The sequence below is a fragment of the Colias philodice genome, chromosome 17, assembly GCF_061535455.1.
Source record: "Colias philodice isolate Cphi_HAF_F1 chromosome 17, ilColPhil1 Martin Lab GWU primary, whole genome shotgun sequence".
NCBI classification, from domain to species: Eukaryota; Metazoa; Arthropoda; class Insecta; order Lepidoptera; family Pieridae; genus Colias; species Colias philodice.
In genome coordinates this window covers 11,045,412-11,106,359 of record NC_143102.1, presented here as the reverse complement: position 1 = coordinate 11,106,359, position 60,948 = coordinate 11,045,412, and the positions used below count along the sequence as shown (strand labels likewise).

At 36.1% G+C, this 60,948-nt stretch overlaps 2 protein-coding genes and 1 long non-coding RNA gene across 5 annotated transcripts; all 3 read left to right on the top strand.

Moving 5' to 3' along the window:
- The first annotated feature begins 9,203 nt into the window (after nucleotides 1-9,203).
- Nucleotides 9,204-10,672, top strand: LOC149481357 (uncharacterized). Its single transcript, XR_016316901.1, has 3 exons — nucleotides 9,204-9,269; nucleotides 9,657-9,746; nucleotides 9,844-10,672. It is a non-coding gene; the product is annotated as an uncharacterized LOC149481357 (long non-coding RNA).
- A 39-nt stretch (nucleotides 10,673-10,711) lies between these two features.
- On the top strand, nucleotides 10,712-14,629 carry LOC149481356 (uncharacterized). The gene is made up of 2 exons (XM_089705644.1): nucleotides 10,712-10,942; nucleotides 12,830-14,629. The coding sequence occupies exons 1-2, from the start codon at nucleotides 10,807-10,809 to the stop codon at nucleotides 13,513-13,515; spliced, it is 822 nt and encodes a 273-aa protein (XP_089561770.1). The 5' UTR covers nucleotides 10,712-10,806; the 3' UTR covers nucleotides 13,516-14,629.
- A 10,412-nt stretch (nucleotides 14,630-25,041) lies between these two features.
- LOC149481355 (uncharacterized) lies at nucleotides 25,042-31,680 on the top strand. 3 transcript variants are annotated; one of them, XM_089705605.1, is made up of 4 exons: nucleotides 25,042-25,338; nucleotides 28,376-28,535; nucleotides 29,704-30,249; nucleotides 30,636-31,680. In XM_089705605.1, exons 1-4 carry the CDS (start codon nucleotides 25,107-25,109, stop codon nucleotides 31,078-31,080), a joined length of 1,383 nt encoding a protein of 460 aa, XP_089561731.1. In that variant the 5' UTR covers nucleotides 25,042-25,106; the 3' UTR covers nucleotides 31,081-31,680. The 3 variants fall into 3 exon arrangements, with proteins under 3 accessions (XP_089561731.1, XP_089561733.1, XP_089561732.1); XM_089705607.1 differs by lacking the exon at nucleotides 29,704-30,249; XM_089705606.1 differs by lacking the exons at nucleotides 25,042-25,338; nucleotides 28,376-28,535 and adding an exon at nucleotides 28,833-28,989.
- The last annotated feature ends 29,268 nt before the right edge of the window (nucleotides 31,681-60,948 follow it).

Genomic DNA, 60,948 nt, shown 5'->3' with positions numbered 1-60,948 from the left:
ATGTTCATGTTCAATCTGCAAGCCAATACAAAAACAATTTTTCGATTGGTTATTGACAAGCTTTTCTCAGAAAATGGATTGATAAGGAAAGTCAAAACTGTACATCGAATATTTTTTTAAAAGATCAGGTCTTGGGGCGTGCCGCGTGATCTACAATAGGTTTTTAGAATTTTTGTCTGTTTGTCTGTATGTATATCCGGGCTAATCTCCAAAAGTACTATAAGTATGGATTTACTTCAAATTTGTTACTGCAGAGATAGCTTGAGAGTTGAGACCTGAGGGAAGGATATAGGATAGGTTTTATCACGGAAATCCCACGGGAACGAAACGCTAGTAAAGTATAAAAATAAAGCATCGGCACAGATTACTAAATATGTAGTTGTTAAGTTTGGTCATTGGTAAGTTTTTCAGGATTTTTCCAGTAGTCGTAGATAGCTAATTTAATGATTTTGTGAAGTCTATAAATATAAATAAAATGACTACTATTGTTATAATATTTGACTGCATTTTTATGACTGATATAATATATTGCTGTAAGTATCTAAACTGCATATAAATATAGTACCTAATGGCATTAGTATTCCGTAGGTACTATATTTTTTATAAAGTATTAATTCATCTTATACAAAATGTTGTTTTGAATGACTCTCCTACGGCTACATGGCTACATGTCTATTGTCTTGTAGCATGATAATTAGGTTCCTACATTGCACTCTTTTTGGATTATTTTTGCTTTTAAAATCTCCGAAGTAGTAATTATACAAATGCGCTCACAAGTAACGAGCACGGAAATAAAAGACTTAATAGCAAAGTAGGTACCCTAAAAGCTGTGTGAAAGTTGCACCCTTTAGCAACGTGCACCTCTCGTGTCAAGGGCGCTGAGTGCACGGGAGCGAGGTGGCGAGGCGGTTAGCAAAACCAGCCACCCTCTGCCCCGCCGCCCGCGCCCCTCACCCGCGCGCCGCCCGAAAGGGATGCAGCCCGAACAAAGGAATATTGTTGCCCCGCGTTAGCGCTCAGTGTTTTAATAGCAAGGGCTGTGCATCTGCTATACATTGCGAGATGCATAGGTGCGGCTCGGGCACAGCTCGGGGCGGGCGGCCGCGCGGCGCGGGGAAGGGGGGCAGCGCCATCGATCCGAAACAGCTGTGCGCCGAAACCGATTGTTGCATTTGCAAAAGCCGGTAGCTGATCTCAAGAAACACGCCAATATTGATCACGTTAAGCATTCCCGAAACGAATTCGCTCTATAATTAGAATATATTTTTAGTTTTGTGTCAGTTTTAGTTGGTAAATGCAGAGTTTGATATAAGAGACAAAGAAGGGGCGTGTCGTTGCCACGTGATGATAGACAGAGATAGGATGCGCGGCGGAGGGCCGCGTGAATGGTTCCGTCGCAGCGGTGTCAGGCGTCAGCTGATTGTGACTGTTGCTAGGTGGAACCGGGGGGGCGGGGGGTGAGGGGGCGCCATTATAAACTCGGCTGGAAGTTTCGAGGCTTATGAATATGTATGAAGGTATAATTTTTGACGCCGCCCGGGGACACGAGTGCTCCGTAGAGCCGGCTTATGCACGAAATGCATTTTCCATTTATGAGACCATCCAAAATTGATAATCCGAATAATATCTACCTTCAATTGAAAGCTCGTGGAATTTGTTTCGTTTATTTGATGAATATTATTGAAAACAGTATTGAAAACTGAAATTTTATTAAACATGATACGCAATATGCCTTTTCGATTTTCTTTAATTAAGAAGACTAATAACCACTTCTCAGCCTAGTTAAAATGAGATCAACCCTCCAATAAGCCCTCATATCAAATATTATCCAAAGAAATGTGGCTAAAATTTGATTTAATTTGAACACTTAAATTGGCTCAGAAATCATCTGGGTAGGCGTGTCTCGAGAGACGGCCATGAGATCTTCGAAAGCGGTTTGTTCCTCTGGGATACACTTCAGTAACAAGAAATTTCAAATTACCTTTGTAGACATACAAATAAAATCAAGCTTACCAGATAGTCGTAACAATATGTCGGGTATTAGTAGTGTGCTGTGTGACAAGTTTATTAAAATGGCTGCGTAGGTTTATACATCGCCTACATCCTTTTGTAATTAATCACTGTGCGATTAAATAATATAATAACTTAGTATTCAAATTCGAACTACAATTGATTGTTTCGTGTAACTAATTAGTTTGATGTTGAACGACGGGGATTTAAATGAAACAAGATCTGTTTCTGATAGGGACAGTAGAGTCGACATCGAGTGCTCGGCAGGGGGCGGCCAGGCGCTCCAAGCGAACTGTTTGTTATGGTACCTCTACCTGGAGGATACTTGTGTTTAGAACACAGATAGATTTAGATTTTCACTATCCATGTACAAACAGTAGGAGCAAGCTCTGCTGAAATAATCATATTTAGAATTTCTATATCCACTCTACTGACGTAAAGTTTTGGATTGCCATAAAAATCTATAGTTATATATATATAAAAGAAAGTGGTGTTAGTTACTCCCACAGATAACTCAAGAACGACTGAACCGATTTAGCTGAAAATTGGCAGGGAGGTAGTGTAGAGCCAGGAGGACATAGGATACTAAATATGTACCACGGGCGAAGCCGGGGCGGACCGCGGACCACTAGTGAATAATAAATTGCAATGTTCATTATACAAAGTAGATGCCTTATATCAAGTGATCTAAGCAAAATATCGATAGCACACGTCACACTATAGGTAAATTTGGAAAATCCAAAAGTGCACGCCTCATAATTTTTTTTTAATAAATATTAATTAATTATTATTTTTGTTTATTTAATAACAATTAACCCACATCGAATCAGACCCTGAAAAATGAAAGGGTTCTATTCCTGAGCATACTCAAGCGTAAGAGAAAAAAAAAGACTCGATTAGTAAAGTATTTCGGTCGCTATCGTGTTAACAAGAAAAAGGATCCGCACATACAGACACACGGACGTCCAAGACAGAACTTTTTTAAACTGTTTTTTAACTAGTTTAAATAACAAAAATGACATCAAAAATATCATGAACGTTAAGAATAGTGTTTTTTCTTAATATGTGTGTGTATGTATTATCTTACAAGTGCAATGTATGATACATAAAGACATTTTAAGTTTGAAAAATCAGATGTTTTGCGCGAAGTGACAGTAGTACCCACCTCAACGCTTCGCTTATGAGGCGTGCAATAAATTGTAAACACTTCTATGTAATTTGTAAATGAGACCCCATAATCCATATAATTATGTACATTTCCAATAGTGTAAAATTGCATCGGGGACATGATTAATGAGCCGGTAACAGAGATGTGGTCCTCCCGTGATGGATGAGCCGCTGACCAAACAGACACGCGATACTGTTGACCGTCTGCCGGCTGTACCTCCCGAGTCCCGACACAGACTTGAATCTTGATGTTCCAAATTCCAATTGACCGTGACTCATAGATCACCCCCATCAGATCAGTCGTCATGACTCATGAGAACAACGAATGAGGAATCAATGTTTATGGTACAAAAGGAACTGTCGCAATTAGATATGATGTAAATTATTATTGGTAAGTATGTACTACTATTCTTAACTGGCTTCTCTTTTTTTATTTTAGAAATAAGAGAAATTTGAAAAACATATTTTATTTGATGTAACATACACAAAGTATTATATTCTATAATTTTAGTAGGTAAGAATTCTTTATCTAACAATTAAATGCAAATGACAAATCCATATAAATTTCTAGCGATATGACATGATACCTAGATTTAATAGCATAGAATTTAGCAGTCTCCCAAATAATAGTTCACGTCGTTCCGCAAATAGCTCATGTTATCGAACGCATAACATACCTACCTATAATAATGTATGAAATAAAATAGTTTTGCATACAAAGTAACCAGACACATCGGATGTTGCGGTATGCTGGTGAAGGGCCTGTTCCCAGGGTGTGGTGAGTGAGAGCTGCAGGCGGATGTGGACACGACACCGTTTGCGATTTGGGCATGTATTATTTTTCTGGATGACCGTAACTTGATATTACGATCATTGGAGCTTATCTTGCTGCAAATACTTATTCGATTGATCAGATTTTAGATGTACAAATAAAATGTATGCTGATAACTTTTTTACAATGAACGCTTACCTTAACCGTTTATTTGATGAAGAGACGAGTGCTAGTAGAATTTACATATTTTTTTAAAGCAAAATAATAATAGATCTTTATGAGTTCGGTCTATTTTCATCATTTGTGTCAATAAATATCTGTAGTCTCTATAAATAAATTAATATATACCTATATGTAAAGCAAAATAACAAAAACAAACACAATTTCGGGAACTTTATCTGAAGTTTAATTAATTCGGTGATAAATACCGGAGCAAATAGTGCGACCAGTAATTATTGAAGGGGTGCGAGTGGTGACGTCACAGCCTCAGTGTTTGCTCACTTTCACCCTCCGCCGAGATTGATCACCCGCGGTGGCTCACTGAGGACATTGTTAAACATTTATTATTATGTAAAAGTACTGATAATTACACTTTTTCTGGTAATTAATGTTCTCGTAAACCATTGGTTCAGTTACTAACATACTAGGTTGAAAAATAAGAAAGTTGTCTTGTTACTGTCTATTCTCAACAACAACATTCTTTATTGTATAAAACATGTAACATGGGAATAAATTAAAAAACATGAGTATTCTCTGATTAATCTCAGTTGAACAAACCGCCCGCCGCGACCGCAGCCACGGATTAGCATTTAGCAGCCTACAAAAACAAACGAATTATTTATATTTCACAATTAATGTATATATTTGCTTTTCCTACTAACGCATATATTTGTGGTAACGAGTAACGACTCGCCCAACGTGAAAGGCTTCAGCCCTTTAAATCCACTTGAGTGAAATCGCGATTGGAAAATATCTCAAGTTTGCGAATTGCGATTACCCCAGTGCACTATATCATCTAGTTTAGTGCTTTGGCCCCTTGCTACGGGTGATGTTTGTCGTGTCTGTGTGTTTGTACTGGCGGATAATTGCGAGGGATCCGTCGAGCCCTCAAACGATCCTTGAGCAAATATAATATTCAGTCATCACTTCGCTGCGCAAACACGCGGATATGCTCAACTGTGTACGATCGAATCATTATCCCACATCGTTATTTTAAGAGGCGTTATAATACTCGTGATCGTGCGCTATGCTTAGTCTAAGATTTGATGATATAATTCTTAATAATATCAACTTTTCGAGTAGATGTAAGAGTCACAAAAATATGAATAAGTAGTACATAGTACATAATATTTTATCACAATGTTCGGTAAACGTCAATGGCTGCACGCTGCACGAAACTGGCTCCATAAAAGATATTCTCATATTTCGTACACAAGTCCTGCGTCGGAAATGAAACTTCCCGAGTGGAGAGCGGATCTATATTTGCTATATTTTTGCCCGCGGCCTCACTTTGAGCTGCAACGCTTAAATTATATTTTCAGTGCCGCTCTCGCATTTTGGAAGCCATTTTTATTTTCATTGCGACGCTTTTGCCTAGTAAATAAATAAACGTGCATTACTTTTTGTGAACCAGAAATTCTGTTGCTGTTTAAACGATATAAAATGGACTTGACTGTAGTTTAATTATATTTGTTGAGTTTATTTCATGTATGAGTTGTTATTGCACGCCTCATAAGCGAAGCGTTGAGGTGGGTACTACTGTCACTTCGCGCAAAACATCTGATTTTTCAAACTTAAAATGTCTTTATGTATCATACATTGCACTTGTAAGATAATACATACACACACATATTAAGAAAAAACACTATTTTTAACGTTCATGATATTTTTGATGTCATTTTTAGGGTTCCGTAGCCAAAATGGCAAAAACGGAACCCTTATAGTTTCGTCATGTCCGTCTGTCCGTCTGTCCGTCTGTCCGTCTGTCACAGCCGATTTACTCGGAAACTATAAGTACTACAGTGATGAAATTTGATGGGAATATGTGTTGTATGAACCGCTACAAAAATATGACACTAAATAGTAAAAAAAAGAATTGGGGGTGGGGCCCCCCATACATGTAACTGAGGGATGAAATTTTTTTTTTCGATGTACATACCCGTGTGGGGTATCAATGGAAAGGTCTTTTAAAATGATATAAAGTTTTCTAAAAAACATTTTTCTTAAAGTGAACGGTTTTTGAGATATCAGCTCTCAAAGTCGTAAAAAGTATGTCCCCCCCCCTCTATTTTTATAACTACGGGGTATAAAATTCTAAAAAAAATAGAGGTGATGCATGCTAATTAACTCTTTCAACGATTTTTGGTTTGATCAAAGTATCTCTTATAGTTTTTGAGATAGGTTGATTTAACTGTAATTTATTATATTTGCTGCTACGGAACCCTTTGTGCGCGAGCCCGACTCGCACTTGGCCGGTTTTTGTTATTTAAACTAGTTAAAAAACAGTTTAAAAAAGTTCTGTCTTGGACGTCCGTGTGTCTGTATGTGCGGATCCTTTTTCTTGTTAACACGATAGCGACCGAAATACTTTACTAATCGAGTCTTTTTTTTCTCTTACGCTTGAGTATGCTCAGGAATAGAACCCTTTCATTTTTCAGGGTCTGATTCGATGTGGTTTAATTGTTATTAAATAAACAAAAATAATAATTAATAAATATTTATTAAAAAAAATTATGAGGCGTGCACTTTTGGATTTTCCAAATTATTTGTTAATTCCATTCGCTTATTTGTAATTTATTCATGGGTTTTGTTTGTTTTGGTGAGAACAAGAAACGTGTAGCCCAACAGGCGAACCTTGAATAATGAATGAGAGAGTAGGCCGAGGCGTGCCGGAGGGCGACACTAGTGTCCCGAGATTGCGCTGAATGTGCCGGGAATGAATCCCGAGTGCTTGTAACGGAGCACTCCGCCGTAATACGCCGGCTCGTAAGCTCTACACTGTTCTGTAAGAACATCTACCAATTTGAGTAAGGCCTTTACCACGAAAGAAAAAAGAGAACACATGGTTTATCATAACATTACTATTTTATTAAATTCAGGGTTTTTATTGTAAATATTATCCGTCATTATGAAATACGGTTTGAACTGTCCAAATATTATAATATTTAGATAAATATTCTCTTCATAAAATTTGCTTCAGTCTTTCAAAAAAGGCTAAAGGATTTCTTTATAATTGGCAATTAAAATTGAAAAGGATGTTGGGTGTGGTTTTCAAAGGTCTCTATCCAACAAAAAATCCATAAAAAATAACGAGTTCGGCTTGAGGCAAGTCCAATAAATAAACGTATTGTAGATAATAGATATTAATATTATGAATAGTAGTTGTTCAGCATTCTGTTTCATACTAGATTTAATATGTCGAGAATAGTTTAACAAATAAAAGAAGTTAAAGTAAAATACATTTCTTAAAATTCAACTATATATATTAGATAATAAATAAAAGTGGAAAGAATAAAATTATGATCATCCTTTTAAAGCATTTGTTCGTCTGGGAATTTAGCTAAAGTCGGGAGCTTTGCTATGAAAACTCCGACAGGCGTTTAAAATGTTACATTTTATTCACACACTATTCGTAAATAAAATTATGTAGGTATGTTCCTTGTTATTTAGATTTCTTTGATATCCGTTCACAGATTATATCATTATACATTACATCGTATTGTTATATTAGGGATCAGGAAAATATATATATTATGTAACTAAAATAAACCTATTTCATTTTATAAGTACATACTTATATTATAAACCTGAAGATTTTGGTTGTTTGAAAGATTTTTAAGCCTAAAGAATCTTATTTGGTTATCGCGAAATGGGTACAAGCTGGTGAAACGTAGAGCACAGGTAGAACATATTTAAATGATAATCACTTTGACGTAAAATGTTTTTCTTTTTAATTTCTATCTATCAAATTCGAAAGTATAATTCGATTATCATCTTAATTCTGGCGAAAGGAGTATAATATTTTATCCATACAATAAATGAAATTCAGACGACTTTATAAGCGGCTTTATAAGATGACTCGTAGAAAAATCAAAAAATGTAAACAAAAACAAAATTAGACTACAGTTTTTCTATTTATAGAAAAACTGTAGTCTAATTTTGTTACACAACAATAATACCTATTTTCAACATAAAAATAACTTCCAGGGCTATTATATAAAGTACATTGATAAATGATATTGTTAAGGTGCGTATAAATTAAGCGCGGCAGCCGCGCGAGCCAATGTTCGACCAGAGTTGACGTTCATTTGCTGCGCGAGCCAATATGTAGATATATTTTAAGTTGAACGTAGTTGCCGCGCGCGGCAGGCGATCCATCACGAACATCTCTTCTGTAGGACGCCAAAAGTGTAGTCATTTTCTTTTTCAAGTCAGGAATAGGTATATCCATTTTCTTACTGATTTCTACCCACACATCCTCAGCGATTTATTGTGGTATTGGGAGGATTTGTTGTTCCACAAAAATTCATTTGCGCCATACAATTGTATTAGTAAACGGCACTTTTCGTTGTCCATTTTTACGTAGACGCCGCGCGAGCCGAATCACCAAAACTACAAACCGTCCACACGGCGCGCGAGCGAACGCCTGAAGCTCCTTTGATGCGGTCTCAAAAACCGACAGTGAGCGGATCGCCCCGCGGCACGTTCGAGCGCGGCAATGTTCGCGTCGCCGCGCGCGGCGATCCCGTCTACATAGTGCGCGGCCGCCGCGCGCGCCTATGTTCGATGGTTTTCCGCGCTTAGTTTATACGCGGCTTTATGTAATTGGAGACAGGGATGATCTCTCTAATGCGATCTACTTATACCAATGCAGAGAGCATTGTATAGAGTATAGACTATAGTGTATACGTATCATTATGATTAGATGACAAAATTGATGTTACCGTAATCTATGTTTTTAAATTCAAACAATGAATTCAAATATGTACCGATATTCAATTTTATTTTTAACTCAACAAAAATCTGTGTTTTTGTTTATTTGTTACCGTTTTTCCACAAAAATTACTCAACGAATTTAGTCTTCTTTTGCCATTAGAAAACTATCTAGATATCTTTATCAGGTAACGTTCGTTATTTTTATAACAGGTTAACTTCGGTTTATTATCTAATGTTGTATGTAGTGATCTAATGTCTATGTTCTGCTTCTGTCTATGTTTATATACAGAAATATAATTTTAAATAACTTGTAACTTGTGCCGGCGCGCGGCGGTACGTGGTGGTGATTGGTGGTAGCAAGTCACAGTGTGGTCACCCGTCACACGTAAGTAGCGCAAGCTGAGTCATTTCCTCTTACCTTCTTTTATATTACTGTACTTATTGGTAATATAATTATTATTTATTAAAAGACGATATTATTAGGAGCATTATAATTATTTATAAGTAAAATGGTTTGTTGTGTGTTTGTTAATGGATTTTTACGATATATTTTACTTGTGTGCTGGCCACAGGGACTTGGGAGTGATATTTCCCGACTCTGTGTAACTGCTTGTTAATGAATGAACCCTTGATTTCACGTTACTTTTAAATAATTCCAATCTTTTTTTATTTAAACAGGCTAGTGCTAGTAAACGTAGACCAACAGCTGTAAACATTAAAATCATTTTAAACTGATTTCTTCTCTACTGTTGTAGAAAACTATTATTAACAGAAACCTGAACTGATTTTGAATCACCTTGCGCTGTCCCACTCCCATGATAATTGATATGGAGTGAAATAAGCTACAGATAGTGGCCGACTCGTATGTACAGATTTTTTAGACTAAAATATATTACACTGTAAGTATATGAGTTAATTGTATACCTGATTGCTGATATTATGTTTATTATTTTTTTAAGGTACCTCGCATAATAGTGCATAATATCTTGTATCAGGCCTACCCGTGCGATGATGGATATAGTTTGTCGAGGCCTTACTGGTAACAGTCCTTTCTGTATACTTGCTCAACCTAGTATCACTATAGTATTATGAGTATAAATTATGTTGGTTTAATGCTCCAAGTAAATTTTAGTCAAACACGATAATATCAATTATAGTCGTGATGAAAGATGTTAAATTTATTTTGTTAGTAGTTGGCTGGAACTGTGATAAATCTATGTGTGGAAGCTGGCTTGCAGACAAACAGCCGCGTTAACTTGTTATGTAACTTGTAGCTGTTAGCTGCGTGATACGAATGTTATGTGTCTTTAGTCTTTACTACCTATCGCCATTAATCATAATTGATGATAATGGATAAAGTATGTCGAGGTATTCCATATTATATATTTTGTTGACAGGTCAAGGATAAAGATGAATTGCTGTGGTTCAAGGGAAAATATTATAATTCTTTTATATTATGTATTCTTATCTATCTATTGTATATGTACCGATTACCGACGTTCTGTGCTATGAGCTATGTACTAGATAGAAATGCTTTTTAATTGATAAGATGCATGTAGTGGTCCAGCTATGGTATGTGTATATTATATTGATAACCAAGATCAAGGGGTGCAAATGATATAAGGATATATATCAATAAAAATGAATACAAATCAATACTGTTGTTTTTATTTAAAAGCTGAGCTGCTAAATGTAATTAAACGCAATTTATGTTGTGTAACAATAATATAATGTAATGTTAGTAGAGGAGCGCGGCGTGGTTGCGCGGCGGGCGCGGCGGCGGCGGTCGGCGGCGCGGGCCGTGCGGGTCGGGGCGCCGCTCGGGCCCGCGCGGCCCGGCAACGCCGCGCAGTCCGCGCCCGGAGCCCGCGCTCACCGCTCACCGCTCACCGGCCGCCAGCGACGCCACCGCACCGCTAGCCATGGAGATGGAGCACTTCATCGAGACCGTGCGCAAGTACCCGTGCTTGTGGAACACCACGGCCATCGAGTACCGCGACCAGGAGCTGAAGGACGCCGCGTGGACGGAGGTGATGAAGGAGACCGACTTGTCGTCAGGTAAGCGTCGCGTCGCCGGCTGGCCGCGCGGCCGGGCGCCCGCCGCGCCCCGCGCCCCGCTCCTCACTCCGCGTGCCCCACCCGCCCCGCGCCCTTCACCGCACCCGCCGTCGCCCGCGCTCGGGGCCCGGCGCGCGGCGGCGACCACACTCAATATATAACTTATTATTCCATAATCTATACCGGTAACGGAAATGCGAACAATATCATGTTGCATAGTTTTATGATTGCTCGAATTTATTTAATTGTTTGTGTTTTTTAATAAATATTTTTTGCACACTATTCACCGGACGTAGATTATACCATTTTTATACCATTTTCTATTAGTTTACGATACTTACAGAAATAGAAATAACTTCCTTTATTTCAAAAAATATTTGTACCTACATGAGATATTAGGTACGTGAATGGATAATAAATAATAGATATTATTAAGTAATTAACAATAATAATTAAGTAATACAGAAATCGAATTTTGCCAAAACAAACCATTAACACTATTATTTTACAATTTAACGCATAATTTAAGCAAACCGTTAAAATTCAAATTATTAACTGTCATCGAACATGCAACGACCGCAGCTAGCGTGCTCATTGGTCTTAAGTCTAAACCGTGTTTAAACTAATAATTTAATGTAGGTACCTAATTTTTTCGCTCTCGTAAATAAAATCTGTAGATTTCCTCCGTACATCTGTTTCCCTAACCCTACGTGGTGCTACGGCACGCCGCACGGACCGCGAGATTTTTTTTTAATTTAAGAGATTAGATAAGGATTTTTTATTAGAGAGATCATAATTTAACGGGTATAAAAACGAACAAATTGTGTAATTGTCATTTTAACCGATTTCATTTGATGGCATTTATCCAATAAAACGAATTTCTACTATGAAATTTTTATTAGATGCGAGTTGCGACTTGCGACATATCACATAACTAATTAAGTACATACGGTACTCGACGTATGAGTTATCACAAATAATATTGTAATACTGTGTTATCACTCTGGATACCATATATTTGATATTATATAAATATTTTAAGATTTCATGTTCGGTCTATTTAAGTAGGAAGGTTTAGATTTTTTGTAAAAAATAATTAGGACATACATTTTTAAGTTTTGGCCTAACCTTTAAAAATTTTAGACGAAGTTTATTAATGTCGGATGTTTTCAATACTATCTAGGTACCTAAGTATATACATATAGGTATAGGTAAATTATTATGTACAAATCTTATTTTAAATTGGGTTTAGTGTTTTAAAAACTGTTAATTTTAGTTTTTAGGTAGAAAACGAGACTGGTTCAAACTCAAAACTCAAACTCAAACATTTATTTATTCAATTAGACTTCTTCAGTCTTCTAGAAGCACTTTTGAAACGTCATTACATATTTTTAACATTTACCATTGATTCGGAAAGCAGTATCTACGGAGAAGAACTGGCAAAAAACTCCATAGTTGCTCTTTTTAATCATGTCAGTTTTACAATTTAATTTTACAAAATACATATGTAACATCATATATTATCGTAATATGCCAAAGAATTACTGTCCTGTGGTTTTTACGCGACAGCCCTCCGGGTTTTTAATTTTTATCGTCCATATATTGCTACTTTAATAGTTAATATGTACTGTAATAGGCTCTCTGAACTAATACATTTTTTTATTAATTTTTAAATTTAGAACTACTAAACTCTATTATAGGTTAGCAAAGAGAGCAGGCTCGTTGATTCAATTTATTTGTGTACTACACAAAAGATAATATTATGCAATGTTATTTATTTTAAGTATATTCAAATATGTCAATATTCAACTGATATGCATTATTATTTTTAAAAAATATAAATCATTACTTCAACGGCAAGTAGTAAACGATACGTAACATTTGCAGTGAAAGAAGTGAAGCTGAAGTGGAAGAAACTGCGCGACAGCTACCGCGACGCGCTGAAGCGGCAGAACGACATGCTGGCCAAGGACCCGCTCAACGCCACCAAGAAGAACTACGCGTGGAAGTACATGGGGCCGATGCAGTTCCTGCAGCCGCACATGAACGCGCGCAAGAAGGCCGCCGACCCGCAGCCGCCCGCGCCCGCCGCCAACGGCGCGTCGCACTCCAGCGACGAGTCCGAGTCCGAGCCGGGCTCCGAGCCCAAGCGCAAGCGCACGTCGCCGGCCGACCGCCAGCCCGCCTACCTGTGCGCGCGCGCCGAGCGGCCCGCCGAGCGGCCCGCCGAGCGGCCCGCCGACCCGCCCGCGCGCTACGAGCGCCAGCGCGACGCGCCCGGCCTGCCCGACCCGCTCGACATCTTCTTCAACAGCATGTGCCAGTCCACCAAGCGCTTCCCGTACCCGACGCAGATCAAGATCAAGAAGGCGCTGTTCAACGCCGTGATCGAGGCGGAGGAGGGGCTGATCGCGGAGCAGCAGAACTACGCGGTGCTGTGGGCGCGCGGCGCGGGCAGCTCGTCCAGCAGCGAGGGGGAGGGGGGCGAGGGGGGCGGGGGCGAGGGGGAGGGGGGCGAGGGGGGCGAGGACGAGGACGAATGCTTGATGAAACCGCTCGCGCTGTTACAATAAATAAATCTATCGTTCGGCGTGAAAATACAATAAGAATAAACAATTTTGTGTTGTTGATTTTGTGCTGGTTTACTGAAGATTATTTTCTAAGCACCCGACGTGCGGTTTAATTATAATTTCTTAATGCTTAATTGAATTGACAATTTCCTTAATATATTTCATTTGCTCAGAGACAGTAGACGCTCAGATGTCTATGAAGTGTTGGAGTCTCGCTACCAAAGATGTGCAAGTTGTTCAGACGAATGTAACGACAGTATTACAATACAAAAGGGATCGTATATCAGCTCGGAGATCCGGTTTCTCGAAGCTTGCAGCGAGTTTAGTTACGTATTAATAAGACACGTCCAATTGAAAGCAGACTATGTAGTTGTAATATGTAAATGTATTGAATAATGTAAGTGTTCGTAGGTAGGCGGTAATCGTTAGTCATTGTTTATAATTTCCATTGTAATTATTGTAATATTGACTGAAAGCGATCGATCGCCCGTACTTTATCATTTATGTATATAGTACTTACCTTATTTAGTTTGTTTACACGCTTATGTCGTGGTATTATTAACGGTTGCGATTACATTATTAAACTGAAATACCTCTAGCTACTCTCTGATTAGCGCTTAGGTATATGAAAACTACATTGTTAGTCGTAAATTGAATAGTGTGAATCAAAATTATCGTATAATTAGGTAAAAGAGAACCAAGGTTGTCCATATTTACATCGTATCAATCATAAAGGATTTGCTATAAGACTCATCAGGGTAATTATAATGTACCACTATGTGTATGAATCACCGCCAAATATCTTAAAGCTACATTTTTTACAAGGGTAGGTAAATAAGTCGAGATAATCGCAGTGTTGGCGTGATATTCTGACAAAAATTCCAAGTTTAATTATAAGCGATATGCAGAGATGAGAAACCTATAGAAGGTCTTCTTCACCTCGTGAGTGTGATCGTCTGTTTGTTTGTGTTGTTGATCGAATCAAAGCTATGAGTGAAATAATTGTAAGACAATTTGACTGAGACTGTAGGGGTTATGTTGTGAATTGTGATGTTTATACTAAACGATTGTAACGAGATCTCCTGGAGGCAAAATAAATAAAAAACATTAATTAATATGAGTTGGTTTATTTCATGCCTTTACCATTTTTACATATTTGTATTTTAAAATGATGTGTGCAGTTCAATTTAACTTTTGTGGGAGGGCAGAGAGTATCCATTTCCTACATTTACAGACAATAAAATAAATTAATAAGGAATGTCTTAAATACGAACTGCATCTGCCCCAAGCCCCATGCCCCGATGACACGGGTCTCCACTGAGCATTACAACCCTCTTATCTAAACGTCTATACTTCGTTACAATCCCATTATTTTGAAGAGCGAAGGGTGGCTCACATGTGCCAAATGCTGAAAATAATAACATTCGTTTTTTAGTGAATAGAAAATTATCATAATTTGTAAACATTTTTGTGATATCTAATTCGGGTTTAGTTTTACATTTTGCTCAAATGGATAAAAATTTATAAAGAGAGTCTAAAATCAAAATAATATGCTCTACACGCTCTACAACATTGCTTTGCTATTTTTATTGTATCAATTCTGTTATAAAACTACTGGGTTTTCCTTTATTTATTGAGGTGACGTAAACCTGAATAAATTTTATTGTTACTTAATGCATTTATTAAAAAAAATGTCCGTTGTAAAAGTATTGATTTATAGCACATTTATATTCAACTCTTTTGTCAAAGTATTTATGTAGGTAACCATTATCAGCTGAGTGGCAAATCAGCTGTGCGTGATAAAGCTGATAATCAGCTGTCGTTGAACTGAACACGGGAACTGAACACGGGAACTGAACACGGGAACGAAAGACTTTCAAAGCAATAACTGATAATTATATTGCTGATAACGATTATGCGTTCGTTCTGACCACCCGTCACTAGGAAGCCATTTTACTGCCATAATCACTAGCGATTTATTTATAACCGGGTACCTGCTCGGTTCGAAAGCGAGGGTTCAGGTACGGACGGATAAATCTTGAAGCGGCGTGACGTGGCACGATGGCATCCTGTTTACGGCGGATCAGCTGATCGCAGATGTCTCCCGGCGCACTAATCTAGCCCTTATTGCTTCGGAAATAGCCCAGAGCCGTTACTTCTCGGAATGGAACAGCTGTTTTCTGTCGAAGGAAACATATGTTTTTGGGCCTGTGTGCGTGTTTCGCGGAAACGTGCCGCCACGGTTCTTGTAAGGTTTTTTCAGAAGCACACACCCAAGGACGCAAATAGAAATGTGTGTTAGTGTAATAAGTTCGAGTCAAGTATTCCGCTTTGTGTACCCTTGAAACGGTTTTTGTTGATGGTTATTAACCAAATACCGTCTTTGTTAAATATTGGGACGAGAATATTTTGTAAACTCGAGCCGGCCCCCGTCGCCCACGGGGTCGTATTGTACCTATTTATGTATGAGTAATTCCGGGTAGATAACTTTTTATGATAACGAGTATAAAAAAATACAAACTTTAGTTTATTTTAAGAAATAGTTATTATTCCAAAATTAATATTCCTTATGAAATCATTAATTCATTTTAATGAATGATTATTATTAGTTCGTGCATCCCAATGCTATTTTTCTGTTTCCTAAATAATTCATAATGATCGGCAATACCTAGGTATATATTTGACACATTTTGATAGAGACATATAATACCTATTACATTTTTAAAAATATATTTGTAATTGAATGGAATATAATTGTAAAACTAAAGTTACTAAACGCTGAATACAATATTGAAGTGCTCTCAGTAGCTCGGCAGAGGTATATTGTGCTGAAGATATTTCACATTTAGTTATTTAGGCAGGGACACAAAAAGTCACAAATGCAACACTAATGGCGCAATAAATCTAGCTCGTGTTCCCGGCTCCGCTCGCTGCTTCCGGAATGTTCACAATTTTTACGTTTTACACAATTTTAAAAGGGTGTTTGATTCAGTGCAATATGCTGTAATAAATTCATGCTGCTTTCAGAAATGCCTGTGTTATTCTTTTTAGAAAGTTAAATGTATGCAATCGGAACGTTAAAACCAGAGTGCACCGTTTTGTTGCAAGACCAAATAGCTGATATTTTTAGTTCACATGCAGTACAATTAGTGTAAGTTCAGAGCGGGGTCAATGCGCGATAAAAACTAATTACAAAGATAGCTGATAATATCGGTACAATAAATTGTTCAGTTTATATTTAAACCTTAGTTTGGAATTCCCAATCCATCAGGCCCCGGAATCACAGACACAATAGAAAATCTATTGTGTCGTGGCCCGATCGGGGCGCTCGGTGGTCACATTTGTTTTAACTTTTTGTAAATTCTATGTTTCAAATTAAATCACTTTGAAAACCTGCTAAACTGAATATGCATATAACTCGATTAAATAATATTATTGTCTGTATTAGCATATAGGTCTTAGTTTTTATTTTATTCTGGAATCTACAAACGAAGCTGCTGGCTTAAATAAGTAAAAATAACAAATTATAGGTATATAAAATATTATTAAGTAGGTACCTACTGTGTCTACAATATCAACCTGTATATAAAAATTATCTTATTATGTTTGTTATGGTTATCTTATCATAGTTTCGTCCGTTACTGGATGATTGACTAACGTCTAACAGACGTTTTCTTAATATCCTTCCAGGCTCCCAAACTTCCACATTTGTTAAGGAAGGTTATTAAAGTAATAACTGGGGCCGTGTGTTGTATCGTTTGTCACGCGTGACGTCAACACACTCCGGAACAACTCTTTCATAAGGCAGTCCATCAATTACTCAGAGCTGGCTCCACCTGTCAGGGTATCGCGCACAACCTCCATCCAGATGCGATACAGCCTCTCATACAGTTTACATTGCTGCTTTTCTATACATTGATCCTATTACAATTAGAACAAAGTTGGCAATGGAACAGTTCAAAGGTAGAGTTTTCTCGAATTTACGAAAGTTTTGGATGAGTTAACAATGTTAAAGGGAACCATTCAGTGGAGATCATTTGTCAAGGGTGTCGTGACGTTTTGTTTTTTTTCTAAGGTTTTCTGTATTTATAAGCACAAATCACGGAGCATTCGCTAAATGGGAAGAATATAATAAATAGCTCCACAATTATATTGAGGCAGATATTTTCTTTATATTGAAAGAGTTTTTTTTAACGATACTCTAATTACTCTATTATCGATTACATACCTAGCTATTCAATATAAATTTCATGGTTGCCGAGCATCGTAAAAAATAGTTCAAAGCTCTACACAGTTTTTAAACTATTTACATAACTACTACGAGTGAAAATAAAGTGAAATACGAAACTTTCGTGTTTTAATAAACTCTGGAATTTTTTACCGTTTCTTTTCGTATTGCATTTTACTCGAAATATTTTGGGTACGAGTCTCAATAGAAATTTACATCCCTAAAAGTTATACCTAGATTACGTAGTTCTAACGTAAATAAGCGGTTTATTCTAGAAGTTTTTGCTAACAGTCTCCACTCTCGACACCCGTATAACCGCATGTCTCAAATGACAAAGCTTGCAGCATGTCACGTGACAGTCTGAGAGCGGATTACGGCAGCAGCTCCGCGTGGAGCCATGGTGGAGGATACGGCTGATCGCGAATGGCTGCAAGTGCTGCAACAGCGGCAGCGGCGCGCGGTGCGGGCGGCAGGAAGGTGCAGGTAGGGCTGCCTATATGAAATAGTTATTAGATAGTGTGCATTGAAATTCCTAGAATAAATATTGACGCCATTTGAACTTGGCTTGATACTACTATGTATAAGCAGGTAATATGTATATGAGTTAGGTATTAAAAGATATACGTAAGTACTAAGTGTATAAGTTCAATCAAAGTCAGTTTGTGGTAAGCACTTCCCGTGTGTTTTGCTTTTATAAATATGTTCAATGCTTTTCGCATTTGCTTGTCCGGTTGACACTTGACACTATACTAGTAAAGTTTGAGTAGTGTTAAGTTAATGGTTAAACTATTTAATAAATCGGTCTATAGTTCTTGAGTTAAATCGTAATCAACCTGTAGGCTGTAATCTGCATCTCATGTATAGTAGGTAGATATTACAACTTTAATAATTTAAGAGACTAATTATTGTCTTAACGTGAAAACATAAGATCCTGATATAGGCCAGTGGAAATTAACATTAAATTCGCAAAGCACGATGTAGATTTGAATTTTTGGTATGTTGTTTGGATCAGTTAGGGTGATGTAAATCCCAATTTGCAACTTCGAAAAAGTTGTGCTCGCTGCGCACCACGTGATAAACTGCGAAAATTTTGGACTTTTTTCACTTTTTGCTCTAAAAGTCATAAACTATGCGTTACCGACAAGTATGATTCAGTACATAAATTAAGGTTATTAAATTTGCAACAATTTAAGCCAAACCGCAGCTCTCTAAACCTTATAACAACTAAGCTGTGGCCTTTCAAAGATAGTCAGTTTTTCCCGAAAATTTCAAATTTTTAGTTTTGCTCCCGTTTGAACCAAAATATTGGCAAAAACCGCTCGTTCTATGAGAAAGTCGTATAATAAAGTTGTAGTGCATTTAATTTTCTTTCATTAGAGCATAGAACAAAGTCTGTGAGACAAATAGTTCACTCACAATATCTGAAAAACAAAAAGAAGGTAGAAATAGATTTTTAAAGAATTGAAACTGAGGGCATATAAAATCATAAAAAGGATAATACTTTTTCATTTGCAGGATAGGTTATTAACAAAATTAAATTTTCTACAACTTTATTTTATGACCTTCTCATAGAACGAGCGGTTTTGCCAATATTTTGGTTCAAACGGGAGCAAAACTAAAAATTTCAATATTTCCGGAAAAATGAACCATCTTCGAATGGCCACAGTTTAGTCGTTATAAGGTTTAGAGAGCTGCGGTTAGGCTTAAATTGTTGCAAATTTAATAACCTTAATTAATGTACTGAATCATACTTGTCGGAAACGCATATTTTATGACTTTTAGAGCAAAAAGTGAAAAAAGTCCAAAATTTTCGCAGTTTATCACGTGGTGCGCAGCGAGCACAACTTTTTCGAAGTTGCAAATTGGGATTTACATCACCCTAACTGATCCAAACAACATACCAAAAATTCAAATCTACATCGTGCTTTGCGAATTTAGGGTTTTTTAGTGTCGATTTCTACTGGCCTAATATAGGCTTACCACTTTATAATATATGTTTTTACTTTAATGACAGTTTCCCATACAAAAATAGGTAGTTGGCAACCCTGACCATACCTTACAGCTGGTACTTGTATAATTAATGTGAAATGCTGTTACGATGATTATAATAACAGTACCTTAAACATTTTGTAACTATGAGAGGAAATGACTTATTAATTCGTTTTGTAATTTGAATAGAGTCGCAAATAATATTTTGCTAAGTGGATGCGAAACGAGCAGATGTGTTAATCCAAATGTAACGTACTTGGGGAGTTGCCTGCTGAAGAGATGTGAGCTAAAGGTGCCGCGTCTATAGTTAGGTAATAGCTGTAATAACATCAATGTGCGCTTTGCTCTACAAATCAAGGAGTTTGTGTGCTCGCATTGTGCTCCATAGCATTGTTAATCGCTGACGTGTGCTCAGACAAGGTGCTTTGACAATAGTCAATACTGCGTGAAATTTGAGGCAATAAAATAATCGTGGCTATGGCGTGCTCTGCACGGGATCCTACTTAATATTTCGCGACACATCGCCACACGTCGAGCCGCGACCCTCATTAAGCCGTAAAGTGGCAATTAAGCCGCTCATCTATACAGAGAGAGCCCCTTCCGAAATTACGCGCCCCATTCAAATTCCACAATCCGCCGGCTCGTAAAGATGATGCCAATTTACGATAAAAAGCTGACTCCTGCATTCCGCCCGCTTGAGATCGCATCATGTCAGTTTTACTGCCGCCCCCCTCCCGCGGCCCGCTGCGCACCCCCACACCCCCCCTCGCCTCCTAGTGTTCGCAGCGAGTGCGAATTTATTGCGTAAGTTTGGAAAACGTTGTAAAGCTAAAAGCTTTTTAAAAACTGTCATAAAAGGCCCATAATGCGGAAGTTTCGATGGTTATTAATAAAATTCAGCGGCCGGCAGGTATCTATTCAATTAATCTGAGGGTGGGATGAAATATCTCCTTTCTTGATTAAACTTCCGAGATAATAATTTTATGTGTAATGTTAGAAGTTGTTGTATAATTTGAACGGGTGTATTAATGAATAGCCGAGAGTCGTAATAACTTTTAGCTTCGTTCATAATGAATCTTTTATAGAACTGAGCAAGGGGTACTTTTGCGTTCAAGTGCCTACTAAAAACTTCCCACATTTACGCAACTTCGCAAATATATTATAAGAAAAGACAATAGCAGAAGATGAAATGGCACCACAAAGAAAGGTAGCGGTTACAAACGCTAGCTCGACAATAACCTCAGACTTCCGACAACGAATACCTTCAACCATTAGCCGACCGAATGCGCTGTTACTTTCAGCCTATTTCCACAAAAGTCTAGGCTCTAGCTGCAGAGAGCGAGCTGACAGGCGACAGGCGACGGGCGACGGGCAGACAGACAGACAGGCCGCGCTGCCACAACAATGGGCTCAGACCTTTTGTCGGCTCCTCGTTGCGGGTCGCCTCACACTAATTCAATAATAATATTGTTAAAGTTTATTCATTGTTTGTCTAACTTCCACCCTTTAATAATATAAGAAGAAAACTTATGGGATCTTCTGTTTTAATAGCATTACAAACTTAATTATATTGTTGAGATCATGTGCAGTGAGGCCTAATACATTGATATAGCTAGAGAGCTAGCGCAAAGCTACCTGTATGTATTTGACCAGACCTGGGTTTTTGTGTGTTGATTCCCCTATACCTACTATACATGAGATGAGGAGTCACTAAGCCCAGAGTGGTGGACGGGGCGCGCGCTCGGGTAAGACAGGTGGAAATTTTTGGCGAACTTTGAAACCATTTGACCACGTCTGCCATTTTGATATTTGAAAATAGATTATTATTACTATCGGAAAATAACAATGGCAGACCATTATCACGTGGATAACATTCTGGCAGACACTTATGAAAGTGCTGAAAAAAATACATTTTGAAAGTATTTGACCAGATCTGCCATTTATATATTTTATTTATTAGGGTCTTAGAAACTTATTTTCGAAACGGCAGACATTTTCATTGCGTACAGACTTCAGCAGACAACAAGACTTTAAGTACAGACTTCAGCAATCAACAAGACTTAGCTACTACATGGTCAGATGTATATATATGTATTACGTTCCCTGACCTTACATCAATGATTTACTTTATTAATGTTTTTGTTAATTTTGAAAACTATGGAATAAAATTTATAAATTTGATGATACAAAACTAAATACATTCGTAAAGAATCTCAAATATAAAGTTGTGTTGCAAATAACAAATCATCATTTAAATATTTAGTTTATTTCTTTTTTAAGAAACAATTAACAAATACACAACAACATAAAAAAAACACGCATGCATTTATATTTGCCTCCATTGAAATGTTCATTCATCATCACTATCGGAGTCTTGTATGGCGTTGTGTGACTCGCGTCTTCATAATCCATTGAATCGGAGTCTGTAAAAGTAAAACGTAAATTATATAATAAAAGAAATGAGTAAAGTCAAAAATAGTTATTCAAGAATTAATTATTATAAACTTACCTAGTAAGGCAATGCCTTTGATGTCGCACGATGCCGCCGCGCCGCCCGTGTTGGTACTTCTGCTGCTACATGAAAATATGCTAGGGTTGCAACAAATGGGAAATAAAACAATTGTGATTATTACTATTATGATGTAATCATTTATTCATATGTACATTCAAAACAATTGCGATTATTAAATCTGATGTAATTATTTTTTCATAAATAACTATAAGTATAATTAATAATTAATTAGTAATTAGTAATTACATAATATTGCACTGTGAAATATTTACGTATCACTTTATTTTTGATGTTCTTAATTGTCTTTTATAAAATTTAAGTGACGCATTCGCATTGGGATCAACAATCTGATAAGAAATGAATGAGGACAACATATACATAGCTATACTTAATAATAAATAATAAAAATATTTAGCTTTGATTTCAATTCTACAGATACAAAACATACATTCTATCTAAAATGATACAACCACAGACTAATAATAATATACTACGTATACAAATACAACGGACCACTCCCCGACTGAGCGTTCGCAATTCATGTTTCCTGCGTTTACTCGTCAAAATACCGAAACAACGTAACTATTGTATAGTAGTTGGGCGTGAAAGTCAAAAAACAAATGTTTTCCATATGATTATTTATTAAATTTACGCGATTAAGAATAATTTCAACGATAAAATTTAGTAACCGAGAATTCAGAGAAGGATTAAAGAAAATACCTGCCTGATCATTTTATCAAACTCTAAAAAAATTATAGTTATTTCGCATCACTCGGTTTATTAGTTTGGTAATAATTATTAAAGGTAGTTACAACCCTAGCCATTGAGTCGAACGGTAGGCAACACAATATCGACTTTGTGCGGGTACATATGGTAGGTACATTTCTTCAGGCTGTGAAGCGTAATTATTATTATTAAGATTTTTTAGGCTATTTATAGCGTAGTAATTTTCACTTTTGAATGGAAGTGATGTATCTGCTAGTATCTAGTAGAGATAGTACATGCATAGATCTGACCATGTAGTAGATAAGTTTTGTTGTCTGCTGAAGTCTGTACGCAATGAAAATGTCTGCCGTTTCGAAAATAAGTTTCTAAGACCCTAATAAATAAAATATATAAATGGCAGATCTGGTCAAATACTTTCAAAATTGTATTTTTTTCAGCACTTTCATAAGTGTCTGCCAGAATGTTATCCACGTGATAATGGTCTGCCATTGTTATTTTCCGATAGTAATAATAATCTATTTTCAAATATCAAAATGGCAGACGTGGTCAAATGGTTTCAAAGTTCGCCAAAAATTTCCACCTGTCTTACCCGAGCGCGCGCCCCGTCCACCACTCTGGGCTTAGTGACTCCTCATCTCATGTATAGTAGGTATAGGGGAATAAACACACAAAAACCCAGGTCTGGTCAAATACATACAGGTAGCTTTGCGCTAGCTCTCTAGCTAATAGGTCTTATCGCTTAACTCAGTTGTTTTACATAAAATTATGAACAAGACGAGTGATAAATGGAAGAAAAATATTATTTGTAACTTAAACAGTTAAATCATAGTTACACAATAAAAAAATTTTTTTAAGTATGATTATATTATAGGAATAGCTTTTTAACCGACTTCAAAAAAAAGGAGGAGGTTATCAATTCGGCCGGTATGTTTTTTTTTTTTTTTTTTTTTTTTTATGTATGTACACCGATTACTCCGTGGTTTCTGAACCGATTTACGTGATTCTTTTTTTGTTCGATGCGGGATGGTGTCGAATTGGTCCCATAAAAATTTTATTCGGATAGGCCCAGTAGTTTTTATTTTATGAGCATTTTTGTCTGTATTTGTAAATGTTGCAAGTGCAAGTTTGAAGTCGGTTGTTTTTAACGCAGTTATTGACTTGTTAATCGTATAGAATGTGTGGGAATTTCGGGGCCCGTAGCCCGGGGTGCGTGGCCCGGATCCCGGGACGAGAGGCGGCTCATTGCTACACTTTACGGCGCACGAGATAGATCGTAAAAAAGAATTGCCGCTAAACCCTAGGCTTTCCTCGACGTCCTTCACCATATATTTAATACCAGTATATTTCCTTTTGTTTGTTTTTATTAAAATTATACGTAGGTATATTGTTCTAGTGAAAGTATTGTTTTTAAAGAGCACAAAATCAAGAGAGAGTCACAAAAATATTTCTAATTAAATTAATGTAATCTGCACCTTCACGTTGGTCTTTGATCAACAATAAGTTCTCGGTTAATTTATATTTTATAGTAGTATCCTACGTTTCTGATAATTTGAATAAAATAAAATATATTAAAAAGTATCAATCAATCATTCGTGTCATTATGCAGATGCAATAGTATACATTACCCATAATATGATAATTTGTTATGTTTATCTATTTTCATGCTATCTGAAATTCGTAAGTATTTAAAGTAGGTCACAGTAGATATATTATTATATTCGATTATCTGATGTTTTACTATTGCGTTTAAACTATCTATGTAAATTGTTTAAACAAAATGTGCTCGTTTTAATAATACATCATATGGGAATTAGTTAGAAGCAAAGAAAACTAGGAAAGCACGGCACGGACGAGCTCCGAGCGGCGCGAATCGATACCCGACCATGTGGAATTTATAAAAGTGCGGCCTCTGCCGGACAGGGCGTCTGCGCTCTTGCTTTTTCACGTGTTTCGCAGGCAGACCCGCTCGCACCCGCCGCGCCGCCACGAGTGCGAGCGGGACGGCCGCTCGCTCGCTTGCTTCTCGCTGCGCGTGTCTGTGTGACGCTCTGCGCGTTGACGTGTTTGGCGCCGCGCTCTCGGTGCGTCGTGACGTGTCCGTTATTTATATCGCCGTTTCGGGGTTTTAAATCTAGTTCGATGATGAAAAAGTGCAAGAAGGAAAAGCTGGCGGTGCGAGAGGACCTGGTGGCCACTGGGAAGAGCGAGGTGGGACGCATGGTGGACTCGGGGCAGGCGGACGACCGGCGGCTCATCCGGCTGGTGCGCGACCGCCGGCTGCTGTACGCGCGCAACAACATGCCCGTGGCGAGCTACTACACGCAAGTCAAGCGCCTGTGGGACGAGGTCGCTCAGGAGATGGGGTGGACCGGTACGCTCTCGGCTCTACACACTGCGCTGTCGCCTCGCGAACTCGCTACTAATATTGCGCTCACTGTTCACTGTTTGCGGGCGCTCTATTAAATTCAATATGAAACTAATGAAGTCAATTGTCGGATCAATTAGGGCAATTTACATCTTAGCAAAGAGTAATGCATTTCTAATTAGTGTTTGCCGTTTGATGTAATGTATTTTATTAAACTTATACTATGATTTGAAAAAGCCATGTAGGTAGGTACCTACGTAGTCGTAAAAGTTAATGTAGGGAATTGATGTTTTATAAGGCGATGGGTAGATGGCCTTGTGTTAATGCAATAGTATTCGTTATTTTTAGCGATTCGTAGCTGTTGTTGTATAACAGCCGCGATATTGTTATCTTACAAGTAGATAAAGAAATTATATTTTTACTGATAAGAATTATCATTATCGCGCTATACATATTTGCTGGTTAAACAATCCATTCATATTAGGTAGGTTTATGCAATTTTAAATAATGCCGTATTAAAAATCCTCAAATCAATTGAATCGATTTATTTTGAATTATTATGTAATTATGAATTTAATTCACGGCTTAACACGTTGACTGCGGCACAGATATATCTGTACTTTCCATTACTGCGTTACGGGTCGTTTTAAACCTTGTCCTATACCAGACATTGTGGCGGCACGAGGCATATTAAACCCCACCGCCCGTAGGAGATCAAAATCCTTTTTTTGGCGCCAAATAAGACAAAGTGTGCGACTTTTGTCGTGATTATTATTAACAATGAGTTCATTAACCTAAATCTACCGTCGCCCGTGGTTAGATTAGTTAGTTTAGATTCTATGGGTAAAATAAAATGTGGGGTCTGATGTACCCCATACCGCACTGAACGATAGCAGTTTTTCATATAATTTAGTGATGGGAAAAGAAATATCGACTTTATTTAATTGTATTTATTTATCAAACTTATGGATGTTTTTCATTAAAACAGGCCAAGCAATAATATTTTTTCAGATTTCAGATTTTAGAGTTTCACCACCCGGTTTTTTTTCATCTTCCTCCTTGATTAACTTTTTTCGGCAACGTTTCGACATAATCGGCAGCAGTCGTAATTCGTCGCGTGCTCAGTCTCGAATGTGTTGCACAACACTAACCGCGTGAAGCTAGCTTAGGGTGCGGTACGAGGTTCGCGGGGTACGAGGTTTTCGCAACCTCGTTCCGCACTGTGTTAGAATTTTTATTAGTTCAGTGCGGCACGAGGTCTAAGAAACCCGGTATTAAGGTCGGTATACCATTGAACTAGGAATCAATAGCACATCTCAGATATATAGATATCACTTTCCTACACTGAACCAGATGGAAGTTATGCCTCCCGCACGACAGAGAAGTTTAAGTTTTTTCCTACCGCTATAACGACGAGACACGGACAGGGTGTTTCAAGCCCTGTTTCGCAGCGAACGTGTTAAAACGGCTTCATAATAATTAATATTTATATTACTGGACGGCAAAAGAAGGACAGTATGTAGCGGTTATTTAGCAGTTAATTTTTCTATATAGGCTTTAAGGTAAAATGTAAATGTGTTGGTCGTGTCTCATAATTTATAACAGTAAATAAATATCAAGTTTAGGTAGGTGTTTGTATGAATGAATCTCTTATTCATCTATTGTTTATCTAATTCTATGTCTATTTAATTACGCTTGAATAAGGGTTAATATAGTTTTCGATAATGTGTGTATGTATGTTTACGTATACATAGATATTAGATATTTATTTCTTCGGCACGCTCTATGTACCGTTACCGGCCTATAGGCAAACGAAATGACACTATAGGAATTTGTTATATTTAGGGTTCCGAAATCCGTACCTACCTAAAAAGGAAAGAAAAAATATGGAACGCTAATAGGGTCACTTTGTTGTCCGTCTGTCTGTCCAAACCCTTTATCTCAGGAACGTGTAACAGTATCAAAATTAATTTTATATTGAATACTCAAATCTACTTATAAGCCAACGCATTCAAAAGAGAAACAGCCATTTAGCATAAACTTTGCAAATTAAAATTTTCAGCAGCAAATTTTTGCAAACCTACAGATTCTTTCCTTCTTTCGGACCTTCCCGTGAACACAGTCTTGAAATTTGGTAAAAAGCAACGTCATATAATGTATAGTTACAATATAATAAAAAATTACGTTTGTTCGGACCTCGGTGCGCGAGTCCGACTCGCACTTGGCTGGTTTTATTAAAGTATGAATAAATTAAATATTCTTCATACCTACTAATTTTATAAACGTCTTAAGTCATAGTCGGGGCACAGCTAGTCGTTAATTATTAAGCAATAAGCGAAAATTGTAAGGTTATAGTTTAGAAATATTTGTGAATATTTATTGTTATATCAAGTGAAACTGATAATGATAATAGGGCCGAGCGGGAAGTTGCCCCAAGCATAAATAGCGATAATTATTATGGGACTAGTTAGAGTTGGGTTAAATACAACCAAATTAATGTGTTTAATAGGCTCGGCTGAGTAAGTAGGTATTTATGATGTGTTTGAAATGTTTCTACTTTCTCTCTTTGTAAGATAATCAATTTTGATGAATATGAAAAGATTCTTTAATTATTAATTTTCATGGATACCTTTATTGTTTCCATCTGCTCTACACGCTTTACATTAGCAAATTTGCGTATTATAATGTAAAAAAAAGAATTGAAAGGGAAAAATATGATTACGATGTACTTTATTTCTTTATGAATGGTATGAGACTGACAGTGTAAACTTTATTGCGGGATTTTCTTTGATTTCCTCAATGAAGGTGTGCTTTGTAAGTAAGTATAGTAAGTTCAGGATAAAGTTATAAATAGTAGGCGAGTGATAATGAAGCTGGTGATGGTCGAGATGTCGATAGTGGTGATGATGACGATGATTGTGATGATGGTAGTGGTGGTGATGCCTGTGATTATGGTGACGTTGGTGATGATGATTGTGAGATAGATAATAGTGATGACGATAATTATAATAATGAAGATTCTTAAATTTGTATGGTGGTGCAGTAGCGGACGTGCGGCGCAAGTGGTCGCACATCCGCAACTCGTACTCGCGGCACCTGCGCAACGAGATGCACGGCGCCTGCACCAGCAAGGGCCGCATGGTCTCCAAGTGGTACCTGGCTGACGACCTGGAGTTCCTGCGCGAGCACATGGCCACCGACACGTGAGTTGTACATTACTTTTATGTTTGGGGACGTAGAACATTCAGACGTAGAATTGCCTTGTTCTATTCTACTATAATCACAGTTATATTTATTTGACGTGACAACGTCTTATAATTCGATAAAGCCGGCTGCACGCACGAAAAATTTAAAATTGGTTGTCTGTAAAGTCGGTTTACCGAGCGGTTTACTGACGATAGTTGAACGTGACAACGTCCGATTGTGCTTCTTTGTCGCTCGTTAGGCGCTCTCGCTTGCACTTCAAGCCTATGGAACGCCTCAGAGCGAGGTAACGCCAAAGAAGCACAATCGGCGTTCGACATCCGTCTGAGCGATGCGTCTGCGTGGACAGCTGCTATACTATAGTACATTTACATGTTTTGATCGAGTATCAAGTGCAGTGAAAAGTGAATGTGGTGTCAATTGTTTATAGCAACGATAATTACAGCGATAAAGGTAATGGTTCTTTGGATATTAATTATATATTCAGTGATATATTGTCGAATATTCGTGCTTTCATCATTAAAATGAATAGCATCGGTCCGCTAGTGCAGCGATTGTAGGTTATGCTATAATTGACGAAATTAAAACAATAAGTTAACAGAACTATTTCACGATGAGTAAAAAATCGATGGCTTTACTATTCAATCGAAATAATACGCTTATGATAAAAAAAAATAAAACATAAATATTAAATGTTCCACATATCACAACAACGTGTCTGAAATGACAGGTTGGACCAGCCATCCGTCAAAGGGAACATTTTCTCCTATATCAAACACACTGAGGCGGGCTTTTTAAAAACTAGATTTACGAAAATTTTAATGTTTCCAAATTTTAAATTTTAAGTGTAAGATTTATAAACAATAATTTAATCATAGTTTATTCTTATAATGAATTATTTAAAATTATTACTTTTTTATAACAAATTACAATTAAATTTGCAAAAATAATGAAGTAACTACTTAATTGATAAAATTTTTATTATATTATTAAAAAAAAAAAAAATAAAATCAAAATTTAAATTTTAACAATTGAGTAGAAATTTAAACACTAAATTTTACTCAAGTATTTTGTTGTGTTTTTTTTTTTAATTTAAAATGATTTTCTGATTGGAGAATTTTATGAAAATTTTTTTTAAATTGTTTCGAACGACGATTTATTTTGCAGAACCGCTTACAATCCCACCATGAAAAAAAAGCCTGACGAACCAGAGGATGTCATGAATAAGCCACTACCTTCGATGAGTGAACCCACGGAGGTTCAAGATGCTGTAGCATCTACTTTAGCAACGCCATTCGCGCAGCCAATAATCACTGCTTCAAAATCGAAAGCCCAAAAACAACGTGAGTACAGGCAGCGTATCAAAGCATCTAGAACTCCTGCTCAGGCGGCTGCTGCGAGAAAATTGAAAAACGAAAGACAACGCAAAAACAGATTACGCCAAGCTACTAAAGTTAGTAGCCAAGTGGCTATTGCCAGTAATTCTCTTGAAACGACAGAACGAACAACTGCTGCTCGAAAAACAAGGGCACAAATACAACGTGAGTACAGACAGCGGATTGCTGCATCCAAAACTCCTGAACAGGCAGCAGCTGCAAGAGAAGCACGTAATGAAAGAGATCGAACCAACAGATTACGCCAAGCTGCTAACTTGGTTATTGCCAGTGGTTCTCTAGAAGCGACAACTACATCCTCATCTCTTTCAGGGCAAAGGTGGGATTTCCAATTACCTCCTTCTCTATATACATACAAATCTATTAAACAGATGAAATTAAAATTTTCTTTTGAAAAATGCTACCTAAAATACTGATGGAATATTTTCTTAAAACGTTGTCACGTTCAACTATCGTCAGTAAACCGACTTTACAGACAACCAATTTTTTAGTTTAAGTAAATTCTATACTTAGTGGCTATGTATTTTGTTTAATATCAATATATAATACATATTATATTAATCAAATATAATATTGATATTAATATAATATTGATATTAATCAAAATACATAGCCACTAAGTATAGAATTTACTAATGTTTACATTAATGCTTAATAGTTCAGACAATTAAAATATAATAAATTAAAATATTTCTATCACCATAGGAGGTCAGCTCCTTACCCAACGTTCGCGAGTTCATTCCTGGAAATGGACATCGGAGAGTCGCAGAATTCCGACTCATTGGACGTGAAGCCGTTCATAGCGAGCCCGTGGTTCCCGCTCAACTCGGCCGCGCTGCCCTTCGACCACCCGGCGCCCAGCGAGGACAGCTCCGGCTCGCACAACTTCGCGCCCGACGAGAACTCCTCCTACTTCCAGTTCTTCCGGGGCATCTACAACGACTACCAGGAGCTGTCCGCCTCCAAGAAGCGGCTCTTCAAGCGGCAGTGCCTCACCTACCTCCACGAGCTGCTGGACGAGGAAGACCAGAACAGAAATAGGTTTGAGCAGCACGATGCCCTCAACTTGTCGAACTCCAACGTGTGCAGTGAGGACGAGCCGGAGGCGAGCGTGGAGGTGCTCGGGAACATCGGCGCAGTGATACCTTGATAGTGACAATGATCGTGAACTTGTGAAAGTATTTGTACAAATATTAAATGTGTCGCCAATACGACAGTACAATTTTAGACAATATTTTAAGAAATATGTTAATGATCCTTTATACAATGGATCTAGATCTCAATAATGTGCATAATTCCATCGTTTATTTTTTCAGTTTATATTAAACAGAAAACACTATCTAAAATATAATTTTAATTGTTTTGGGTATTTCGTTTTCAATAATTATTGTAATAGTGTTTTGTACATATTTGCATAATATAACTGCGAGTAATACTCGCTTCCATACTGTCGTGTAACCAATAAACAAATATTTTAGTGCTATCTATGATAGACTAGTAGAAGCGTTTTGTTTGATACTTTTGGAGAATTCCAGTGTGTATAAAAAGGATCTAATAATTACTATAATATTTATATTGAGGTTGTAAATTTGTTTTGTATGTTTCCTTAATTTTATAAGGGAATATTTAACTGTTGTGTGACTGAATATAAAATGGTGTATAATGCTGTTTTAACATCGACGCTCAATGTGATATATGTAATGTATGTAGACATAATAGAGAGTATTACTAAATTTGTTAACTAGTAATAAATAATTTTGTATGAATAATCTGTCCTTTTTATTTCACATAACAAAAATATTTACGAAAACCTTTTGTTCATTCTGCAACAAATAAAGTAATGCAACTTCATTCTATGACTATGCACTCCCTCACTAGATGGCATTAGCAGTACTGTTTCCGAAACTTGACAATAAGAATATTTTTTAGCTATTTACTTTATACAAAAATTAAAATTAAACTTTGATCTAAATATCTCACATAAGAAAACAAGTATTTAAGTAATTCATGAAATTTTACCGAATTAAGGATAGTAAAATGACAAGTTCACATCCATACTAATATTATAAATGCGAAAGTAACTCTGTCTGTCTGTCTGTTACTCAATCACGCCTAAACTACTGAACCAATTTGCATGTAATTTGGTATGGAGATATTTTGATACCCGAGAAAGGACATAGGCTACCTTTTACTGCGAAATATGTACCACGGGCGAAGCCGGGGCGGACCTCTAGTTAACAATATGTATAAAATAATAAAACAAATAAATTATCTTCTTCATAACTTACAGCGAATGAACTAGCCGTTAAAAAAATACCATATTTCAAGAAATTATTTTTCTTTATTAATTATTTTTAAACTGAGAAAGTAACTTTAAGTATCCAATAATGAACATGCATCTTTTACAGAAAACTCCTGTTTATTTGTGCAAAAGAAAATAAACTTGTGTACATGAACCATACACAGCACTTTATCAGGTGTCGGTAGCAGAGTTGTGACGTCACATTGAGTGTTGACACGGACCACACTCAGCGGTGCGCCCGACGGAACTGCGCCCGGCGCCGCGCTCTAAGCATTACTTAGTATTTATCGAGATAAGAGATTTCTGTACATATATTTATCGTATTGCCATTGATTCGTAAGTATAATTATTGTGGTTTGATTCTGTTTTTAAAAATGTTTTACACAGCATATATTAGGCCATTCTCCAATTAGCCTACATACAAATGTATGTATGTATGTGTACTCCGCGGCGACTAGTCTCCGAGACTTGCAGGATACTTGAATCGCCTGTGCGTATCGTAATGGGAGAATGGCCTGACACCTGTAGTATAATAGCTTCAAAATATCCAAACATGTAGGTACGTTGTAAACAGATATGTACATACATAAACTGTTGATAGAGATGTAGAGCATTCCATAAATGGAAAATATTCATCATAAAGTCAATTTAAATTGACGATAGACTTTTTTTATCTTGAGAGACTAGGTTTTCATAATTATTACACCTGAATAAAGCAAAAGCTGGTGAATATTTCTTTTCTAATACATCTTATGATAAAAAAAGTTATCTGTTTTCAATAAAAATAGTACGTATTTTATAAAATGTATACGATAAATCCAGCCTACCGCATTTCTCCCGAGTGGACACTGCACTATAACTCGATATGTCATGTGCAAGGAAGTGTGCCGTGGTGTTTGTGGAGCGACACTTCACACCTCCGTAATACATATTATAATAATTATAGTACACACTATATATGGAAAAACAGACGTATATTATGTAGGCTTTCGGTACATACGTAATGTGGTTATTACACTAATATACCAAACTACTGCATATATTTTAAATACGATTAGATGTGTATAACTATAAGATTAACGTTTGCAATAAATCGTTGATAGATCAGCCTTAAGAATTTTGTTAGTGGGACACTTTTTATGAACTACTACAGGGGTCTCACTCGGCCAGTTATCAAGTGCTAATCACTGTACCAAGAAATCGGTCATTGCTAATAAAAAAGTGTGTTGACTAAGCGAATAATGTGTAACTTTATTAGGAATATATTATATGTAGTAGAAAGTAAACAACCAGTCAGTTCAATTGTTTCCGATTTAATAAAGACGAAATCATGAATATATTTGAAAATCTCTTTTTGTCATAAGAAATCGGATATAGACTTGGATATTTGCTTACACTCAATCTAGATTCTAGATTGTCAGCATGACCAACCCTGAATGAAAGTCAGAAATATTGTGAGTTGCAATAGGTGTTCGTTATCAGCGTGTCTCAGTGATATCTTTAGCGGAGCCATCGTTTGTCGAATAAATTGAAACGTGACGTCATTCGACCTGTTTAAAGAATCTATTGTCGAGGGACCCTTCTGTCCCGGGGGTCCCCAAACTCACTTATTCAGGCGAAATACTGCTTACCATGATTTGGAAGAAAGCGCACGCGATTCTCGGCTCATGTGACGGGACTTAAGGTTCCTTTTTAAATAGAAGGTGTTGATATAATAGTTGAAGGTTTGCAGGTTGCTTCGATAAATCAAATGTGTTTCGCTTTCACTGCGCAGTATGTAGATTCGGAGAGAGTTCATGTTTTTTTAACATTATAGAGTTGGCGCTCTAGGTGTAGCTTTAGTATGCGGAGCACGAGCGGGTATAAAGGATTTTTATTCTTTAATGCAGAACTTATCTCTTAAGTTTAGCAAAGCAGCTTCACATTGAATTATAATTAAATAAGGAACAACATAAGGAAAACAGGAACATACGTTTCAATTACATCTAAATTAAATCTTTCTAGTTAAATTTGCAAGACTAGTAACTGCTTGTTAATTTTATAATTAATGCGTCCCCTACACAGTTCCTGCAGCTCTTGGAAGGGAGCAGCTCCGAGCTCGTAACGCCACCTGAAGCTGTAAAGATGCTGTAATTACGATGCGGATTCTGTTCATTTACAACGCTCGTAAAGTGAACGCGCAAACTTATTGAGCTCTGAGGCCTGAGGGCTGAGGGCTGAGGGCCGGGCAATAACTGTTACGACTGACTTGACGGCGTGACTACAACTAGCTACCTGCTTCTAATTGCGAATTCCTGCCGAAACGTCGCGGAATCAACAATATTATGTCACTATTAAATGTTTTAGCACCAGCCCGTTAATGTTCAGGACAGAATAAGAATATTACGTGACGAGACTATGTCATTACGTGCCTAATATCTGCGAGATATCATAAAAGTTATTTTTATTACACTATAATCTTATTAATATTTCATATACATATCAATAATTGAATCTCACTGCAGGGCAGCTATTAACTGGAATTAACTGGTTAAATAGCGCGAGCGTTGTCTTCCGTTAACAGATGGTTTATTGCTTGCCCGTCAAGTTTACTATTAATAAACTTGAACAATACAATATTGAATCAATTAGCGGATGAGTTTCACTCATGACTGGAAGGAAGATATTTCCAATAAGTGAGGCTGTCGATTCAATGGCCGCTTGTCCGCACGACTGGTCGGGCCCTTAAGCGGGTGAGCGCCGCGTTTACTGCAGGCCCGTTACAGTTACGAGCTCATAATGACGGCCTCACCCGTTTTCATTCTACTAACAATTTTATGGAGATCGTTTTGATTGTGTTTAAATTTAATTTGGAGCAGCAATGAACGGAATAAAACGTTCATTATTCTGTAGAGCAAGATTTTATTCGGGTTTTTGAAGTTGTATATAGTCTTTTGATTGCAACTAATATTCGATATAGGAGCGGTGTGTTGACAAATTTGAAATACTGCAGCCTTTTGTGGTGTACCTGTAGTGAGATTTTATAGATAGTTTTTATAGATAGTACACACAAAGGGAAAACTTATTATTCACATTTTATAATAAATTAGCTTTTACAGGTCAAATGCACAACGAAAAATACTGAAAGCCATTTTTCAGATTTCATTGTTGAACGCGAATCAAAAGGTAGATTGTAATTACACCCAAATGAGGTCACTCCACGGAAGGGTTCGCATGGCAACAGTGCAGCGCTGCAGCGGGGGGAGGGGGGAGCCTCGCTGTGGGCTCACGGGGAGGGGGTGGGAACGGGAGGGGCTGCATGTAGGGTATTCACTATGCACTTTTGCTTGGTTGGTAACAGTGAATAAATTAGGTAAATAAAAATAACATCATTTAACAATATAGGTAGGTAGGTACTATAAATGCATTTCATTTCTTTATCATGGTATTTTTACATCATACGTTTTATACTTAGGTAATAAAATTAAGATTAATTTAATTATTATTACATAGAGAATACATTCTTTCATTATTCTGAAAATATAAATGAAATGATAACACGTACGTTATCAGTTATCACATAGGCGAGGGCAACCCTACAGTGGGGTATGCGGGGGAGGGGGTGAAGCCCGGGGCGGGGGTGCAAGGTGACTCGGCGAACCGAAACGTCATCACATCAACAGATGTAAGCTACTGCTTGTTATGTACACGGTACACGGTACACGGCTGCTCCACTGCATAGATACAGCCGTTGGCTATTATCATATCGCTGTTACCCGCATATTATGGCTTAGTAACAACGGCTATAACCGGAATAGAAGAAATACCGGATCTGCCTTTAGTTGTCTAAATAAAGGTATTAACAAAACAACTGATCAATGATGATGTTTTATGGGTCTTAAATATATAATATATATATGTATTAATATATATGTATTTAAGACTCAAATAGCCTTATATTGTCTAATTGAATACCTTTAATCGATAAAGCAACTGCCGAGTGATGATTTTTTTGGGAACTTAAACGTGAATATAAGACATGCTACATTTTATCCTTTCGAGACGGAATTCATCGCTACATTTTACAGAAAGCTCTACATCACAATCGCTACATTTTAAATTTTACGAGGACAGGTATATTATGCCCTTTACTGAATAATTTTCAGAAAGATTAAAAAAAAACAAAGTTGTATAAAAGTAATCTTTATTCTTTATATTATTAGGTTGTGATTATCTGTACACAAAAAGTTGTAGTTTTTAAAACATCACTGTCCAATTCCATCAAAATATGTACAACATGAACAAAATATACTGATAGAACTATCCTGTATTTTCGCCATATAAATGATTCGAAGAAAGGAAAGGAAACCTTTCAAATATCGTAAAGTGCATTCGGTAAATCCCTTGGAGCGTCTGAAGTCAGTACAAACAGTGAGTGGTCAATAAGGGCTCTGAATAAAACAAAACAGTTGGCCCGGATTCGCGTCACGTCGGGAACTTGCTATCTCTGAATTTCATCAGGCCCTGGTTGTTATGGAGATGTGATGTCGATTGATATCTGTACGTGCTTTATGTGGATCTTTTTTGAACACGTATCTTGTACTATTGATGTTTTTCCCGAGTCCCTTCCTAAAAGGACAGCTTCAAGCATTAAACATTCACTATCTTTTTAGGTATTGGTGGTAGGCCGTGTGTTTGGGGATTGCTCACTTTTTGTCAAGCGCTTCCCTATTACCAATAAAAAAAAAAGCCAAAACTTTAGACCAATAATGCTACTCGCAAAAACTTGAAAACGGTTTAGCCGATTTATCCGTATATTAGTATAGGATTTGAAATGATTGTTGTATTCCAGGAAAGGTTTAAACGGTAAGAAACAAAAAATAATTAGCACGAAGTTCCCCTGGTCATCCAATTTAAAATTAACAATGATTTAAAGTAACAATTATCCAAATGCATTATTTTACTGTATATTCATTGGTTCTTGTAATTATTTGTACCTGGGGTTCATGTTTCTTTTGCTCTTACGTAATACTCAGATTTGAAAGCTCTTTGAGACGAATAATTTAAGCTGAAAGTGCTGAAACGCTCATTTACTCAACTATAGACTTCATTATGAAGCACTTTTGTACTGCAATAATTGTAAATAATTATTTAACACCGGTACAAGCAGTTTCTACAGATATTGAATTGACAGTTTCTATAGAATTTGTCTGAACAAGTGAGTATAGTGATACTAATATGTTAAGGAAAAATTCTTATCTATTCTTTAAAAATTTTAATAAAATGTACCATATCCGTGGCAGCCGGCAGCGCGGAAGGGAACTGGGAAGCGTCATTATGCCTGCGCCATTACGTCGAGATGGCGAGCGGAGCCGGGGCGCGCTGCTCCTCACTGACAATCTCTGTAATTATGGAGCGAACACATTTTAATCAAAACTTTCAGGGAAATCATTTTAATCATAAAAATACCTTCTTAAATTAACTTGTTATTGAAAGATCCTGGGGTATCTGGATTATATAAAGAATTCGATGATTAGTTTCGGATCTATCATAATTTTAAAGTCAAAGTAAACTAAGTAGTTGTTGGTGGAAAGTAGTAAACTATCGAATATATTATAACGATTGTACAGAGTGCGGTTAATTACAAGTTATAGTGGTTGAAGTTTTCCCTGGAAATGAACAGAGTATTTCTTCCCCTACACGGTTATTAAACTAATTAACAACTTCCAACATTTAACTAAGCGAGTTATACTTACAATATTCCGTGTACAATTCCTTTCGGCATCACGTATCAATTCACTTAAAGTTTTTGATGATTTGGCAAGAATAGGCGCACTGCCTATAATATAGCGAAAGCTGGCACAAGGGGAGTTTTAGCACAGTAGCTCTATATTTAACAAGCTCGGGAGGACCCCAGCGCCATATTCAGCAATACAACACGTCCTGTGAGTGACATGTGTGCATACAACGGGTTTTAAAATAACACCTCCGAGCGAGGGAGCCATCAAATTAGCGAAACAGGGGAGACGCAAACAAAGAAGCGCCTAGTTCACGGCTACAGGGCTCATTTCACTATATTAATAACTCTCGACAGGCAAAATTAATGGAAGGAATATTCAAGGACTGTTTAATAGACAAAAGAAGTCAATTGTCCAAATTTAAGTGGGTACTTGACTCTTTATTTCGTTTTACAGTGACTTTGTAGCATTAGAATATATTATTTTAAACCGGGTGAATGAGAGATTATATTATGTAACTACCTTATATATTATGTAGTTCGATTTTTGTGAATCAAATTACTATTCAAACTTCAAAGATCTCTTCACATCATACTTATATGCATCTAATTACCAATAACGCCAGCTTCCTCAAAACATGGCAGACCTTTTTGCTCTTTGTTTCAAAATATTTCTAGACGCATAGGTAGGTACGTAGGTAAGTAACATTTGTAATACATTATTGTAATATGTAATAACAAAAGTTACATCATCAATTTAATAAAGTTCAAAGAGAATACAAACATCATTTCATTTATCCAAAAAGTTGGAAATATAATTACCAAACAACAGAATAACAGAAATATAAAATATATTTCGGTAGTCGGCTTGTGGAAGTCAATTACCGTCCAATGCGGTTGCGAACAAAGGCTGCGTGTGTGTGCGTTTGTGAGTGTGTGTGTGTGTGTGTGTGTAGAACAATGGGTCTGTGCGCAAATGGCTCTGTCGATTTTTGTTTATTGAGGCAACTAGAGTTGGATCGATATGCTCTCTTGTGCAATGGTGGGCCTATCGGTTGGGGACAAAGATATGGACGCATTGGGTACAACTTGTACGATAAGACAAGTTAGGAGTGTAGTGTATCTTGCAATTATTGTAGTTGGAGGAGGATTCGGTTTATCATTTTGGTTGTTCGTTTTGGTAACATTTAATAAAAATGTTCCTCGGTTCAAGCATTATTTTTATAATTATGATATAATAGTTGTAATAATAAGAAGAAGCATTTAAAATAAGCATATAATTCAATATTGTATGTTCACACTTTGTAGATAATAATATTATTTTGAAAAAATATCCCGAACCCTTTTTGAGCAAAGAGATAATAATGACGATATATGAACCAATAAAACACGACAATAATAAGGAAAAGTAAACATTTAATATGATTGTTTTTGTAGTATGAACTCTATTATCTTCAAATTCACTTTGGAAACAGTAGACTAAACAAGTCAAAGAAAAGCAAATAAGTCGGTAAAATGACGCAAACTATATTTAAAGCTGTCAATTTTTCAGAACATTTTGTAGTGAGCGCGACCTACCGGTGCGCTACCGGCTCGGAGCTCCGCCCTCACATTACCATCACACACAAATTAAGCAATATAATGTGTTTATAAACATGTAACGGCCGCATAGCAATTTGTCGAATGTCTCCATTTCCTCCACGGCACTCATTAACCGTGTAAATATGGCCGATTTCCGGCGAAGCCTTCCCAATCTGCGCTAACATGGCGCTAACAGCCTCTAAATATACATTAGCCAGGAAACGCGCCTGTTCCGACCGATTTGTGATTACGCGGCGCGGCTTCAAATCATTTTTGAATATTTAATTAAGCCATTAGTTCTTCGTTTGCAGAAAATGATTAGATTTTATTGAATGCGGATATTGCGACAAATTTGCATAATAATAGCGTAGATTTATAATCATGGTTGACAAAGAAATGTTAAAATTATTGTAGAGAATATGACGTACCTAGTTAAAAAAGCTCAGTGATTTTTGTAGAGACGAGAATTATAATTTACATGATATTTTAAGAGCGTTGTGTTAAGACAAAATGGTGTTCTTTGATATTGAAATATACCTGCTTTTTATTTACATTCTGGGTAGATACTAGCAAATTTAAGAGCGTTGTAGGTCATTTGACTCAAATTATGCTGACTCAGAGCTTTTTCACGGCCGTAGCATATTATATTATTATGACATGGCAATTCTTATTTTAAAACATAATACTATTGTCATTATATGTGTCATTATACAATTTGTTTTTTATTGTGTAATTTGTTTCGTTATATTGTTTGCTATTTTTATTATACGTTTTTGTGGAAATAAATCTGTTTCCATACCTACGTTTTTTTTCTAATTAAACTAAGACTCGCACACGAACTTTATAACTTGCATTCAAATTGAATGTTGCTTGATTACATACAATGTTAATATAGAAGTAATATATTAATATTAATATATACCAGAAGTATGTATGTCTGAATGAGCTTAAATAACTGATCGTGTGCCGTGTGCACTGTGCAGTGTGGTCATGCGTGGTGATATGTCTGAACAGCAGAGCGCTGTGCAGTGTGCACCTTTGATGATTCGTTCCGTGTTTCCATGATATTGAGTTCACAAGCGTTTCTGTTCGTTTGTGTCTACGCAATATTATAGTGCTATAAAAACGAACGTGTATAGTATCTAGTATATAGAACTGATTTTTATTCTAAATGTAAATTGGTGCTTAACAAAGACTACCTACAATGCTTTGCCAGTATATTAAAATGTACATATGTACATACTTATATTATGGCAGTGCCTAAAAACCCAAACGCTTAACCCAAATATATTTTTGTATTGGTATCACGAGTGTTACATTTGATTTTCCTCAAAATAATCAATTTGGATTAGTAGTGAGAGATGCTCATAAAAATACTTGCACACTTAGCTTTAGCAGAAAATGAATTTTGCCCAGTTACTAAGTAACAAAATTTGTTCTGAATAATATAGTGTCGTAATTTTATGCTATTAGCTTTAGTTCCAAGGGACATGTCGATCATATTACTGCGGATAATGCAGTTATGTAAAGAGTTGCGAGTGTGTGTGTGTCTCGCGGTCAGACTGCGTGGCGACGCAGTTGTTAGGGCGCTCGCACATCTAGATTCTAGACTTTTGCAAATTTTATATCCGTTTAACATAACTGTCCACAATAGAAAGGGTTTGTGAAGGAAGAAAGGAAGGTTTTCCCAGAAGGAACACGAATGATAATAAAAAAAATATAAAAAAAATTATGAGAAAAATGTGTTGAAATTATTAATAGATATTATTTTTTCATTTTGCCAACACGTCCATTGTACTGTGTACAATGTATATCATTCATTGTTGTTCAATGAAATATTAAATAGGTACACAATAGTTGTTCTAGTTACTGAATTACATTATAATTCAGTAAATACACATAATTCTTCATTAGCCGCAAGGTGTGCCCTTACCCTAAGCTATGAGTAGTGCCCTAAGTGGATTAAAGCGACATACTTCGGGCTGGAAAATGGAATCCCATTACGTTTTGTTACGTTGGAAAGGTTTATAAAAGAAAAGTTCATTTCACGAGCACGACGCTCCGTGTGCTATGTTTGCTTTGATGCCGAAGCCTTAGACAATGCTGATGTGTTCATTTAGAATCTTTCATGGTTCAACTGCCTACTGTATGCTTGTAATACCCTTAGTTTCATTGCATTGACATTTAACGTGTAGAATGTATTTTACACGTCGTAAGCTTTTGAAATGTTCAAGTCTTTTATAATTAACAATATTGAATATTATTTAAAATTGAAAGATAACATTTTATCTAGCTTATAACGGAGACTTATATTTCAATCTGATTTGCGAGTCAATTCATGAGTAGTAACGCGGAAACAAAACAAAGGAATAAGAGTGTTATCTAATATGTTGCAGAAAGTATAACATCGGATGATTTATGGCATATATTGTGACGTTTTGCTGTTTATATCACAAGCAAACAAAGGAGAAGAAGTGTGTAGAGCGCAGTGTGTCAGTTTGCATTACAAGTTACGAGTTGCGAGTGGCGGAGCGGCGGCGAACGTTTCGTAGATATACGTTTTATAGCTGCGGAATTAAGCCGCAAGTACTCAAGGAAATTGAGCTGTAGTTACTGAGTCCTGACGTTCATGAATTATTTAACAGCGCGAATTTAAACACTGGAGATATTATGTATATTAGAGAAACATCTGAGCCCCGTAACGGGGGTAATAAGGGGGTGGCAATTAGGGATTAGGAAAGTCTCAGAAATACATCAAACGTCTCTTTGTTTTAACGGAAAACGTCGCTTAAGACGATTCCATCGCCTCGCGCTAATTGGGACACCTATTAACATAATAATAATTTAATGGATATGAAATTTAATGGAATGTAAATTACGAAGAGAGATAATTTCGTGTTGTTGAGTCGTTGCGTCCCGACTCCCGCCGCTGTGGCAGGGAAATGAGACGAGCTTACATTTCCTGTTGTCATGTGTGGGGAGGAATCTGCGATTTTATTTTGGTATTAATGCTAATTTTTTATAGCCCAGCTCCCAAATTATTTCATAAATTGCCGCAAAACACCGCAAACATTCGAAGGAAACGTATATCTCATTGATGAAACCTAATGAAATATTATAAATGCAATACCGATCAAGAAACATTAACTCACAATTTTGAGTGAAGTAATATAATATGAGATAGCAATATTATGGGAGCATAGTATACAGTTTTTAATTTTGAGTTATTCCTGTATTTACCGCTATTTAGCGCTACAGAACATTTGCCAATCCAGTCAGCTATAATTCTCAACACTCTATCATTCACAGCCATTAAAAATGCAGTCTCGAAGCCTCCGTGCACTCCTCCGCGAGGAAAGCTGATCATTGTGTACTCACATTTAAGCTCCCTAAACATTTGTGTGATAATGACACTTTTACGTCGCTTTTTTAGAAGTTTCGTAGAATTTAAGAGGTATATAATAGCGATGTTATTATTCGACATTAAACTTATGGCCACTTATTTCCTGGGGTATAAATTAGTTAACAGTTTTAAAAGAATAATACGAAGAAGCTTTTTTATGTCCCATCATTTCTGTTAATTAGGGTTGTTTCTATGGATAAGATGTGCAGTTTTGATAATCTTATTTTTTTAAGCGTTAACTATCAACGAATAACTTACAAGAAAAAATATAGAGCAATGAAAATAACTAAGTATTAAAACGTAGATAAGAAAACAAAAATAGATTTAATTAATAGAGAGTCGTATTGTAAATGAGCTCTCTTTGTTATTTGGCTTAATTATTTTCGAAGAATTGTACAAATACCTAATTTAAGGTAAAAAACATTGTCACTAAGCATAACATTAACTGAGAATATTTATCTATTAGAGCTAAAAGTATATTATTATGATGTTATTTAAAAAGGCGATAAGTAACAGCTGATGTATGTAGGTACAAGGCTGGTTATGTACCAGGCAGCAGGCAGCAGGGTAGCAACTAGGCAGCGGATCTAGCCGCCCTTGGCAGTTGGCACCGCGCAGGCGCCGTCCTCAGCTCGATAATGCCAACACCCATCCACAATTAGTGCTCATATTCAACTATTTTCAGATATATCATTTATTTTTAACCGTAAACGGGAGGTGAATCTATTTTAATATAACCTGAAAGGTAAAATGAATCTATTCCTATTTTAGCTCTTTATAGTAACATACTAAAATTAAACAGTTATGTGATAGATACGTTTCTTTGAGAAGTACTCTACATTATCTTTGTAGTCAAGTTGTTGGAGAAGAATGATAATAATTACGTAAATTACAAATGAAAATAATGATAAAAAAGTTTTAAGTTTTTTAATTTTGTCGTATTGATGTTTCTTCCATAAATACTATAAAGAAAGCAGGTAAACCAATTGGAACCTCCATTATTAGACGATGATGGAGGTTCCAATTCCAAGAGTAGGTATACCTACATATTTAAGCAGGTCTGTCAGCTGCGAGAATTCATGTAGATTCGTTCAGAGTATTCGTATTGGGAAAGTTCAATTCATTCAAATTTTAAATAAAACTAACAAGAATAACGGAATGTTGAAGGATTCGAGCCGTCGCGTCGGTGATCATGAAATTGTGCATATAAAGTATTTAATTATTTTTTTACTTATGTGTGAGTATGCTAACTTCTCCAGCGTGCTGTAGCCAAAAATGGCAATTCTGCCAGCCGCCGGGGCATGCTCTACTTCTACATACATTTCTGATTCGGAATTCGGCACGATATATGGAACCAGGAATTTTATTTAAGCTTAGATTTTGTAAAAAAACTGAATTTAGCTACAAAACTCCGCGAAATTTTGTTGCAAAATTTGTAGCCTGAAAGAATGTGTAACTTTTGCAGGCCGAAAAATTTCATTATTATTTTTTTATAACATGTTGCTTCTATTGATTAAAAATTTATGTTTGGTAATATGAAATACTAACTTTAGGACCTAGTTCTGTTTGGCTTATACCAATGAAGTTAAATTCTTAAAATAATAAAAAAATAAACAAAGCTGGTAACTTTTCCGCAGTAAATTAATGTCAGTCAATACCTTCCTTCATTAGCAGGATTTAATCAAGTCAACGAAAAGGGCATTAGAAGTCGAATGGAATAAATGACCAGGAGTAACGGCATGGACTGCAGACGAATGGTCGCATTAGGCTGCGGCTAACGAGCGCGCGCCCGCCGCGGGTGAGTCGCTACGTGGTAATGAGCCTTACAGGCGGAAAAAGGAAACATATTTGAATGTATGGGTTCCATCGAGAATTACGTTATGTCCTTCTTTTGTTTTCCATCAAATAATCGACTAATAGTTAAATACATATAAGAGGTTATATAACACTACCTATTTGTTTATTAGAACCGACTTACATGAATAAAATGTGAAAAATTCTAAGACTAAGGTACCTATTGTGTATCTAGGACAGATACACAATAGGTACCATAGTTTAACCTATGGCTTAAACATACAATCATATCGTCAATCTACATTTATATATAATATAAATCATTAAATAACTTAAAAATATTACTCGTCTATAAACTAAGGAGTCGTCAAATAAAAGACATTTTAATTTCAACTTATTTATTATCCAAATAAATATAATCGTACACAAGCTAGTTACATTATCTCATATAAGTTGTTTATATTAATTGTGCACCCGTCACGCGTCACGCGTCACGTCGAAGGCCTTGTCGAAACACTGTCGTCAATATGTCCACTGGAGTGATTTACCTGCACAAAATAATATTGTTAATATTTGTCCAGAATTGTATGCATTTATTATGTAAAGTGATTATATTTTTCAGGGTTTTATGAGGAACAAGGTGGACTCTACTGTTACTGTATGTATTCTTGAGGGATATTTCATTTTATGGTTATATGAATCATAAGTGAGGAAAAACTTTAATTAAAATCGTATAGCGGTTTTCATATTGTGTAAAATTCAAACTGAATCTATGTATATTACAGAAATTATAAGCGTACACAAACATTGTTTCACACGTAAAGTTTTCACCTTTGAACAAATGAACCAGTAGATTTGAATATAAACTTCTCATATGAATATAGGTACCTACCTAAATAAAATAAATATCATCTAGATTATTGACTACAGAGGAATCATTCTGGACATGTTTCTAGATGAACTATATCCTTTATCTACTTGTGAACGAAGCTAGGGGTGTAGACTAGTATTGAAATCTGATAACGAAGTCGCATCCCGTTAGCGGCGATCCGTCAGCACTCAGCATCCAGCTCAGAATATTAAAGGAGGCAAATTAAATAGCTCCGTTCAAATGATAAATGCGCCGGATAAATATGGCGATAGAGGACGAGCTGCCTTCACACAGGACACTGGACAGTGCACTCGCCTAGTAAATAGCCTATAAGATTCAATTATCCTATGTATGATAATAACGTAATATTACTTATTTACTACTAATTCCTTAGTCGCGATTCTCAACCCTGGAATTTTTTTATGTACCTAGTTAAGTAACGTTAGTGCTCTACATTCGTTACTTTGTATCTGTTCTAGATCTTTATATTAATAAAATATGTTTATAATACATAATATGTTGAAGAATGTTAATCAGTTGACTATTTTTAGTAGTAGGTATATGGTAGTATTTTCTACTTGTGTTAGTGCGGTTTTTGTATTTTTGCAAAGTTTGTTATTCAATTTCATTGATCAAAAAGGATGAATAAGTGTCTTAGGACTGTAAATAAAAAAGTTGTAATATTTGAGCCCTGTTTTACATCAACTAAACTCGCTAACACCATAGCATAAGCGTGTTGCAAACAGATCTCGGTATAGAAAAGAACAAAAACGAGCGCTTCTCATGAAAATGAAAATGAAACAACGTCATAAATAACTTCCATCACCTTTCAGCCCCTCCCCCTCCCCCCTCGCTACCCGCACCCCGCACCCTACCCCCCCGCACACCCCCTCGACTCTGAACAAGTTTTCACATTTCATTTACTCCGAGGCGTCGCAAATCCACACTTGATATGTGAGAAGCTATAGAATATACATTTCACTTTAAGCATAATGATTGTTTATGGATATTTTATAATAACGTAGGTTTAGACGTATGTATATTACCTACAATAGTAGATAGAGCTAACAGTGGGAACAAAGTGAATCGGGTTTCAAGAATGAATACAGATAAATATTTATACGATACTTTCTTACTTGTTCAATTAGACTTATCAGTTATTACAAATCAAACAATTATGTGAATGTACAATTTAGGACATTCAAAAGTAATGTGCTATATAATCACTTCATGTCCAATTACATTTTACAATTAGTAATTACATAATATATCCATTTTACAATTTACTTTTCTAAACATTTAAGTATATCTTTGTATAAGAGAGAATATTTGATTTATTCTTGGCTTAAAGGGGTGGTTTTGAAGGGTGAAACTGCCCATCAGCGAACGTCAACATTAAGGAATAGATTACGAAATGTTTCTGAAACAACAATTATTTTAGAAAGGGTTGAATCAATCTATGTTAATAATAATTATATTATACAACCATTAACTATATACGAATGTATATAGTTCATTTATTTAGTTATTTCCTTATAACTCTATTATAATATAGGCAGCTTTTCACCTACAGTTTCTTAAGCGTTATAGATCGATGTTATTGAAAATTTAATTCGATAGGTAATAGAAAAGTTTATTGTTTGCTTTATTTATTTATAAGGGTTTCTTGCAAATAATGATTACGCATTGCACTATTTCGTTCCCTAATATTCTTTGTGTTATTAGTTATCCCCTAAATAATCTGCCATCAACATCGGTTCAGTAGTTTTCGTGAACGGACGCGAGGTGGACAAACAGCCGTCTAAGCTTCTTACATTAATAGTTACGGTGTATTACTGGGGAATATAATTGGCGATACCAAATAAGGTTGCCAAGAGGAAGTGGGGACGTGGGGACATGGGGACATTACCCCAAACAGGGCCCGCTTCAATAGTTCCCTAATCCCTTTAATGAGAGTTACAATTAGACACAGCTTATGGCGATCATTTGTCCTTTATTATTATTAATATGCGGTTACAGATCGCTACGGGATATGGTTGGGTATAAGATTTTATAATAATTAATATTATGATACAAAATATAATGTAATTTCATATTTTATTTTGTACCTAAAGGAAAAACAACTTACAGTATGATATTTTCTACTAATACGTAGATACACGTTCTTTAAATTATTTCAAACCATTAGATGAGTTTCATTATAAATTTAAACGTTCATAACTTCTCCGTTATTTATATCTTCATAATATTTGATCTATTGTTCACGTCGACGTAAACAGAAATATGCATTTCAAATTACTTGTGAATAATTAATCTGGAGCTTCATTGTTCATTCAAAGAGAGCAAAATTAATATAAACTAGGCGGGATACAACGTAAACAAGAGGAGGCGAATAATTGCGAAATAAATCTTGGAACTAACGAAGCGAAAACAGCCCACACAATCCATATTCCATAGGTCAAAGATCGAAAAACAGTGTCACGGAAGTGCCAAAAATTGTGAGCGTGTCACCGGGACCGGCGGGACAATACAAAGTGACGCTCGAATAAACAACATTCCACAGAGTATAAAGTGGTATAAACACGACGCGCGTCACGCTGACGCACGACGTGCATACAGTGTTGCTAACGGAGATGCAGTTTCTATCTATGAAATTTGCAACAAAATTCAGTACGTTAATATAGGTTTCTATCGCTTCATATTATATTATGAGATTAACTTGTCTTTTCCAAGCTCTATGTAGAGCAAAATGTGTTGGTAAGCGCATAACTCGAGAACGGCTGAACCGATTTCGATAATTCTTTTTTTATTATATTCCTTGAAGTACGAGGATGGTTCTTATGTAGAGAAAACGTAAATATTATGTACCACGGGCGAAGCCGGGGCGGACCGCTAGTTTCATAATAAAAAGAAGCCGGTTTACATTTTTTGTAAAATTTATCGAAAACATTATCAGGCATCATACATAATCGATATTGTATTATGGTGTGGATCAATACATACCTACTCGTAAGAGCTCCGATTTTTGGCGTGATTTTAATTATTTCAAACTGAATGTGCAATACACATTGCGATTTATTTGAACAAAGGAATTTAAAAAATTAAAGCTATACGAATTTACTAAAACATTATGATGAACATTATACGCGAATAACAAAACATTGGGCAAGGTCAAGGATTATGAAGGAAACCAAAATACATGAGTTGCATACTAATTGTGGAACAAGGATTGTTGTATTTGTATCATTGTTATTGTTGAGTTTGCGCCCGTTTGTGTAAACACACCGTAATGGCTGGATCGAGAGCAGTGCTGTTTGTGAAAACGGAAAATTACACATTTTAACTTTTTAGTGCTAGTTTCTTGTAGTAAAATCTTCTATGTTTGTGATCTAAATAAAGCAAAACTTTAAGAAAAGAAAACATCAGCCTTACAGACTACAGAATACAAAACAGCTATTATTCAGTAGTTAATCGATAAGATAAACATAATATGAATACATTTTCTATTCTATACATTAAAAAGGGTTCTCATTACATAACGTCCTTTACCAACAAGTTTACTTACAACCCTCCCTTTAAAGTTACAAATTAAATAAATGGACGCAATGATAACCCCAAGTATTATATGTTTGTCCCCAGCGATGACCGACCGTTCAATCAAATATTCATCGCGAGGCACATGCGGATCTGCCCCATGCCCCCCGGGGGTGGGGACCCTTCGTCTTACGAAACATTGAAGCGGTCACGCTGTCCATTTGTTTGATAAAACGCTTGAATTTAGCTGCCTTTGATATTGTTCGAATAATGTATGTTTTATGATGGATGGATGACTTGCGTGCTTTTTTAAATAATTATGCACGATTGAGATTGTTCATGATTGATATCCAATGATTGATCAATTAGAAGGTGACAGTTGCATATGATTTATTAGCCACTTTGTATCTTTAAATATACTACGCAATAGTTTATCAATATTACTTTCATTCTTGAATACCTTCTCCCTGTTACATAACATTACAGATTAACAGTTTTCAAAAAATGTTTACAGTCAGTTCATAAACATATTATCTATCGTAATCAATGTGTACCGTAAAGACGGTCTAAACTAATTGATGCAATTGAAAGTTCGCACGGCCCTTTGCCCTGCGTGACGGAACCGAGAGACAAAAGGGCTAAACCCTTCTAGAACATATCATCGTAATTAAATTGTTACAAGACGAATGGACCAGCGCTGACAATGCTCGCCAAATGAATTGTAGGGGGAGTGTGGCACCCGGCGGGGTCCACACGTCTATTGGCAGTATATCACGAGTGACGATAATTCAATTTAGCGAAGCTGACCTACTGATTAAAGTCGGATAAGGAATATGTCACCCGTTCGCTGAATGCGCAACGAAATTATTGCGTTTGTTGGCTGTTTTACAGACTGTGGTGTTTTAATTAAAATGTTTTTTTGGGTACAACGCACAGGTGAAGATGAGTCGATGGTAGGTTGCAACGTGTAATATTTACAAAATACATATATATATATATATATATTTTATTCAAAGCTTACAGACGTGCTTTTGGCGAAGAGAAAGTATGAAGGTTTTTTTTACATTTGAATTAACAAAGAAATAATCAGTAAGTATATATTTTTATTGCAATTTGTTGGATATTTTACAGATGATTAACAAATGCATATATTTATCGTGTAATTTGAATGGAATTTTTAATCGTTGTCGCTCGTCGGAGCCATTACTGAGAGCATCCTGTTGGTGGAGTGCCAATCGCTTGCACCAAACGGATATATTATTATTGAAATATAAATTCAACTCCGTACATTTCACTGTCCATTTGTATTGTCTAGTTTGGGTTTTCATAGTTTTTGCCAATTTATTTTAGGTAATATTTATTGATCTTTAACTCCGACATATATACTTCATTTCTTGCTTCTTGGAAATGAATATAATATAATAAATCTACCCATATTTGTGCTCCGAATGTTTGCCTAAAGTTTGTGAGATATGCCAATTAAGGTATTCAGTCATCCAGTTCTCCAAACTCCGGGAAGTAACAGAGTTATGAATTTCCAAGTTGTTTACCATTACCCCTAAAAGTACAACCGAAGTATGAGGAAATCTTCGTTTAAATTAATCATAATTCATGATTGCTTTTAGCAACCGCGTAGTCAAGAATCACAATATGGAAGTTAATTTCGCTTTGAATGTGTTTTGAAATGGATAAAGGCTTGTGCTGAAGGGTTGCGCACTCTACTTGTGGAATGTTGATTAGAGGGTTCTGGGCTCTGGCCCCAATTCGATATCCACTAAACTCATCCAATATTCAAAATAGCATTTACATAACTGTTGAGCGAAGTACACCTAGTTATGAGTTACACTGATAATGCGTGTCGTTTGTATACATAGTTCTACTTAAAATATTTAGGGGTAATAATTTTTTAATCCTTAGCCTCGTGCGTAATTTTAAGAATATTAAAACCTATTTTAATAGTTAAGAATGATCACAAAACAAGTATGTGTGTATTGTAAGTGTTGTAAAGATAATAATTGTTAGTTGAGTCATAATCCCGACCTACTAAAGTGTGGCTATGACCAAACACGCTCGAATCCTTCGACAAACAAGGCAGTAAAGCTCTAAGACGCGGCAGATTACGTACAGCAGTATGAGTTGCGATATCACAACAGTTTCATGTGTTCTTATCAACGCCCAACGCAAGGCGAGATAAGCAGCGAGTGGGGCTGCAGTGATCGCGGGGTGTAATCTGTATAATTATAGATGAGAATTGAAAGTCTGTAGTATGATGATATTTGGATGTATTTAGTTATTATTAGAATGTGCCTTGTACAACAATGAAACATAACTAATGTTTCATTGTGAAGCGATTAAATAAAACGTTGACAAGTATGTACAAATTGAAAACAGAATTTTCGAATGTTCTGTTTAATATTAAAGCTTTCAATAAGTAAATAACGAAAAACAATACACATTGACAATATTATTATTTAAAAAATACTGCTTAGTCCAACCTCAAAGAGATTGTCGACAATACTCTTCTACATAGAGCCTATCATATTAGCGCTATTTTTTATACTGTAGATAAAATATGTTATCAAAGTACAGAGAAAGCTTTACCGCAGTAAGAGCGGCCGCAGGCGCGGAAACCCTGTTCATTTTCGTACAAGGAAGTCCTTTGATTAATCTCTAACGTATTTAATTTGACGGCGCGTGCACCGCGTTAGAAGATATTTGTTTGTGTAATATATAACATGTATATAATCAGCAGAATTAATGGTCGGCCGCCGTGAAATGATCTATCTGTGTCGGAAAGCGCTCCATCCATTTTGATTATCTTCGGCTTTACATGTCGATATTATTTTGCGAACGAGCACGAGATTGCCTTTTGATATTACATCAAATTGGCGTTATATTGAAATGGAGGCGGATACGAATGTTACCTTCGCTCAAATATGTTTTTCGTGGAATTGCGACTTAAATTGCAATCATTTCGTCAGATTGTGTAGGGTTTCAGGAATAATATTGTGTTTGTTAATTATACGTCGTGAATTTTGTGATGTATGTAGCCTGAAGTCAATCAAGAACATTTATATCGGTTATATAAATTACTAATAATGAAATATTATACATTTCGTGCTGTTACAAAACATGAAACTTTCATGAGGTTTCACCGCCGACATCAATAATATCGAATTAGTGTTATCCTTTTAAGGAATTGTTTCGTGTAAATTGTTGGAACTAAAGCTAACACTAATGGTCTAGACGTTAACTACAAGGCCTGACATGTTACACAATATAATGAGCTGAAGTGGAAGGCTAAAATCTGAAGTGGTGTTTGTCAAAGGGTTCACTGCACATCAGGTGGGCGGCACTTTTATCGCGAATAGGTCGAATCTTTGAAGTAATTGTGTATGTTATCCCATCGTCGTAATAGATAGTTGAGTAGTTGAGATAAGGTTTAGGTCTCAAAGGCGAGTCGATGGAGATACGACAGGTCCGAGTGAGCTGGCGGCGCGCCAGCAGGTTCAGTGTACGGAGAGCACAATAGCATCTTGGCTAAACAATTATGTGCTGCAGTGTGCAGTGTACTTGTCTCGTTCGTCAAAGCCGAAATGTTGAGAGACCTTGAGTCTGCGGTGTCATTATCACAGTGTGGGTTTAAGATTTTACCTCCCTTTTAACGTTTAAGGAGTGGCAAACTAGTCTTTCGTTTTATTTTTGTCAACGAGATCGGATTGCATGGAAGGGGAATTATTAAATATTTAGCTTTCATAGGAATTGTAAAGCCATGTATAAATCTAGTATAGTACCGTACTTATATCGATTAATATTTCATATAAAACTAGCCAATTACATCGCCGAAAAATGTTGGCATAAAACATAATTTTGTTCACTCATCGTTACATTTTTAACAATGGACGAAGAATTAAAGCATGATTATGTACGGATGAGTTGTTTGATTAAAAAGAAACAGGATGGGATAGGAATAAAGGAAATAGTTTTGGGGAGCAATTATCGATGAAATATAACCGAAAATGGCCGACCCAACTAGGGCAATGACGATCGCCGGGGGCTGTTGGGCCCAACTTCACGATTGGCAAAATATTTTGTGCTGAGCGTTGTGTTTTTCTTAGTCTCTACTATATTTATTTAATCTCAATATATAAACGTGGGTACAATTTCAGTCGAGTCGAGAAAACGTTTTATTAAATAAAGGTCTGGGCAGGGTTCTGAAGAGTGGGTAGAAATATTTATTTGTTACTTCGGGGTGGTGACCTGACTTCGTTTATGTTTAATCTGAATTAAAACTATTCATTCATTTCACCATTACAAATATAAATATGCTTTATATTTTTAATAGCTTTATCGTCGTATATTAAATGAAATTATCACAATAATGCAATGAATAATAATTGAACCTGTAACGTACTCCCTATAGAGTATCCTTGATACAATAAAATAAAATATTACAAACGTCATACAAAAGGTAAAAGCAAATGATTGAAGCTGCACTTAAGGGACAAGGTATTCCAGAAAATATATCGTTTAGTTTCGCAGAAATGGAGTTTGTATAAAAGCAATCTCTCAAGTTAACTGAGCGGGACTTAAAGTTCACAAATAATAATCGAGCCCAAAACCATCACGAAATATTAATGTAGCACATTTATTGGCTGTATTCGTTCGGAAATGATTAAACTTCATCTTTTTGTCTAATGTTGTGTGAACGGGGGTCGTAGAGCGCCATGTTAACAACTATACGATATCATTTAAATATTACTTACTAGTTACTGTTACGACTTAATGCTTTTACTAGCTTTCGGTTAGTATCCGGATAAATGATTCATAATGTTTTCTAATCCAGTTTGTTTCATTGTGAAATTTCAGTGAAATGGGTTCAGTACTTTTTGTTGGCCCAGCAAACATATTTACATAGACTTTCGGTTTTATAAAATCAGTTAGGAGATAAGGCAGTAATAATAATTCTGATTAAAGCTAAGCTAAGCTAAGCTAAGCTTGGTTTACAGTAGAAGAATTAAAAATTCATAATGCTCATTCCTTTGATTCTTGATATCTGTAATGAATCATCACTACATAGTATAAAACAAAGTCGCTTTCCCTGTCCCTATGTCCCTATGTCCTTATGTCCCTATGTCCCTTTGTACGCTTAAATCTTTGAAACTACGCAACGGATTTTGATGCGGTTTTTTTTAATAGATAGAGTGATTCAAGAGGAAGGTTTATATGTATAATAACATCCATTAAATAGTGGAAAAGTACTGTTATTTTTGAGGTTTCTAAAGTGATGTCGTAAAAAATTACATTTTTTCCGCTTACATTGCAAACGCAGGCTGAACCCTACGAGTTTTATCAAAATAATGTACTAAGTATTATACACATTGAAAAGGTCTACAGAAAAGTCCGCGATGGTATATGTCTATCTCTTATGGATAACCCACAATAACTTTTTTTTGTCATTTACTTTTTACGACAAATAATGGCTAATTTTCGATGCGATTTTAACCAATACAGCATTAATCCTTAACCAATTAAATACCTTGAATACATTGTTCGTTTAATATAGATCTATATGGCCCTTTACACCGTATGATTTAAGTGAATATTTTCGAAGATATTACAGATTTAAAAATTGCGGGACGTAGCGTTTGCGGCGCGGTACCGGCCGGCCGCCCGGCTATCTATTTAATACCCGTACGAAGTCGGAGCGGGCCGCTATGTTTTTATATACAACGTTCACAGTTTTTCTGTAGTGTATTTAGTATCAGCATTGCACCCGTGCGAAGCCGGGGCGGGTCGCTAGTACATTAATAAGTTAGTTAAGAATGTTTTTGTATATTTAAAAATTTCAAATTTATAGACCCAGTTCGTTCACCTGAATCGAATTTAGAGAAATTTACATGTATTACTTTGTTAAACTCAACTCGTTACAGTAAATAAAAACGAATATAGCATGTTTGTACCGGGGAATATTAAATAATAATATCCTGCCGCTCGGGACGTCTCCAGTACCGAGTTACATCCTTTGTTTATGGAAACGCCGTAAATTCGGGATTGTTTCTTTTATGAGTTATTTATGGAGTTCCCGATGACATCTTGTTATTTATACGAGCCATAAAGTGAGCAGTGTCACGTTAATGTACACAAACGTGAGTTCCGAAACCATTCATTTTGTTTACAGCCTAATTAAAATTTGTTGAGCCGTTTTATGGGTTTCGAATCGATGTCTGGTTTACGGCCGGAAAGGAATTAGCGGGTATTAACTATTAAACTGCACACCGGATTCATTTGCTGTTTTATATGTAGTTCTTTATTTAGATTTTAGGTATTTTTGGAGTCACCTTGACTAATGTGTTTTATTAGGATTTATTTGTATTGTAATATAATAAGTAAATACTAACGTAAGTTTAGTAACAAAAAAATATATAGGTAGGTACCTATACATATTCATGAAATGAAACACCAAAATAAGTACCTACTGTAGCATCAACAATCAACTACTTTATTATTATCAACAACCTTCAAAACATTTAATACGAAATATCAATTACTTATAACGGATTTCAGTAAGTATTCGTTCGTCTAAACCCACGACCAAAATATTGAGTCGTCATCCGCATTGGAAATGTTTGTACCCTAATACCCTCTGATTGCTTCTACGTGCAATACAAACCTAATAACCAGGCTTCACCTGGAGATCCCGGTAATGTCGGGATTAGGGCGATCGCTCTGAGCCGTTTGCCTTTACAAGGGACGAGTTTTCGGATAACATGCTTTTATCTTTGCGAACACTTCCTTGTTCGTGTGGAACTTTTGTGTGTTAGTTTGGGTTAGTTTAATTGTATAGGTAGGAATGTGTTGAATATAAATAGATTTTTTGTGTCGTTACTAATCACTATGATATATTATGGACTAGATTTCCGCCCGCAGCTTCACTTGCGTTTTTTAAGAAAAACCCGCATAGTTTCCGTTCCTGTGGGGTTTCCGGAATAAAAAATAGCCTTTGTCTTATTCTGGGTCTTCAGCTACCTACATACCAAATTTCACTGTAATCGGTTGAGTGGTATTCGCATGAAAGAGAAATTAATAATTATGCACAAACTCAAAATGAAATAAATAAATACCTTCTGAAGAACCCTCCATAGACAGTAAGTAAAATTTAATATCAAATATTAAAAATACACGACGAAATTCAATAGTATTTTGTTTTAATGGCGAAAATAGGCAGGAAATTCATTTTGAGAGCGGCATATAAAAACGGTTCCGGCCTTAACATCATATCTGCCGAAATGACGGAAATCCGCCCTCCACATCTCTCTACGAATATTTACATAGATTGTAAAACATCCATATAATATTCCACGTTATATTTAGAAATTATTAGCTAACCCGGCGAACTTCGTTTCGCCTGTCAATAAATGTCTTGTTACGTTTTAGCTGAACTAAGTTAGGCTTTGATGAACGTAATACAATGATGCGAAATAAATATTAATATAGATAAATATATCAAAGTATTTTATAATTAATTATTAAGATGCATACAGCAGTGGTGGCTCAGTGGTGAGGACACTTTATACCCAAAAGCTGAAATGAGTCGTGGACAAATTTGGAACAAATATAAGACGCGATTTTCTTTGTATTCTGCGAAGTCTAAATTTCATTCGAAGAAAGAAACCTTACTTCTTTAGTACCTATCTGGTTGAATAACCTAAATCATATTTCTTGGTTATTAGAAGTATATTCAAAGAGAAACCCAATAAGTTATGATAATAGTTATCGAAAATCTTCTATTTTAACTTAATTTCATTCTTGATTAGATATTCCATACTATAAATATGAATAATTATTATGATAAATATTGCTCGAATCTCATAAATCACAAATGTATTTCTATTTAGATGGTAACTATGGTACATCGATAAAGTGTTAAAATAATATACTATGTAGGCTATACCATCTAAGTCACTGAAGAATTTCAGCAAAATCCGCCCAGCTGTTTTCGCGTGATTTAGAAACAAACTTCCTTCCAACCAAACCGGCAGGATTAGGATTATTTATTTACACAAAAATTGCCCTTTGTATAGACTATAGTAATGTTATAGACAAGGGAGTAATCCCCTGCGAATACTTGTTAGCTATAAATATTTTCTTCCCAAAATAAGGTCTCTGAGGCTTATGTAAAGCGGAGGTCAATAGAATCGTAGCAAATAGACCTCGGCCCAATCCTACGCACTTTCAAATTGGAGGCATCAGTAATAACGCCCACTTTCCCTTATTTCTACTTATTTTATTATTTATGTTGAAATTGATATTTCATGTAAAGTAACCACGAGGCATCTTTATTTTGTAATATTGGTACAGATTCATAAATTATTTCGATACTGATGTACATATTCGTAGAACTTTTGTGTAGAGATGAATAAGTTACGATATTCAATGTAAACAACTTCAAAGTGAAATTGATTGTATATCACAAGCTTAACCAGACCAAAATTATCATTCTATAAGTACTATAATACATAATCAATGTGCTTATGAAATTTCAGCCAAATCGGTCAGTAGATTGCGTGAAATCTTTACATTTTAAATATTTTTGCATTACGTATGCAAATCTTATATATAAAAATGATTCGCAAAATGTGTTGGTAAGCGCATAACTCGAGAACGGCTGAACCGATTTCGATAATTCTTTTTTTATTATATTCCTTGAAGTACGAGGATGGTTTTTATGTAGAGAAAACGTAAATATGTACCACGGGCGAAGCCGGGGCGGACCGCTAGTCTTATATATAAAAATGAATCGCAAAATGTGTTGGTAAGCGCATAACTCGAGAACGGCTGAACCGATTTCGATAATTCTTTTTTTATTATATTCCTTGAAGTACGAGGATGGTTCTTATGTAGAGAAAACGTAAATATTATGTACCACGGGCGAAGCCGGGGCGGACCGCTAGTACATTATATTTCCTTCACACTGCTTAAATTATAAGCGTTGAAAACATGGAATTCTGAACATGGCATTCCCGTAATTCCCGGCACATATTAATATAAAGGACAATCAGTTGATGCAAGCCGGGTGTAGCGTTTGTATGTAAATGGTAAATGTATCAGTATGAGCCTGGCCGCGCGCCAAGCTTGTATGCACGATTCAGCTCAACGGATATTAAATTATATATCTTCCAGAGACAATTTGTACAGCTGTTTTTCTCTTTTTATTAAATTATCAACAACAAATATTTTTGTTTCACACACTTTGACTTGAAATACGGATTGAAGCTCTTTGTAGAGATGTAGTTGCACTTCTTTAAATAATTTAACGCTCTTATTGTATTTTATTTGTTTTTAGCCAATAAATAGTAGAAGTACCTACATAATTATTTTAGATACAGTTAAAATAATAACTCATATACTCAAGACGAACATTATACATTGAAGACGCTTTAATTAATGATGATATTTATGACATTAATCACCATTAAATATATTATAATAGGAGTTGTTGACTTCAGTCAGATTTCCAAACTTTATAAATCATACTTATGTAATTAGCTTCTTATTTTCGGGAATCCATCAAAATTAGGTTGAATAAACGAAAGATATGTTACAATTAAGAGTCAGTTCTATCTCCACAACTCAAGGTTCACTTTTCATTGTTTCGAAGTATATAAGGGTTATCTAAGTACAGTATAAGTTTGTTAATTTGTTCCTTCGAGTGACTATCGGTAGCAATTGTGTCGGAACTTGGCCAAAGGGTTGGAATCACTTGAATTTCTACCGAACATCGTTGGACCGAACAAATTACACTAGGATGGATTCTCTGCTATACAAATATAGATAAATTATGGTGATTAATGAATGTGTTTAATGTTATTAATATACTTTGTGGCGAGCGAGATAAAGACAGGAGCGCTATGTGTGAAGTCGTGTGAAGTCGTGTCTAGTGGGGTTTGGGTATAAGTGTTATAATATACAGGGTGTCCCACTATTGGTATACTAAGCGCGAAGGGACTTGTAGTCTTGCATACACTGATCACGTAAAAAATACATAAACAACAAAATCACGTCAAAAAATTTTTGCTAAATTTTTCCTGAAAATCCATGTTTTCTTCTCTAGCTTCGCGCAGCCGGCATATACCGCTTCTCTAATGTAAGCATTTGGCTATGAAAACATAATCTTAAACGATAGCTCACGTGCTGCTGGCAAAGTTGGGCGGGTTGCTTGTTATGGGTCAAAAAATGCGTCTGGAATTTTATAAGTATTTTTTACATACTCAGCGTATGCAAATTGCAAAACTATAACCTCCTTTGAGCTTAGTATACCAACAGTGGGACACCCTGTATAACATGGACAATTTATTATATTAATACTTACCCATTTATTAAATTAATATATTAATATGTATTTTCAAGAAGCCAGTTCAGTCGGTCAGGACAGTTTCGAATTTTTGTATACTTTCATTTGAGTGTTTTTTCGAAATCATGTTGGTAATCTATAGTTGAATCTATGAAGTTATAGGGACTATGTATAACTTATATATCATTATCAATTAAGTTAAAAATGTAAAATAATAAAAATAGTACACTAATAAGATATGTCGTAATAATAACATTACGAGTAGGTAGAGTTTTACATTCAAAATATATTTTTCCCAAAATGTGTCTTTCCCCACAGTCCTCCTCCTCCCTCTTTCTTATCAAATGATGTTCATCTCACGGTGCATTACTCCATGACGCGGTGAGGTTACGGAGGAAGCAATCAGAGGGCCAGCTACCACGCCACCTTCCTCCAATGATGCGCTCCATCTATTGCTTTCATACAAATTGCAAAAAAGCATTTTTAACCAAATGTTTCTAAGTGGGATTAATAACTTAGTTTTATTGAATGTAATTCCTTTAGGCTTTATTTAACCTCTGGATTGTGTTCAGTGTAACTACATTGAAAGCTCCAAAATTTAGTTAATCAATTTCATCGAAACTAAAAATTAGGGACCTTTGATTTATTTTTATCAGCGATCAGAATCAAATACTAGAAAAGTGAATGTTTGAATTGAAAAATTCAGACATACGTATAAAGAGGAGAGGAATTTATCATTCATGTGACTTTCAGCTATTCGGGGAAAGCATATTAATGATTATTACGTCAAACACCTGTAATTATCTAGAATACATTTTCGTCAGATGAAAGATATCTTACATAATTTGTCTTCAAATTCACGTTGAAATGTTTAAAATTACCTCGCCGCAAACTGACGGCTGTCTCCCTTAACGCACGCAATATCGTGTTACGCGAAATTTAACTTTATTAGAGTTAGTTTGAGCTGAAATTGTTGCTAAGTTGTGTTCAGTTGAAGCTAGGCCAAGTATTCGCCAGACCCGGCGACTCCCATTGACGTAAAAGGCAAGTTTCCAATTGCTAAGCGTTTTTGTAGCGAGTGCCCGTGACAGGGGACAGGTGACACCACGACACCAGCTCTCTTGGAGTAGGTACCGTGTTATTTTCGTTCAGCTTGTTTCTTTTCCATCAATTAGTAATTTCATGATGGATGTGAACGTAGGTTGGTGATTACACGTGTTAATAAAATAATAAATAGATTTTTAATGTTTATCAGGGTTAAATTTTCACGCGATATTGTCGATAAACATTGTACAAATATAATAAGACTTTGATCAATAACAGGACTTCAGAACGACTACCATTCCAACGAAAGACATGATTTATGTTGGCTTAAAAACGCCTAAATATACTTTTGCCGTACACGTAAGGCATAACACATTATAATGCATGAGTGCATTGCCTTTTTCATCACTCACAATGAC

Excerpts from the sequence above, each read along its gene's own strand:
- LOC149481356 (XM_089705644.1), top strand. The coding sequence starts at position 10,807 with ATGGAGATGGAGCACTTCATCGAGACCGTGCGCAAGTACCCGTGCTTG. Across the intron at positions 10,943-12,829 it reads GGAGACCGACTTGTCGTCAG|TGAAAGAAGTGAAGCTGAAG; the intron begins GTAAGCGTCGCG and ends TAACATTTGCAG.
- LOC149481355 (XM_089705605.1), top strand. The coding sequence starts at position 25,107 with ATGATGAAAAAGTGCAAGAAGGAAAAGCTGGCGGTGCGAGAGGACCTG. Across the intron at positions 25,339-28,375 it reads TCAGGAGATGGGGTGGACCG|TAGCGGACGTGCGGCGCAAG; the intron begins GTACGCTCTCGG and ends ATGGTGGTGCAG. Across the intron at positions 28,536-29,703 it reads GAGCACATGGCCACCGACAC|AACCGCTTACAATCCCACCA; the intron begins GTGAGTTGTACA and ends TTTATTTTGCAG.